At 44.5% G+C, this 72,089-nt stretch overlaps 3 protein-coding genes across 3 annotated transcripts; 1 reads left to right on the forward strand and 2 right to left on the reverse strand.

Moving 5' to 3' along the window:
- The first annotated feature begins 24,939 nt into the window (after positions 1-24,939).
- On the forward strand, positions 24,940-27,121 carry LOC125515457 (uncharacterized). The gene is made up of 2 exons (XM_048680925.2): positions 24,940-25,679; positions 25,985-27,121. Exons 1-2 carry the CDS (start codon positions 25,058-25,060, stop codon positions 26,677-26,679), a joined length of 1,317 nt encoding a protein of 438 aa, XP_048536882.1. The 5' UTR covers positions 24,940-25,057; the 3' UTR covers positions 26,680-27,121.
- A 154-nt stretch (positions 27,122-27,275) lies between these two features.
- LOC125515458 (actin-related protein 2/3 complex subunit 1B) lies at positions 27,276-33,351 on the reverse strand. The gene is made up of 15 exons (XM_048680926.2): positions 33,136-33,351; positions 32,038-32,123; positions 31,819-31,895; positions 31,620-31,714; positions 31,098-31,167; positions 30,849-30,918; positions 30,401-30,474; positions 30,255-30,297; positions 29,755-29,836; positions 29,266-29,354; positions 29,091-29,176; positions 28,717-28,777; positions 27,915-28,021; positions 27,763-27,821; positions 27,276-27,655 (listed from the first exon to the last, which is right to left on the reverse strand). The coding sequence occupies exons 1-15, from the start codon at positions 33,203-33,205 to the stop codon at positions 27,597-27,599; spliced, it is 1,128 nt and encodes a 375-aa protein (XP_048536883.1). The 5' UTR covers positions 33,206-33,351; the 3' UTR covers positions 27,276-27,596.
- A 17,984-nt stretch (positions 33,352-51,335) lies between these two features.
- Positions 51,336-52,995, reverse strand: LOC147966693 (uncharacterized). Its single transcript, XM_087530923.1, has 5 exons — positions 52,933-52,995; positions 52,118-52,296; positions 51,947-52,012; positions 51,633-51,815; positions 51,336-51,540 (listed from the first exon to the last, which is right to left on the reverse strand). The coding sequence occupies exons 1-5, from the start codon at positions 52,993-52,995 to the stop codon at positions 51,336-51,338; spliced, it is 696 nt and encodes a 231-aa protein (XP_087387049.1).
- Positions 52,996-72,089: the final 19,094 nt, after the last annotated feature.

Below are 72,089 nucleotides of genomic sequence, written 5' to 3' on the forward strand. Positions count from 1 at the left end.
GTTAACAAAGTTTTTGCTTCTCAATCGTGTTTCTCATTCTCAACTGTGGTTTTTCAACTGTGTTTCTCCTTCTCAATCGCATCATCCTTTGGAACTACATATTCTCAATTGTGTCCTCTTAACAATGGTTTTCCTTCTGAACAGTATCCTTTCAGTGTTTCACCTTCTCAATTTCATCCTCCTAAACCGTGGTTCTCCTTTTGAGATGTGTCATTTCAAGTGCATTTCTCCTTCTCCACTACATCCCCTCAAACAATGTCATCCTTCTCGATTGTGTTTCTTCTTTACAGTGTCCTTTCAACTGTGTTGTTGATACGTCTCCAACGTATCTATAATTTTTTATTGTTCCATGCTATTATATTATCTGTTTTGAATGTTTTATATGCACTAATATGCTATTTTATATTATTTTTGGAACTAACCTATTAACCTAGAGCCCAGTGCCAGTTTCCTGTTTTTTCCTTGTTTTAGAGTTTTGTAGAAAAGGAATACCAAATGGAGTCCAAACGGAATGAGATTTTTGTGATGATTTTTCTTGGACCAGAAGACATCCAGAGGGCTTGGAGTGCACGTCAGGAAAGCCACGAGGCGGCCACAAGGTCAGGAGGCGTGCCCAGGGGGTGGGGCACGCCCCTCACCCTTGTGGGCCCCTTGTGACTCCACCGACCTATTTCTTCCGCCTATATATTCTCAAATATCTCGAAACCTTCTAGGGGAGACACTAAACCACTTTTCCACCGCCACAACCTTCTGTACCCGTGACATCCCATCTAGGGCCTTTTCCGGCATCCCGCCGTAGGGGGATTCGATCACGGAGGGCTGCTACATCAACACCATTGCCTCTCTGATGAAGCATGAGTAGTCTACCACAGACCTACGGGTCCATAGCTAGTAGCTAGATGGCTTATTCTCTCTCTTTGATTTTCAATACCATGTTCTTCTCGATGTTTTTGGAGATCTATTCGATGTAATACATTTTTGCGGTGTGTTTGTCGAGATCCGATGAATTGTGGATTTATGATCAACTTATCTATGAATATTATTTGAATCTCCTCTGAATTCTTATATGCATGATTTGATATCTTTGCAAGTCTCTTCGAACTATCGATTTGGTTTGGCCAACTAGATTGGTTGTTTCTTGCCATGGGAGAAGTGCTTAGCTTTGGGTTCAATCTTGTGGTGCTCAATCCTAGTGACAGAAGGGGAACCGACACGTATTGTATTGTTGTCATCGAGAATAACAAGATGGGGTTTTCATCATATTGCTTGAGTTTATCCCGCTATATCATGTCATCTTACTTAATGTGTTACTCTGTTCTTATGAACTTAATACTCTAGATGCATGCAGGAGTCGGTCGATGTGTGGAGTAATAGCAGTAGATGCAGGCAGGAGTCGGTCTACTTGATACGGACGTGATGCCTATATTCATGATCTTTGCCTTAGATATCGTCATAATTATGCACTTTTCTATCAATTGCTCAGCAGTAATTTGTTCACCCATTGTAATATTTTCTTTCTTGAGAGAAGCCTTTAGTGAAACCTATGGCCCCCGGGTCTACTTTTCATCATATAAGTTTTCGATCTACAATTTTAGTTTCCTATTTACTTTTTCGCAATCTTTTACTTTCCGTTCCATAAACCAAAAATACCAAAAATATTACTTTGTTGTTTATCCATCTATATCAGATCTCACTTTGCAAATAACCGTGAAGGGATTGACAACCCCTTTATCGCGTTGGGTGCGAGTTGGTGTTTCTTTGTGCAGGTATTCGATGGCTTGTGCGTTGTCTCCTACTGGATTTATACCTTGGTTCTCAAAACTGAGGGAAATACTTACTCTACTTTGCTGCATCACCCTTTCCTCTTCAAGGGAAAAAACAACACAAGCTCAAGAGGTAGCAGTTGTCTCCTTCTCAACAGTACCATCTCAATTGTGTGCTCCTTCTCGACTATGTTTATCCTTCTCAATTGTATTAGCCTTCACAGTGGTGTTTCTCCTTTTCAATTGTGTCATTCTATATTTCTCCTTCTCAAATGCATCATCTCAACTATGGTGTGTTTCTCAACTGTTTTTCTTATTCTTAACCACATCCTTTCTGGTGTGCTTTCTCCTCCTCGATTGCATTGTCTCAACTTAATCCACCTTCTCAATTGTGTTTCTCCTTCTCGACTGCAACTTGCCCACCCAAGTCTAATTGTTGGATTGAGCATTGGTTTTTTGAACTTTCACATACATGCATATTTTCATGGTAAATCATGTTTCCCATGCTATGTGAGGCGTAGGACGAATCTTAGATTTATTTGAGTCATTTTGATCCAACATCTAGCATGTGTTTTAGTTAGGGCGTGCATGTATGTATACGTGGATGTGGTGGTGTAAGTGTGTGTTGCTGTAATCTACAAAAATATGTTCAGTTATCCTTACATACACATGTTACTAATATAGTTGTCATGTGAAGTAATTTGAAAAGGTAAGTATCACGCACTTACAAAATAATTGTTCCAATATGAACAGTAGTGGCATAGTTTTGGTACGTATATAGGGTTCGTGATCCTCACCAAGGAATCCCCATCCAAAGGCTCAAAACAGTAGATGTGGTGTGGCTAGACCAGAGAATGCAAAATTAACATTGGTTGAAGCTAGTCGAGATCACTCGCTCATTTAGTTATATACTATATAATTGCAAACCAAGTACTAATTGGTTTTTTGTTGCTAATATGTGATCACACCAATTCAAAACATTGGTACGAGCGTGCCTAGTTCACCATCACCCTATCTCAAGACACATGTGTTTATGCAAAATTATTTTCACCATGTTGCCAGCAAAAGGATTTTCAAACAAACTAGGGATGGATTGATAAATCAAAAGCAATAGTTGGCTCCAATTCCAGGGTAGATATACAAGGGTTTATCAACAATACAAAACTAAAACTAATTCAACATTGGCGGACGTGACATCAGTTAAAATGGTGGGCCAGAGCGAGAATATGAAAATGGCACACATGGCCGCAGGCTACCCATAGGTTTGAACTAGCAAACATGCCCGTGCGTTGCAACGGGAGAAGACCCCCATCATTTATTTCAATACCCTCGCCACCTTCGTCGAGTGGTGTGCACATGATCGCAACATGTACAAGTGTGGCATTGATCTCAGCTACTGCATATACATATGTGTGAATGCAAGAGAATGCTTAAACTAATCTCATCGAGCTGGACGTGAGGGCCATCCTCTGTGTGCCCCTAGTCACTAACATTTATAGAAGGATGAACCCACTGCCATATACATGACCCCATCAAACATTTTTTCTAGCTTCGTCTCTGATTTCTAGTGTTCGTTGTACTATCATAATTAAAGATGAATAATCAGAATTTTTTCCGCAAAAACAAAAAGGACAATATCACAGCAGCTTGTAAAAAGTTGAGCAAAAAAAGAGACTGGATTTCTACTCCCGGGTGCACACCTACACTCACATGAACAGTAAATTCAGAAAAATAAAAAATAAAATCTGAAATTTTTGGACATCAAAGTAGATCAAAAGTTTTAGCTTTTAGCAAAATTTCGTGACCAAATAACATTCGAGGGGTCCTCCGCAAAAATAGCTTATGAAAGCAGGGCGTGTACTTCTACTAGTAATCAAGAAGAAGATAATGATTTATTAGTTTCAAAGCAGTATAGTGCGTGCAGGTTTATGCATGTGGATACGAGGTAGAATGCTAGCTAGGGGAAAATATATAGCTTAGCTAAAGTTCTCTACTAGCCAGTAACTTTGTCCATGTCAATTTTTTTGGAACACACGTTACTGTATTTCTACAAGTACGTACGTGAGCATCGATATACGCAAGACCCTGAGGCCATGCTGATCGATCGGCATCGGCGACGTGGCATTGTTAATGCACAGGGCGTGTGCCATGAGGATGAGGTCACGCCGCTGCAAATTGCACCTTGTTGCCAATGTACGCGCGCTCTCGTATCGGGAAACATGGGTTCGATGGGAGCTCGATCTGCCTTTCGAGGAGTGAGCGAGCGAGCGGAGCATCCCAAGAACTAGGAGGAGCCATGCATGAGTGCTGCATGCAATGCAGGCAATGATTTACTTCCCCCCAGCCCCGGCCCTGTCGCGTACGATGTAACAATGTGGCAGGATGTACCGAACCCTTGTAAGTTTCAAACTCCTTTTTATCGATAAAAAATACACAAACTTTGCGTATTCGTGAGAAAGGACACATATGAGTGGTACCCTTCAAAGCATCAGACACAGGCATATGTTAAACCTTTTCCGTCAAAGGAACCACCGACTAATGTGTACATCTCCATGACTCCAAATGGTGTCATAAATCATGATAATCACAAAGCGATCGTTTTGGGGCATGTCCGAGCAAGACCCGCAAAGGCCAAGCTAATCGGTCGATGCGACATACATTGTTAATACACAGGGTGTGTACCCTTGCAAAACAAAATGCACAAGGCGTGTGCCATGAGCTCACGTGTACCAGGGTTCGTCTGTTATCACTTGCAGATTTTAACAAAGTGCATGCCTAGTTGGTACTACTACTCGATATCAAGTCGCATCAGCTAGCAGTTGCTGTAAATCGCCGCCTAGTCCATGTAGAGCAAGTACAATATAGTAACGTAGGCGGACTACAAGAGATACTACATTAGATTTGTGTCTAATTGAAAGAGAAAGAAGAGGAGAGGACTATAAACTTACAGCTGACTGTAGCACAAACTTCCAACACTCTTTGTGAGAGAAAGATCTGGGCCATATATTAATAATATAGCATACTAGTATGTTTAAGTTTTGTATGAGTGAGCTATTAGATTGACTACAAATGATGTGGCAATTTTATATAGTTAGCTGTTAGCTATACTATTAACCATGTTCGTATACGCCTTTCTGTATTGGGGAGCGGATCGATGAGCTCTGCCTTTGAAGATGACCGAGTATTATCAAAGAAATAGATGCAGCCACTACGATATGACTCTATTGCAACTCGGGGTGTACTAGTTATATATAGTTATATAGAACGGTCTACTTCATATATACACGTAACATCATCTTTTGGGGAAAGGGATACCTATGCCTCTACATCATCATCGTAATGCACATAACCATCTTTATCTGTATTCCAAACATTCATAAGCTCAATAAATTAGTAATAAAATATGTTTGGTAATGCACATCTATATGAGATTTAATTTTTGCACACCCAACCTCTCCACCGCATGATTTGGGCGCCAATGTTCGTGCCTTTTAGGCTCATTTTCGTATTGTTTCTGTGTGTGCCTGGCCCGTTGTCTCTTTTTTCAGCACGTGCATGTGTGTGTTCGGGGTTGTGATACCTCCCGTAGGCCCGACCATGTGTGGGCTACGGTTTTCAATTTCCTTTTATGTGTGGGTTGTGTTTTTCTTTTTCTTTTTCCTTTTTCCTGGTGAATGCGAGTGTGTTAGACACAAATGAAAGCGAGAGAGACGCATTACTTCCGTGAAGTTTTTCATTATACCCTGTTTCGTTTTGTCGTATTTTTTCTTTTAGTTTCATCAGTTTTTTCTGACACCGCACAAACAAACGTTGCAAAACACATTGGAATTGTGCAAATTGAAAGTGTTGCAATCTGACTAAAACTGTCTGGGCCCCAACATGGCTGCAACTGGGGCTGGAGGGAGGATTCTAGGTTAGTTGCATGTTCATCACTAGACTTGCAACTGCAAATGTTGCAACCAGACTGCAACTACATGGGCCCAACGTGGTTGCAGCTGGGGCAAGAGGGGTGTTCCATCAGTTGCATGTCCACCACTGCAAGTGGTGCAACCCGACTACGACTGCATGGGCCCCAACGCATTTGCAACTAAAGTAGGAGAGGGTTTATCAGTCAGTTGCATCTCCATCACTAGATTTGCAGCTGCATGCCCCTCAATCCGACTATAATTAGGTTGATAAGGGGGTTGTTTCCCAGTTGCATGCCCATCACTAGACATGCAACTACAATGATTGCGACATGGCTGCAACTTCATGACCCTCAAAATGACTGCAACTGAGCCATTAGAGGGTACTCAGCCAATTTGCGTGCCCACCACTAGACTTGCAACAGTAAGCATTGTACGTGACTTCAACTGTGTGGCACGTGCTGCGTTTGCAACTGGGGTGAGAAGTGGGATTGTCATCCAGTTGTAACCAAGGGCTTAAGCGATGCGGGTAACAGCCATGGATGGAGCTACAAGGGGGACATGGGTGTACATATGTACACCCATTAATTACGGTATGAAGGCATAGAATAAAAGGATAAAACATGTATACATTGGTAAATAGCTAGGAAACTCATAAAATCTTGAACTTTGTACACCCATTCGGTAAACTTGGCTCCATCACTGGGACAGCCCACTTTTTGAATTGCGAGGCAATTGTGCGACTCACAAAGTGTGTGCCGCTGCGTGCTACAAATCCTCTCTCGCCACTTGTTGCATGGCTAGTTTCTGGAACATACCATTGACACGTTACATAAAAAATTCTACAAGTACGTGAGCATACGTGTATATGCAGCAGTTTTGTACCTTTCTTCCCCGACCAAACACCGTGCCATCAGCTCAAGATTATTGCCATTTTTAAATTATGTACATCTCCAAGGCTCCAATTGGAGTCATGGTAATCACAAGAAATCATTCTGGGGGGCGTGTTCAAGCAAGACCTTCAGAGGCCAATCTAATAGTGACATTGTTAATGTCATATCTGCAGTTGCTGCAAACTGCACCCATCCGATGTATGAGCCCTTCCCATATCGGGAAACGGATCGATACATGGGAGCTTCATAGATCCATCTGCCTTTCGAGGAGTGAGTGAGTGGAGATTCCGAAGAAATAGATAGATATATGGAGATGGTACCAGACGAATCCCGTGGAATCCGAGTGCAGTTGTGTATGAAACGTGCACCAAAGTTCAAAATACCAGACATCGGGTTCGTGTCACTTTTTCTTCAGCGGTCAAACATCTCTGAATTTTTTTAAAATTTTCTTGTTCAAAAATGCCTTTTTAGTACGAAAATCTTATGACGTCCTAGACATGGCATTAGTGCTCATATTTTTCTATATTTATTTCAGACATTTCGGCCATGTTCATTCAGTGGAAGGAGACGTTCCCATCGACTATAAAGATGCATGTGGTGACTTTGTGAATCTCAAGATATTACGCCGACTCAGTACCTGAAGGTGCTCATAGAGATAACATGTGCATGTGTATGTTCATAATGGTGGGTGTATGTACGTTTATATGAGCATCTGCATTGTACTGCATTTGAAAAAAAGTGTATTGATCTACATCGGTGGACGTATCGAGTCAAACACTTCTCATATTAGTTGATATCATCACTGACGAAGCTAGTAGTGTTTAGCACAAAATTAGTGAAGGATATCCAGAAACCATCGGTGTCAGCTGGCACCGTAGCCATAAAGGCAGCTCCGTACCTGGCCGATATATCGGTCTATATCGGCTTATGTGTATGAAAAATTATATTTTGAAATGATCTGTAATATCCGTACTGATAGACCCCCAATGCTGATATGTCAGTCGATCTATCGGTTATATGTGGGCCTAGATTTAGAGCCTTGTTGTGTACTCCCTCCGTCTGAAAAAAATGTCGAGCGCACAGTACACTAAACATTTTGCCAAAAAAAACCTTCTATATTCAAAGATCTGACAAAACAGCCCCGTCTCCTTCCTTCCGCCTCCGCCCGTCGCCCACGCGTTGTGAGTGGTCGGCGCTATCGGATTCCGCCACCGTACTGGCTATTCCAGCGCTTGCAGCCCACCCGCAACCACCTACCGTCGCGACCACAGAGGTGAGTTGGTCCCTGGTTCGCCCATGCGTCGCAAGGACCAGCTGTTGCCCAACTATGATTCCGGCGCCAACCTGCGTGATTCTGCGGCCGTCCACCTGCGTGATTTTGCCGCCAAGGATCTTCCGATTCCACCGCCCACCTGAGTGGCGGAATCACTCCACCCCGACGGTCGTCGAGCTGGTTGCGGGCGCTGGTGGAGTCGCTCCTTCCCCGTCGATGGTGGAATCGCCACCCGAGCTGGTTGCGGAACTGCTGCGACTCCAGTCACTAGCCCCGCCTTTGTTAGTGGTAGGTACTCCTAGAATCAGGAAATTTCACGATTGATCAATTTCATGATGATCTGTCAATTAGTCGCCCCAGTTTCTCAATACTTTATCGGGAGGTGTCGATTTCGATCGGCACTGCCTGCCTCCGAGAGGAAGATCGGGTGGGATCTTACTTGGAGTGAGATGCGATTCGCTGGAAGTCCGGAGTGTAGTGATGGGAGATTTCGCAGTTAAGTTTCGGGTTAGGTCGAAAGCTGATGGGTTTAATATGAGCAGTGATGATATCGACTAATTTTGGAGCGGTTTATGGTGCCGCGCAGCCCGAGCTCAAACCAGAGTTCTTGGCGGATTTTGTTCGAATTTGCAGCTCCGAGCAGCTCCCAATTCTGGTTGGGGTGATGTCAATATCATTAGGAGGAGAGAGGAAAAGAACAATGATAACTTCAACGGTAGATGGTCGTTTATATTTAATACCATTATTGAAAGCTTGGATCTGAGAGAGATAGAGCTTTCGGATAGAAAATTTACCTGGGCTAATGCTTTGCCAAGTCCGACGTTTGAGAAGCTGGATCGAGTCCTAGCGAGCGTCGAATGGGAACCGAAATTTTCTTTGGTAACGGTCTAGGCACTTTCGCGTGGAATTTCTAATCACACGCCTTTATTTGTGAACTCGGGTGAGCCAACCCACATGGGGAACAAAAATTCCCTTTCATTCGAGCTGGCATGGTTTGAACGAGAAGGCTTCTTGGATCTGATAGCCAGGGAATGTGCTAAGGATGCAGGAGGTAGGACTTCGGTTGAGCGCTGGCAGAATAAGATAAGGCATTTGAGAAGTTTCTTGTGTGGGTGGGCTAAGCATCTTAGTGGGATTTATAAGGTCAAAAAGGAAAGGCTCTTTACACTTATTCAGTCCCTAGATTTAAAAGCCGAGTCCACAATTTTGCAAGCCACGGAGCTTCATGCTAAACTGGAGGCGGAGATGAGGTTGAAAGAGCTTCTCCGTGAAGAGGAATTAAAGTAGGCGTTGCGGGCTAAGGTTCGCAAAGTTGTCCAGGGGGGACGCGAACACTCAATTCTTTCACATGATCGCTGATGGCAAGCACAGAAAGAAGAGAATCTTTCAGCTTGAACAAGACGAAGGAACGATTTTAGGACAGAAAAACCTAAAATTATACATAATCGAATACTACAAGTAGTTGTTTGGGCCTCCGGGGGATAATTGTGTATCCCTGGATGAGTCTAGGATTGAGGATGTGCCTCAACTTACTGCTGATGAGAATGATATTTTGATTGCCCCATTTTCGGAGAAAGGGGTGTTTGAAGCCATTACACAGATGAAAAACAATAAGGCTCCAGGGCCGGATGAATTTCCGGCGGAATTCTATAAAAGGTGTTGGCATATTATTAAGTAGGATTTGCTACCAATGTTCCATGATTTATTCTCTGGACAGCTTCGGTTATTTCACTTGAATTTTGGAACAATAACATTGCTTCCTAAGAAAACAGAGGCCGTGAGAATTGAGCAGTTCAGGCCGATCTGTCTTCTCAATGTTAGTTTCAAAAAATTTACCAAGGTTGGGACTAATAGGCTCATGCAGATTGTGCATTCTATGGTGCAGTATTCCCAAACTGCTTTCATGACGGACAGAAACATCCTAGAATGGGTTATGCTCCTTCATGAAACGCTCCACGAAATTCACACGAAAAAACTAGATGGAGTTGTTTTTAAGGTGGATTTCGAGAAAGTGTATGATAAAATCAAATGGTCTTTCCTTCAACAGGCCTTGCGTATGAAAAGTTTTGATGAAGCCCGACGACGCCAGGTAGAATCGTTCACGCAAAAAGGGAGTGTTGGAATTAAAGTGAATGACGACGTAGGTCATTATTTCCAGACACATAAGGGCCTGAGACAAGGGGATCCGATGTCTCCTATTTTGTTCAACATTGTAATTGATATGTTGGCAATTCTAATAGAAAGGGCTAAGGAGGCTGGTCAGGTGGGTGGCTTGGTGCCTCATCTAGTTGATGGAGGTGTGTCTATCCTACAGTACGCCGATGATACGATCATTTTTATGGAGCATGACTTGGCAAAAGCGAGAAATATGAAGCTGGTGTTATGCTTATTTGAATAATTGACCGGGTTAAAGATTAACTTTCACAAAAGCAAATTGTTCTGTTTTGGAAGAGCCAATGAGGAACAAGAGACTTATAGGCAATTGTTTGTGTGCGAATTGGGGACCTTACCTTTTACGTATTTAGGTATACCAATTCACCATCGTAAGCTGACAAACAGAGAATGGAAGTGTATCGAGGACCGCTTTGAAAAGAAACTGAGTTGCTGGAAGGGCAAGCTCATGTCATACTGAGGCCGATTAATTCTGATTAATTCGGTTCTCATGAGTATGCCTATGTTTCTCTTGTCTTTCTTCGAAGTCACAGTTGGAGTTAGGAAAAGGCTGGACTTTTATCAATCCCGATTCTTCTGGCAGAGCGATGAACTAAAAAGAAAATACAGACTCGCCAAATGGGATATTATCTGTCGACTGAAATACCAAGGGGGTCTTGGCATTGAGAATCTTAAGGTCAAGAACAGATGTCTTCTCAGCAAGTGGTTGTCGAAGTTATCTGTCGAGACTGATGCCACTTGGGCGCAGATCCTCTGTAGTAAGTATCTTCACTCCAAAACTTTGTCCCCGGTGACAGCGAGGCCGACTGACTCACCTTTTTGGGAAGGGCTTATGAGAGTCAAATTAGTCTTTTTAATAGGACAAAGTTTATTATCGGCAATGGTGCTAGCACACGATTCTAGGAGGATACTTGGCTCGAAGAGACCCCCTTGCACTTCAATACCCGTCTCTGTATCGTATTGTTCAACGACGTGATGCTTTCGTTGCAACGGTACTTCAATCCATTCCCCTTAATATTCAGTTCAGAAGGACGCTAGCCAGTAATCGTTGGCAAGAGTGGCTCCATCTAGTGAGTAGACTGATGGAGGTTCAGCTATCTCAACAGCTCGATCAATTACGCTGGAAGCTTACTAGGTCTGGAGAGTTCACAGTTAAATCAATGTATCTCGATGTTATCAATTCAAGCTCTATTCCTAGTTCCAAATATGTTTGTACAGTCAAAGTTCCTTTGAAAATTAAAGTGTTTATGTGGTTTGTACATAAACAAGTCATCTTAATCAAGGACAATTTGGCAAAGCGTAACCTGACAGGACCTACTAGGTGTAGTTTCTGTGATCGGGATGAAACTATCAAACACATTTTTCTTGATTGCCCATTGGCCAAAGTTCTATGACGGGCGGTCCACATCGCCTTTAATATTACTCCTCCGAGTTCTGTCAGCACATTATTTGGACCGTGGCTTAACGGGATAGAGTCCGAAACAGCGAGACACATTCGCGTAGGAGTATGTGCGTTATTGTGGGAAGTCTGGAACTGCAGAAATGATTTAGTTTTTAACAGAACAACAAATATTCATTTTTTGCAGGTTATCTTCCGAGCCACTGCGTTGATCCGTATGTGGTCGCTACTCACTCCGACAGAGGCCAGGGAGCGTTTGGTTACTGGATCTATCCGGTGGGAGATGGTAGCACGGATATCTTCAACCGGTTTGGATGACGGTCATGTAATAGGATAGGCAATTAGTTTACCTATCTTTCTTATGGCAGCCGGTTGTGGCTTTTTTGGCTAGCTTGTTATTGGCCCTTTGGCTCTTTGTGAGCTTTCATTTGCTTTCGTTTGAGACTTTAAGACCTTGTTGAACCTATTTGCTTATTTATAAAGTTGGCCGTATGCATCGTTCTGATGCAGAGGCCGGGGAGCACCCTCCCCCCCCCCCCCCCTTCGAAAAAAAAAATCTGTCAATTAGTCGATCAGGAAATTGATCATGATGATCTACTAGCTTTTGGAATAATCAATCAGGAAATTAACAGTCAATTTTTGGGAACAAACAATCAATACGGTTCAACCAGATGACAAGATTTCGAGAACAATCAATATTTTTGTAAACAATCAGGAAATTAAGTAGTTTCAGATATCCTGCAAAAAGAAACAAAGTACTCCTAGTTTCAGATTGACTGTTATTGTCTTAGTGTTTTCTATTTTTCTTATTGTCTTAGTTAAGAGTACACAAGCTTTTCTGGATTAGTACATGTTCAGGGTTATTGTTAGTGTTTAAGTCAATATACAGTTTGATTCAGTCACTGTTAGAGATGTTGTCAAATGTGATGTACTCCGTAACTGATTCTTGTTGTCAATTGATCTTTTGATCTTTTGGTCTTTTGTGCAGTAAACTGAAGTGTTTTCAATAATGTGTTCATTTGACAGTTTGAAACTTGCGTGTGCGTGTGCGTGCGTGTGCGTGCGTGCGTGCGTGCGTGCGTGCGTGCGTGCGTGTGTGTGTGTGTGTGTGTGTGTGTGTGTGTGTGTGTGTGTGTGTGTGTGTGTGTGTGTTTCAAAACTGAGTTGTATTTCTGAAATTACAGTTCTAAGTTTATCTGAATATCTCCCTAATGTCTCCTTGTATTGTTTTGAGCTTTTCTCTGGAATGTCATTGTGTTGTGCGCCTTCATTAAATCATATGCTATCTACTATCTATCCTGATCTGAGCCCCCTCGCTGATTCTCTAGCCATCTCTCTCTACTCAATTTAGTAGTATACTAGATCATCGATGGCGCGCGTTGCTGCGCCCGTCAATTTATGCACTTTAATGTTAGGGATTGATACAGATATATGTCGAGATTTACTGTTTTTCAAAGTTGGCATGAACTATTATGTATATATTCATGATTTTTAAAGTTTATTTGGTCAATTGTACATGTGGTGGGCGTTCATTTATTGTGTTTGCACTCCATTATTTTATATTCCATTTTTTTGGTGGAATGGCTAAGTTACATAGTCCAACAAAAGAGGAGATAGACGTTTGGTGACCGAGCTCATTGGAGCTCGAAATTTTTGAAAATTTCAAATTCAAACTTTTTGTTTAAAAAATATAAAATATATATACAAGTAAACAAGGATGTTATGTGTATGTGTGTAAATTTATATGATGAAATACCTTGAAATGTTATCTGTACAAAAAAGGAGGATGAAACATATTTTGCTCTGAAAATTTACACGCGTGTGTGTTATGCTTCAAGTATATCTGTATTTTTTTCAGAATTTTTTGAAACGTAAAAATTTGACTTTTCATGAAATTTGACTTTTGAATTTGGAGGCCTCCATGGAGGCCGAGCTCCAAAAGCAATTTTCAAGCAAAAAGCCCTGCTACAAATTAATGTCAAACTGTCATAAAGACACATGGCAGTGCCAGTTCCTAAATGCCATTATTTGGTTCATATTGTAGTTGTGATAATGAAAATATGACATTTCGTTTACAATGCAGAGTTGATAAAAAAGAGAGGCATTGCTCATCACCCACTTAGCCCACAATGAGCATAGTTAGTAAAAAATGTCAACGTTCTCATATATTCAATCTCCCTAAGGCCGTGATTCATCACCAAGGATGGCATAAGCACCATACTACTATAACATTTTTCATTTGAGGGATGAGCTAGCCAAATTGGCAGCGACTAAATGATAAATAAAGTTTGTGATGTCATAGACCAACAGGCTTACATGTTCCTGGGCAAGTTGGCAGCCGCACCAATCAGCCACACCATTACAAAGTTATAGGGCAATAACCAAATTGAATATTATCAAAGTAAAAAGACAACAGGAAGGAGAGATTTCTAAACATGGTGACAGTAACACAAATATCACCTACAACGGAAGCAAGCAAGCGTTGCCGTGCCCCTCCATCTGGAGGATAGAATGGTAGAAATTTCCACATGATTATGAACTGAAAAAAGGTTATATTCGCATGAAGTGAAATAAAAGGTGTATTACTGTGTCCGTGCCATCTATTTTCAGAAATGAAAAATAACTTTAAGAAAAGTTAAACACATAAAAATCCAATCGTTTACATATACACTGGCTCAATATAGTGGTGAGGTATATTTATTTATATTTCCCATAGTCTTTATATCACATTCGTAACATATAAATAACAATATTCAAGTATTTTACTCAACTTCATTAACAAACCCAAATACATGTACGTACTTTAATATTTCAACAACGGTTCAGTGTGTAACTTTTCTCCACAAGTATGAGAACATGTTAATGGCAGAATAGTGCTAGTTTCTCCCTTCTATTCAGCTAAATCGGCATAACCCTGCAGCAAAGAGTACATCATCATGGTTCTCTCTAAGAATCTGCTTTACTTCAAAAGCATACTCCCTATTCTCCTATATGTCAGCAATCACTTCTTATTCTACCTGGTTAAAACCAGCACATCATAAGCGTGTAGGTTTTGAAGTACCTGAACCAGACACGTGAAGGAAAAATATTTCCTGTGAGCATTATAACCATACCACAAAGATGGTTGTAGGAGCGAAGCCCTTGTGTCTGTCTAGCCAAACTAACTATACTGAACTTCTTGACTCAAACATGGTTGCACTATTTCAAATCTCATCCAAGGTTCGCTGTCATTCTAGAGACCTTGTGTTGGCTACGAGGTACCCATAATATATCATTGGATCCAACACTGGAGGGCATTTGCCAACCTGATAAAAAACATAAGTAAAAAGTTTCATATCCATGTCAGGTTATATCATGTATTCTATCCCAACTATGGACTTGTAGCAAGTGGATATATCAAATACACATACAAATACTTCATTACTTTAGTATCCAAAGGAGGGACTCCTATTTAATTAATACTTGATAGGGTGCAGAATACATAGTACTAAGAAGTAAATTTCAAAGAAATATGGGAACAGAGTTAGATGGTTGTCGCTACCTTGCAACATCATGTCAATATTCCCTTCGTGACAGCAATAATGCAGCATATAATTTATGCTGAGATCACTCACATGAAACTGTATCTCTGCTTTAGTCTTTTGATTCATCATATGTTATTTAGCTGCGCAAAAAAAATGCAAGTTCCTAGTTAATGCATAAAATGCAGATAAGGTAAACGTGCAGAGACAAGACAAAGTAGGGAAATATCAAACATCAAGGCTAAGACAACATACCGGACCAACCCCTTCAAGACTAAGTGTCCTTGCTCTTAAAAGTATCGAGTTATTTGAGCATTTATCTCTTAAGATCATCCTCTCTTCCAATGACAAGCTCTGTACAATAATCTGAATGTAGCATAAGAAATGAGAAGATTTATTATAAAATGTTGACCCAAATGCTAAGCAAAATTAAAAATAGAGAGCCACAAGTTGAGGCAGGACTGCCTTTAAATTAGATACAGGATAATCATTCCCTTTGTTGGTTTCAACATAAATGCAATGATTTGAATGTAGCATATGAAACTCTACAGCCTCTTTGCTGCCCGAATCTGGTGGTCGAAGAGGCAAAAGCCAACCAACAGGCAGAGCACTTGGATGAGGAATGCAAGGAGCAGTCATGAGGCGTAGGCGACGCACCTAGCGGTTCACTGCCCACGCTGCCAAGAACGTACCCTACCGCAGACTCTGCGTCGTCATAACCATCGCCGGCCGCCAGGGAGATGGAGAAGGAGAGCAGTGGAGCGCCCAGCCGGAGGCGGCGATGTGTGATTGAACACGCTACCAAGATGAAAAGGCGCACGGGCTGCCGCGATGCTGATCCATGGTTAGGATCGGAGAGAGAGAGAGAGAGAGAGAGACCATGTGGCGCTACAGATCTTGGGGCGGCTAGGTCTGGGGTGGGGAGGCGCTGCAAGAGAGATGGAGGGACAGAACCGAAGGGAAGGAGGGGGGGTCGAGTGAAGGGAGACGGGTGGCTCGCTCGTTTGGTTGTTTCCTCACAAGGTCTGAATGGGCTTCACGTGAGAGCAAGGGCCCAATTAACCACAGGCCTCCAATTTTGCTGCGAGAGCAGCTGCCCAGTTTAGTCGCGTTAAGCGTTGCCCCCAAAGTTTAATCAGATGGCCATAAACTTTCACAAATGCAGATTCGACGGTCAAAAGTACTGATGGCCTGACAGGGCTGGGAGAGTGCTCGGTTATAATATATCTAAATATGCACTATCACCCTGTAGGCAGACTGCAGCGAGAAGATGCCTCGGTTGTCCTTACTCCAAGCCCAAAAATTATCAACCTTACTTGTACAGAGCGGGATCTTCAGGATTTCTTCTGCATCAATCGCACCCAGCTAGATGAGCAGAACGGAGATGGCTTAAGGCACCTCAGGGCTCGCGAAAATAAATGTAAATGTATGTATGATGGGCTTCTCTGGCTGCGGGTAGACCCGTTTCGTTATTCAAATAGACAATATAGAGTTTTAAATAAAGTGGTGAACCACTCTAAAACAAAACGCGCCAAAATAATTTGGTGACTAAGGGGGTGTTTGTTTTTAGGGACTTTTTGATGTAGGGACTAGAAAAAGACCCTCTTAAAGACTTTTGAACCAAACAGGAGGGACTACTAGGGATTAAAAATTACTTTTTGGGACTAGACGAAGAACACTCTCAAGGAGAGTCTTTTTTGGGACTTTTTGGGACTTTTCCAACAATGTCCCTCCCTGCACCCATTGCCCCGCTGCCCTATGGTATTGTTTGGTTGTTATTTTTCTGTATACTAGGGGTAACATGGTATTTTACATGTCATTTAATAACCTCTAGGGAGGGACTAGGAACTTTTTAATCCCTGAAAACAAACAGGGAGGACTTTTAGGGACTAGGGACTTTTTAGTTGGGACCAGAAAAAGTCCTAGGACTTATGAACGAAACAGGGCCTAAGGTATGGTTAGCCATAAATCAAGCCAAGAAATATAAAGGAAATGTTATCAATGACAATTAGCTACACTGAGCATGCATTTTAATTACAAAAGAAACATACTGTAAAAGAATTAACAATGACGATAGTTATCCTTAGACAATATCTCTGCAGTCTGTGAAAAAAATTGAACACTATAATTTGACAAAAAAAAAATGCTGAAGAGACTAGAGAAATATACTGTGCCCCACTCCCCAAAAGCCCCGCCACTCGCAACAAATACTAGCTTAGTAGTAGTAGTAATTAAGAACAAGACAATATGATTTATTGGTTTCAAAGTACACTACAGTGCGTGAATGTTTATGCATGTGGGTACGAGGTAGAATGCTAGCTTAACTAAAGTACCCTACTTGCCAGTAGCTTTGCCATGTCAAAATTTTGGAACACACGTTACTACATCAGAATTTCTACAAGCACGTACATGAGCATCCATCGCCGACCCAACATCCATATATGCAAGACCCTGAGGCCATGCTGATCGATCGGCATCGGCCGATGTGGCATTGTTAATGCACAGGGCGTGTGCCATGAGGATGAGGTCACGCCGCTGCAAATTGCACCTTGTTGCCGATGTACGCGCGCTCTCGTATAGGGAAACACGGGTTCGATAGATGGGAGCTCGATCTGCCTTTCGAGGAGTGAGTGAGCGAGCGGAGCTTCCCAAGAAATGGGAGGAGCCATGCATGAGTGCTGCATGCAATGCAGGCGATGATTAACTTCCCCCAGGCCCCGGCGGACATGTAATCTCCTTAAGTAGAGGCTGAGCAACCTCTTTCTTTCTGGTCAGGTCATCTTGCATACGCCCTGTCGCGTACAACGTGGCACAACCCTTGTAATTTTCATACTTTTTTCTTATCAATAAAAACTACACAAGCTTTGCGTATTCGTGAAAAAGAAGAGTCAAAGTGTATACTTTACTACGTATGTGTAGTACCCTTCTTCAAAGCATCAGACACATGCATATGTGAAACCGTTTCCGGTTTCCCTCAAAGAAACCACCGACAAATGTGTACATCTCCAAGACTCCAAATGGAGTCATGAATCATGGTAATCACAGGAGAGATCGTTTTAGGGCATGTCCCATGAAGGCCCGCAAAGGCCAAACTAATCGGTCGACGTGACGTACATTGTTAATGCACGGGGCGTGTGCTATGAGGCCATGTGTACGAGGCTTCGTCTGTTATCACTTGCGGATTTGAACAAAGTGCATGCCTAGTTGGTACTACTGCTGGATATCATGTCGCGTCAGCTAGCTAGCAATTGCTGTAAATCGCTGCCTACCCCATGTAGAGCAAGAACAATAGAGTGATATAGGCGGGCTACAAGATATGTCACATCTGATTTGTGTCTCGTTAGAGGAGAGAGAAAAAGAGCAGGCTACAAACTTACGGCTAGCACAAACTCCAACACCCTTCATGAGAGAAAGATGTGATCTCGATATTGATGATGTAGCATACTAGTATGTTTAACTATTATACGAGTGAGCTATTAGGTTGGCTACAGATGATGTGACAATTTCATATAGTCAGCTGTTAGCTATATTATTAACCATGCTCGGATGCACCTTCCTATATCGGGGAGCAGATCGACGAGCTCTGCCTTTTGAGGACGAACGAGTAATATCAAATAAATAGATGCAGCAAGTACATGCGAATCGGAGTCATATATAGTTATATAGAACCGTGTACTTGCTATATACATGTAGCATCATCTTTTTGGGAAACGGATAGCCATGCCTCTATATCATCATCCTGATGCACATTAACCATCTTTATCTGAATTGTAAACATTCATAAGCTCAATAAGTTTGTAACAAAATAGATTTGCTAATGCACATCTAGATGAGATTTAATTTTTGCACACCTAACCTCTGCACCTCATGATTTGGGTGCCAAAATTCATGATTTTTAGGCTCGTTTTCATGTTGTTTCTGTGTGTGCCTGCGCCATTGTCTCTTTTTCGGCCTGTGTATGTGCTGTGGGGTTGGGTTGTGTTACCTCTGGTAGGCCGCGACAATGTGTGGGCTACCGTTTTCATTTTCCTTTTATGTGTGGGTTGTGGTTTTCACTTTTCCTTTTTCCCTAGTGAAGGCGAGCGTGTTGGGCACAAATGAAAGCGAGAGAGACACATTACTTCCCTGAAGTTTTTCATCGTACCCCGTTTCGTTCCGCCGTTTTCCTTTAGTTCGATCGGTTTTTCTGACACCACACAAAACGTTGCACAACGCATTGGAACTGTGCAAATTGCAAGTGTTGCAATCTACCTACAACTGTATGGCACCCAACATGGTTGCGACTAGGGCTAGAGGGGGGTTCTAGTTTAGTTGCATGTCCACCACTAGACTTGCAACTGCAACTACATGGGCCAAATGCGGCTGCAACCCAACAAAATAAAAGAAGAATAAAAATCCAGCCTAAAAGTTCCGAACAAAGCAATGACCCGCAAAACAATTGAATCCACTGAAGGCTCGGTCCAGCAGATACATGATGTCGCCTTAGATGTGGCATGATTATTTCACTTCTAGATGTGTTGTAGACAAACCTGTCGCAAAAATACAAATAGAAAGAGGAAGGACCATGGCAGGTCATAAAACATGACTTCATGACTCATTCACATAATCTATTAAAGACACGCCAACCAAATTAGTTGAACGGCTCTCGTGTGACTGTCCGAGTTCAGGGTTTAGGATTTAGTGTTGTAAGATTAAGTTCGTAAATATTTTTGCGTTTAGGATTAAGTTTTGGTATTTGAAACTTGGTGAAACTTGGCAAAAACTTAATATTATGAGTATCAGGTCTTAGTATTTGAAATTTGTAAATTTTTAGAACTTCTCAAAATGTATTCAAGAGAGGTTTGCTCAAAAGTCCATGTTGCAAGGAATACATATATGCAAACGAAATATAAATTATACTCTCAATTCTAAAGATATAGCATATTTAAAACTAGAAGTCAGTAGAAAAAGCACGGCGCAGCGGAAGCATTGTGCGGTTGGTGGAGCATGCAATTTTTGACGAAGCATCCATGCAGTGGGGTAGTGGAGGAGCTTGCACAAAAAGGTTGGGCGGGCCAGGCTGTAAGGATTGCTAGTAGCTGGTATTTTGTGACCCATGGGCTGACTATAATAGGAGTTGAAGCTCCAGAGCTGGGCGGGCCATGACCCATTCGGCCTTGCCTAAGCTCCGCCAGTGCAGTGGGGCTTCACAAAGTAATCAAGGGCTTAAGCGATACATGGGACCAGCCGTGATGGAGCTACAAGGGGACATGGGTGTACATATGTACACCCATTAATTATGGTATGAAGCCATAGAATAAAAAGACAAAACATGTATACATTGGTAAATAGCTAGGAAATTCATAAAGTCTTGACCTTTGTACGCCCATTGTGTAAACTTGGCTCCACCACTGGGGGACCGGCCCACTTTCTAAATAACGAGGCAATTATGCTGCTCACAAAGTGTGTGCCGTTGCGTGCTACAAATCCTCTCTCGTCTCTTGATGCATGGCTAGTTTTCAGAACATACCGTTGACATGTTACATCAAAAAAATTACAAGTATCGTGAGCATATGTGTAGATGCAGCAGTTATGCACCTTTCTTCCCCGACCAAACCCCGTGCCATCAGCTCAAGACTATTACCATCTGTCAAGAAAAAAGCTCAAGACTATTACCATTTTTAAATTAAGTACATGTCCAAGACTCCAATAGGAGTCATGGTAATCACAAGAGATCATTCTGGGGGCGTGTCCAAGCGAGACCTTCAAAGGCCAACCCAATCGTGACATTGTTAATGCACGCTGCGTGTACTATGAGGTCATGTGCAGGACGTCCCATTGGGCATGCAGTCTCGAAGCGCCTACGTACTGCCGGTGTGCATGTGTCTGCGTGTGTCTTCACTTCTCGATTCGAACAAGTGCATGCGGAGCTCTATCCAGTTGATGGTACTTTTGAACATGCGATGTCACATCAGCAGCTGCTGCAAATTTCACCTAGCCGACATACATGGGAGAGAGAGTGAGTGGAGATTCCGAAGAAATAGAAAGATATATGGAGGCGGTACGAGACGAATCCCGTGGAATCCGAGTGCAGTTATGCATGAAACGTGCACCAAAGTTCAAAATACCAGATATCGGGTTCGTGTTGGTTTTGCACCGGCGGTCAAACATATCAGGATTTTTCTCATTTTAGTTGTTGAAAACATGCCTTTTAGTTAGAAAAAAAATACGATGTCGATGACTGAGCATAACAAATACAGTGCATGATTCTAAGTGTATCAACTAGTTAAGTAAGAAAGGAATTAATAGGCTCACAAAATCCTTACTCTAAGCTAACAAAAGGTACATAACATATGTGTATTTACAAAATGTTATCGATGACTTTCATAATCTGTTGAAATTGTAAGTACATCATTTTATTTTTCAACTTTTCATTTAGATACAATCATTGTGTTGTCATCTACATATCGGTCTATATGGGCTTGGTGGACATATGAGTAAATACTTCCCATATTAGTTGATATCAGGGACGAAGCTAGGGAAACAATCATATGGGCTTACCTCTATAAGGAATGGGATCATGTTTTAAAATAAAAGGTGCTGACACCATTGACATAAAGTCATCTCCGTGCCTGGTCGGCATATTGGCTTATCTGTATGAAAATTATATTTTTGAAATGATCTATTATATTTGTACCGATAGACCCCAAGGTTGATATGTCGTTCATATCGGCCTAGATTTAGAGGCTTGTTTTGTACTTATGTAGTACCTTCTTGAAATAGGTGTATGTGTATTTATATCCATTGAACAAACCACAAAATAGTCTATCGAGGATCAATAGAAATGGAGAGGTCTAGGTAAATGGAGTGAACCGTGATTTGACGATAAACACGTATAGTCGAGCATGGTTGAAAATATTAGAGGGGGGGGGGGGGATCTAATGCAAAAATTACAATTTGATACATATGCATTTATTGATTGATATAACAAACCAAAATAGTTGGGCGTGACATGTCCTAGGTTGCCCCTAAGGGCAGTCCCAATGCTCCAAGCTGCACTATATCTAAGTATGCCACCTAGATATAAAAAATTGATGTGGCGCCATATTTGATGAGGAAATAGGGCACTACTATATCTTAATCCAGATATAGTTCTTAGAAACGGAACCAAGAAAATTAATGTTTTTCTCACACAAAAAGTATTAAATAAGAGTAATTTTAGATACAACTATAAGATATAATCCATTCAAGAAGTTGTGATAAGGACAACACTACCACAATTACACCCACAGCCCCTGCTGCTACACATATTGGACCAACTACTAGAGCTCACGCACGTCAATTAAAATACCAGGTACTTTCATTTCTTGGTAATGATTCTAATATTCGTGATAATTTGATTCTGTCTAAGTTGGATACATTTGCTTTGCTTACAAATGAAGGGCCTAGCATGGACAAGAAGGACGAACATTGGAGTATGATCAAGCGTGGAGATGAAGGCGCGCATGAAGGGAACAAGAACGGAGTTTCTAGTGGAGTTTTCAGCCCTTTGAAGCCACCATGATGACATATAAAGACATGGACGGAATATACAAGATAGCATTTCATAAATTTTGTCCATAGTTTATTTTAGGTGTTGCACCATCCTATTTTTTGGGCCAGGCCCATGTATTTTTAAAATACACTTAATAGGTTGTTTTTAGAGTCCATATTAATAGGGAAAACGACTTGGATAGAATTAGGCCCGCCTTGACAAGGGTGGACGAAATTCCCTTCTGTCTCACTATAAATACAGCCCTTAGGGCATCGTATTAGACTTGGATTTTGCTTAAATAGAGTTTCGACATAGCTGCAACTCGCATCCAGTGTTTGTGTTCAACGACCAGGCTAAGATGTCACAGAACCCCACTTTGATCAATAAAGTTTTCCTCTTAAATTCGCAATATTCATATTGCAATCTTAGTTTCTTACTTGTTCTTCGTTTGTCTACAGGAAATAGACTCTCGTGGTCAGGTTGATCGTGCTCCGGCATGGTCAATAACCTTTCGGAGTTGGTTTAGCGATTGTTAAAGCGCGACGCCTTCATATGTTCGTAATCGGATCGTCAAAGTCTAGTCCACCGAAAATGATAGGTACCATCTCATCGAAAAACGGGGCACCTTCGCCTCTATCAAGTTGTATCTAAACGCACATTTATGTATATAATATAGCTTAGGATATAGTGCATTGGGAGTGCCCTAAGGAAGTTCTGCCCCTACTTGTTGTGGTGCAATGCACAGTCTAATCCTTGGACTGAGTGCCAGTATGTTGCATTTCACTTGCGTGCGTGTTTTCATAGTATCGAGAGTCTCGTGATCCTTGGGAGATAGGATGAATCTTGGGTTTTCTTTTGAGTGACCTCCGCCTAGATGTAGTGTGTTTCAGTTAGGCGTGTACACGCATGTGTGCGGCATTGTCATATATGAAGTAATCTACAAAGATATATAAGTATCACACATTCACACTCTTTATTCTGAAAAACAAAACACGTTCACACTCCTAGATAATATAATTTTCCCAATAAGCGCAGTGGTGGTATAATTTTTGTAGACATATAGGGTACATGATCCCCGCCATTCAATCTGCATCCAAAGGCTCAAAGTGATAGAGGTGGTGTGGCTTGCATCGGAGGAGGGGAAATTAACATTGGTTGAGGTTAGCGTGGATAACTCACTCATTTGGTTATATATGCAATTCCAAAGTACTAATTAGTTTTATTTGCTAAAGTACCAATTGATTTTACTTGCTAATTCTACGCTCACACCAAGTCAAAACATTGGTACAAGCGTACCTAGCTCGCCATCACTACCCCATCTCAAGACACAGGTGAACATGCAAATAGTTGATGGATCAAATCATCTTGCAGTCTTCCCTAGAACTGGACCCCTATTATCCCCATAGAAAACATCAAATCAAACACACGAACCAGCAAATTGCGTGGTGAGAAATGGCTAAGTCCAAGGTTGGAGTTGGATGACCCTTGAAGCTAGGGGAGGAGCCATGCATGGAGATGGCAAGTGCTGTACTTGCTGGTCCCTAGCCAAGTAAAAGAATTAGACCCTCCCGTTGGCCCTGGTGACAACTGTCAATTGTCATGTAAGATTAATTACTGCCTTAGTTAATTAGTTACAAGATAATTATCACCACCACCAATGGGTTAGGACCACAGAGATTAAGTAGAGTTAATTCTGCATAGTTCGTGTGCTAATCTCCCTCACTTTCTGCATGGCACATGCACTTTGTTCCCTACACATAGATGGACATGCCTCTGCCATTGCGCCACCCCAGACTAGTTGGCACTGTACTTTTTTGGCAAAGTTGGCAGTGTGTACTTGTGGTATGATTTGTTGAAGGCTTTGCCTACCCTTTTTCTTGAAGGCTTTTGTGCCTTTCCTGTATCTATTATACTTAAATTCAGAAAGAAGTTTACAAATTCAACCTTTTGAGCGTTTCACGTGAATGGGGTGATTATAGTATATGTATCTGAACTTTATGTACGATTTTTGTCTACAACATACTGATTGTCACAAGCTGTCCATATTGGTACGGTCTTCACTTTTTTTTCAGAAGTTTTGGTATAGATCGATATACAATGACATAAACCACATCTTCATGGGGTGGTGGTACAAGTCCTGATCCTCACATTTACACACACATGCGATGCGCCACTAGGATTTACGAACCCCTCATCATCCCTGTAATTGTAAAGAAGAGAAGTCTCACCCCCTCATGTTTAGGTAAAACACAAGTACAAGTAGGAGGCAAAAAATGACCCTAGACGGCTAGACCCTAGTCGGGCCATTGGCCGGTGGCCACCCTTTCCACATTAGGGCTGGGCCGGCTCCCCATGTCCTGCATGCCTCCTCCACAGTCCACACACCAACTCAGCCCTCCACATGCACGTACGGTGATGGTGAGACATACCATGCTACCCAAATCATCACCACTTACGTCTGTACCCTCCTTGTGTGTGTATATATTCTTCTCCTCTTTACACCTGTTGCACAGACACTACTACACTACCCGGCCAGCTCTCAGTACTCAGTTACATGCACTGCACTTCCTCTCACTCGGATCTCTTCTTCGGTTCTTCTCCTTCCTCCGGCCGCCGACATGGTAGGCAGCAAGACGCACCACCATGCCTCCTCTTCCCTCCTGCCGGAGGAGCTCAACCTCCTGCAGAAGGCCAGGTGCTCCCCTGACGACGGCAACGGCGTCGTCCATAATAATAATGGTGGAGGAGGAGGACGGGGCGCGCTGGGGCAGTGGAAGTGCCGGCTGCTGGACTCCCTCCGGCCCCGGCGCCCGCGCTGCGTCGTGTGCCTCCAGGTGCAGCACGTGACGGGCATGCCCCCGGCCGCGGAGGGGCGCGGCGTGGTGGTCGGGTGGAGGAGCAAGGGCGGCGAGGGCGAGCACACGGCGCCTGCGCGGGTGTCACGCGGCGGCGCGGCCGCGTTCGACGAGGTGTTCCTGCACTACTTCACCGCCGGCGGCTCCACGCTGCGGAGCTTCACCGTGTGGGCGGTGCTCGTGGATGAGGACTCGGCTCCTGGGGGCGGGGACATCGGCGCGTTCCCGGTGGACCTCGCCGAGGCCGCCGCGGCCGAGAGCTCACACCCGCAGTTCGGCGGCAAGGCGCTCAGCTTCCCGCTGGGCGGGGCTGCCGCCGGCGCCGTGCTCACGGTGAGCGTCTACTGCAGAGTGATGGAGCAGGAGGAGATCCATGGCGCCAACGGTACGTTAACGGATGCATGCATGTGCGAAATAAACTCTAAACGTTTGCATCGAGATCCAGTCATCCAACGGTACGTTCACGGCTGGACATCTAGATGTGAGATCACTAAAAATCAGTACTAGCAATCTTGTACTATTGACCTACTAGCTAGCTAGCTTGTAGCCTCCATCGGAGAAGTAAAGAAACCCTAGGTAGCGTCCTCACTCATCGCTGCTTGATGTGACCTGTTAATTTAGCCGAGCACTTGCATTTAAATTGTACCAAGTGTATGCCGTGCACGTTTAACATGGATCGGTACGTGGCAGGCAATGCGCGGGAGAGGAAGAACAAGGGAAAGAGCGCGTCGTACGCGTCGTGCCTGCCGGACCTGAGCTGCCTCCGGACCCGGCCGTCGGCGGCGGGGGCGGCGACGGGGGCGCCGCGGCGGGCGACGTCGCTGCGGTCGGAGCGGGGCGGGTTCATCACGATCGAGAACTCGGTGGCGGAGATGGAGGAGGAGGAGGGGTTCATCACGATGGAGAAGGGCACGGTGTCGTCGCGGTCGCGGCGGGCGGCGCTGGCGCTGGAGGCGCTGGCCGCGGAGGAGGAGGCGGAGGACGAGAAGCCGTGCCTGTTCATGGAGCTGTCGTCGTCGTCCGGGGAGGCGTCAGCGCTGGAGGTGGAGGGGGTGGAGGAGGAGTTCCTGGCGATGCTGGAGGACAAGTACTGGGCGGAGATGGCGCGGAGCAAGGAGATCGAGAAGGGGCTGAGCGTGAGCCTGGACGCCGGGCTGGACCTGGGGCTGGACCTGGACACGCTGATCCGGGACGCGGAGACGGAGCTGGCCCGGGCGGAGCAGGCGTGGAGGAGCAAGGTCGGCGCCGCCATCGTCGAGGAGGAGGAGTACAAGGAGCTGCTCCGTCGGTGGGGCAGCGGCGCCGCCAGGGACCGGGACCGGGAGCACCTCGCCACCTCCAACTCCGGCTGCTCCTGGGGCTTCGGCTTCGGCAGCCCCATCTAGTGCAGCCAACTGAACATCATATATACTTACTATATATCGTCACATCACCCATGTAATCCATGCATGCATGCATTGGGTCATTGAGCCTAAGTAAAAGTAGTGTTAAATATTAGTAGTACGATTTGCTTTTGTAATATTGCAAAGAGGAAAGGAACACGAACCAATCAGAAGGCTGCTCCTGTCTTGGTTCATGCGACTGAGCACGGCGCAAACCTGGCAATACCGAGACGCCTTGTGGTTTTTGCATGTAGTGTGCTGCATCCTTGGGAGCAAAGCAAAGCAAAGCGAGAGCAACTAGCCCTTGGCCGCATGTACGGCCGCATACGAGGCGACCGGCCCGGCGCAAAGGAATGTCTCGAATGAATGATGGCAAACAGTCGGGTGAAGCGGAGTGAGAGCATGGGGATCGGCGACCAGGGAGGGCGGCCGGTCCCCACAGCCACCTTGCAGCACGGCTTCATTTCATGCCTCCTCATGTACTAAATTACACAGAAATGCCCACAGTTTCCATCATCGGCCTGGTACTGATGGTCTGCAGGCCCCAACTAAATAATCGTGGCCGAGTGTGAGGCGAAGCAGAATAGCATTCATTCGGGTGAATTCCAAACCAGCCAGGGGTTTTTTATATGGTGTGAAAAGTCGAACACAGAGAGGAAGGGAGGGGGTATGGAATTATGACATTGCATCCTACCTAACTAGGATTATACAGGTGTTACAGATGATGAAATTCAGAGAGAAGGACGGAACTGGTTCCAAAAATATGAAAGCCAACTTATAGTAGTGATGGCCCCCTACGCTAAAGAGCTGGCTAAAGGAATGGTTTTTGTGTACAGGTACAACAAAAAATAAGCAATCTACCTTGCCCTGGCCCTGGATCTTCCAAAACCTGCAGGGCCCGCCCGCCATCCGCCGAGGGTCTATTTTGGAATGGTGATGTGATTTTCCAGATCCCATACCACAATCTTGCCGTCCAGCCCTACATCCACGAGGCACAGACAGTATTAAAGGGGTGTCAACACAACACATCCTTCAGACAAAAAAAACTGGAATGGGCTAGGAGAGGTCAGTTAGTCTTGTTTCAACCTGATGTGCTGAACCGTTTGACAATACTCTCGCTCCCTTTTCTCAACGGCACGATGCAACTGAGGATACAGAAGACCAGAATTATATATCAGAGACAAAAGAGCGGCACTAGAACGGCAAAATGGTGGAAACAGATGGAAGCAGGGAAGTACGTTATGCAGTTCTCATGAGCGCCGCCTCGAGGCTTCGATGGTTCGACAGTGTCGCTGCTCGACCCTTGCCTCGATTGGCCGTACAACTTTCCAAGGGCCTCTGAGAGCTGAAACATAATATATTCATTTAGTATTAGCCCCATGCCTCCTTTTAACAAAGATGTTAGCATAGCTCTAACGTTAGCTACAAGAAATGTTTCTTCCTTCCACACAGTCTTTACAACTTCAGCGTCTGTAGCCATAAAATTGCAGCAGATCATACGCATGAAATAGTTTATCCTATATTATAGCAGGCACCAACTCACGGTATATAGTTCTACAAAAGCATCGGAAAACTGACAATTTACTTCCATCATTAAAAATCAGCAGCATACAAAGGTCAGACGAGACCATAGCAAGTCATTTGTTCGTACTTGTGTTAGAACAGTGCCAAAATCAGAGTCAGACCAGCAACCGTGTGCAGCACTGCAGTGTGCCCATTTCACTCAAGTTACTGTTCCTTAACAAAATCTAGAGGGGCTTGAAATGTTTGACATCCAAGTAGAAGGACCATGGATCAGATTGTTCATGCAAAGGAAACCCAACTTTATATAACTAACCAGACACCATCTCAGAAGATCTCACACTCATGCACACATAAAATCGCATATAGCCTACAGCAAATTTAACCTGTACTCAACCATTCAGGAAGCAGTTCACCCTACTTCTACAGATGCAAACAGAACAATCTCATGAACAAGGGATAAATAGCAAACACATATAACAACATACAGCAGAGAGGCCTGATAAGCATAAGAGGCACCTGCGAGGCTTTTGAAGTTGATGGAGTAACTTTCCTTTCATCCAAATATCTGACAAAACTCCTATAGGATACAAATATGTAAATACATATTGTCAAAAAGAACATGTCCATGAGAGAAAAACTTTAAGACCTGGGTATCAAGAGCTACTAGCAAACCCTGAACTTTAATTAGTGTCATTTGTCAAAGATTGAAATGGAATATTTTTTCCTAGGTACAATGAGACCGTAAGAATTAGCAAGCTGAAGGTGCCTCAAAATGAAGTTAACAGTTGACATGGTTTTTACAGGAAGCAATGGCCACTTCAAAGCACTGCTAGAATGAAGAGAAAGTGCAGCTAATTTAACAAAACAGTTGCTATGCACAATTTTCTTACCAAAGTCCAGTCTCATCTGCAGCAAAGATCAAAGGATTGCAGTCAAATCCAACACCAATCGCCATCTTTTCAGAAACAAAAAGAATCTGAAATTTGGAAGAGTTCACTCAATTAATGAAATGTGGAGATCACCACATGCAACTAAACAATAGCAAAAGGGAAAATGCTGACCCACATCACGGAGAGGCAGATCACGCAGTGCCAAATTTTGCGCAGCAGGAGACCCTTCAACGTCATCAACGAAATAAATCATGGAACTGTGCCCTGGAAATAACACAACAAGAATCAATTCAGTGTCTGCAAAAGTTTGCATGGAATCTGCAGCTACTTAGATACTTTGCATGGATAGACCAAAGGGCCAATAGTCTCACAAAGGAACCCAAATTCAGTTAGGAGAAAGTTAAAAATAGAACATCAAGAAACCAATAATAATCTCATTAGCCTAAAATGATTAGGACAAACCTTAATTATGAAGAGACCTATTAATAAAATTTTGGAAGTTCAAATACCACAATGGAAGAGGTTCACTAATTACAAGAATAAGATTGTGAAAACCCTTGGCAGGTAATTATGTTGAGTTCGTAAACAATTTGTGCCTAGATGGCTGCTGAGAAGTAATGCAAATCAGTGGCACCCATATAAACAAGAAGCTAGGTGGGAAAACCTGCATAGGCCAATGTTTTTCCACTTGGCGACCACCTTACACCAAATGCCCATGTAGGTGATAGATCAAGTTGAGCAATTTGCTGCATCCGAATAGGAGAAAATGTTACAAGCACGACTAGCAACTTAACAAGAAAGAACACAGATTAATAAGACACTGCAAGCATAGTCCTGTGGAACATTCTGAATCATATTGATCTGGATTCTTAGGCTCCCAAGAATAGAAGAGTTGGGGAAGTATTTAATATAAAAAATGCCACCACATGGTTGAAAACAAACTTTGTGAATCAGCAGATTATTTCTTATTTTTAGCCGTAGATGGGGTGCAAAGTGCTAACAAAGTTGATAGGAGGTTACTATTGGCAAAAGCCATGCACGTTCAATTGCATGCCATTAGTCTAAAGGCGAATAAAGAAATTGGCAAGCAGATTTGGTACGTGAGATGTATACTTGCCAAGGAACAGCATATTATGAACTAACGGATCAATGAATAGCAAATACCTCTCCGAATTTCCAATCCACTGAGGCACCTGCGTGTGGTCCCCTAATCAGAAAGAGAGAAAGCATGAGACAGCTAAAGCATTTGGAATGTGTACTGACTGTATTAATGGCAAGGTTTTCAGTTCAAAAATAATGGCAAGGTCCACCTTGTATCTACACCCTTGATGATAGTGGAGAACACTCTGCATTTACCATCAGTAGAAGTTGTTGCAAGATGTATCTGAAATTAGATGAAAGCAGAGAAACCAACATTACGTCCAATAAACGGGTCGTGCATATACATGGCGTCTACACCAAACAAAATCACATCAAATAAGTTCATCCAATCATCTGATGCGAATAGGAGGTATGCTACTAGCCAGTGGCAGACAACAGCACAAATTAACTGGGGTACAGTCAGATAAGGGCACCTTTACTCTTTTATGTTGCATTTCTCATTATAGAGGGGCAAACCGCATATGATCTTTTTCACTACTCCCAATAGATAAAGAACAAAAATATAATGAATGCACCCCCTAGATAATTGTCCCTTATGTTTCCCTACTGATGATTATGCTCAAATTACTTCAAGGAGAGGCATGATATTATGCTCACATTGTTTGGATGCCACGCGATACTAGTAACAGAAGATTCATGCTTCTTCCTAATAACCTTGCTAATCCACCTGTACCATAAGAGAAAATCAAAGTAGTTCAAAGAACGCACATCAAGAGTGACACATCAACTTCAATAATTGCATGAACAGAAGAAAACACTCATCAATTAGTGCACTGGGCATAACTAATTGAAAAACAAGTTAATCAAAACAGGTACACGACTAGTGGAAGTGGCAGCGACCAATACCAGTTATTCTCTTGTTCATAGTAGCAAATGGATACAGACTTAGCACCACTTCCCACAGCAAACTTATTTTCTGCAAACAACAGAAACTTTTAGAAAGGAGTTTAAAGTGTGAGGCATTGTTTGTAAGGCGGCCTAAGGTGAGCACCAACCGGCAACTGCCCTGACGCCTAAGCACCTAATGTGGACGCCTAAGCGCTTAAAGCCGGCATAATTGCAAGGTGCTGGCAGGGCACCTTACCGCCTAAGCATCCAAGGCGGGACGCCTTATAAACAATGGTGTGAGGAATATCCAGCTACATATGTTTCACTTATGGTTCATTGCTAAATAGTTCATGTGCAGCTATGTTCTACCATGGGAGACAAGTTTTCATAACCAACTAAGGAACATAAGTACAAAAAATAGATTGCATGAAACAAACAATGGGAAACAATATCTACTTGGAGAATTTGATCATTCAGCAACGAAATAGATACTCCTAATGCATTCGGGATAGAAGTATGAAGGCAGGCTATTGGCAGAACCTTTTGGACTCCACTGGACACATAGAGCTGCACGGTTTAGCTTGAGAATAACAAGCGTAGGTACCCAATCTTGTCCTTCTTGTGTCCAAACATATCTGCAGGTAAATAAAGGAATATAAGGAAACAGATATAATTATCTTCTTTGGACTAAAAAACAGACTATTTACTTGCACATTAGAAATTATGACCAAACACTTACGAATTTCTATCATGTGAAACAGTCACAATTTTGTTGGAAGATCTACTCCAGTCTATTCCAGACACTATCTGATCATGCTACAAGATATAACAATAAAAATAAAGATGTTAATGTAATACACTTATAAACTAGCAAATGGAAATGTTCAATGGAGAAGAAAGAGACAGCTCAAGTGCAGATACTACTGCACATGCAAGAAAGAAAATAAGGAAAGTCTACCTTTGCAAGAACATGAAGTTTCTCCCACTTGTCTGTGAAAAACTTATAAATGTGTACTTCTGTGGTATTTGGACAGAAGGCAATCACTGAAAGAGAGAAATGGTTCCGAGTCAAGTTAACTGATAAGAGGGCAAGGGGCCTGCATTTATAAATGAAAATGACAACAGTAGTGCAATAGAAGGCAGCGATTGAGATTTTGTCATTACAGGCAGGCAGATTGTATGATCTACTGCTGTATTTTTTTTCCCATAAACAATTCAAGGGACAACATGTAAACACAGCAGCTAGCTAGTGGCAGAAAGGCATATCTGAAGACTATTTTCAGGAGCACATGAGGTCATGATAGGCAACAGAATTACGGCGAGGCAATACGCGCGTCGGTTTAATTCACAGAAAACACCCATTTCATTTGGTCAGCTCTCAGATTTCGTTCTAAATACCCAAATTCAGTCATGGATGCACACACCTGTGAGAAGGTGGCCAACATGAATATCCAAACCACCTGGGACTGATCCATCATCCATGTCACCTATGCTACCTCAATACAGTAACAAGCCATTTTTACTACATAGCACCAACCAACAGCCCATAAATAAATCACGAAACGCTCACCATTCACCAGCGAGAAATGATATGCATGGTGCCTCACAGATGTGAGAGGGGTTTCAAACATGAAAAAACTAAAATCACCTGTGACTGATTGATTGAATGTACCATCCGAATATGGTATCGCGGAGAGCACCGCAAGAGGGCATTTACCTGGCACCAACCGACAGCCCATAAATCACGAAACGCTCACCATGCCAGGGTCGCACGAAAGCGGAAACCAGCGGACCACCTACTGGCTATTCCACGACATAAATAATCATTCGACATGGGATGATTGGGAAACGGCGATCCGCGAGCCCGCCCGAAACCCTAGGAATCCGCCCTGAACCCGACGCATACGGGCTACGGCTACCGATCGGGCGCGGCCGCGGGTTATCCTACAGGGCTAGGACGGGCGCGGCGAACGGGGGGGGCGAATCGAACGGGCGTGAGATCTAGAGCGTAGGGGCGGGGGGAGGGTGCGGGAGGAGGGGGAGGAGAGGGCGTTACTGGAGTGGTCGGGGCTCCAGGCGTGGCAGGTGATGCACTCGGCGAACTGGTGGATCGCCTGCGCGGCCATCGGGGGAGGGCGCGCCGGAGGGGAGCCCCGCGGCGCGGCGCGGCGGGGGCGGGGGCGGAAATTGTCAATGGAGGTAGGGGGCCTGGCCTTGCGGGCGAAGGGAGCGGGGAGGGGAAGGCAGGGCAGGTACCACTACACTGCCACCACTGCGCTACAGCGCCATCACTTTCACTAGGCCGTCGAAGCGGGTGGTGGTGCGAGTAGGATGGGCCAGCCGGTCCAGCGGTCGATGAGATGGATGCCCGCACGCGCGCCCACGGTCGGACGGCCCGCCCGCCAGGCCCACGCCACCGACCACGGGTCCCACTTGTCAGCCACGGGCCTTGGGTCCCATTGTCACTTGTCGCTCCTTGTTCAAAAACATAAATAAATGTCTATGGTGTAACAAAAAATTCACTTCGAATCCCACGGCGGTTTGAGAGGAAGAAAAACATATTGTATGAATATCTTGAGTTTCTAAGCTCTCAGAAAATAATGGCATGTGGTGCATTGCGATGCTTTAGGACGCACTCTTGGGCCCATTTGTAAGCAGTTGGTTCATTGCATCTGTTCAGACGATTGTTTACCAGGTTTGGGTCGGCCCACATTGGACAAAGTGCACGGAATCGTGTTGCTTGCTCAAGCCACGTTGTGTCTCAAGGGATCACGCGTCCTTCCAACCGCTTGGGGGTCCGTGAAGAGAAAGGAAATAGCTTCGCATGGAAGGTGGAAATTAGAGCCGCTGATGTTGTCTTCCTCTTCTGTCGCACCAGCGATTCCAACCGGAGGCCGTGCAGAGTGACGGTTTGAGGGGTGTTCGGGGGATAGGATCGCGCGGTGTGAGCTATGGGTGCAGCTGCACGGTCGACGCCTGGGAGCATGTAGTGTGAGGGTGTATCAACATCCTTGTGTGGTAGCTAGGAGCACGCAGCCCGAGGGACGCTCTTCGTCTGCTTGTTCAGCAGTTGCGATCTCACCAGCCGGGAGCAACGTTTCTTTTGGTGGAAGAAGTGGTGACCTTACACTTTCACATTGAATCATCTATCCATCTGAGACCAATGAAGTGCATAATTTGGTGTAAGAGTTGGTGTACCTCGGGCTTGGACTTGTGCACGTTAATATATAGTAAGGAGAGTTTGTGTGGGATATGATTCAGATGTGATCAATCGTGACACGCAAGCTAACTATGCATGTATAGTATGACGATTTCACAATAACTGAATCGTAGATGGATATGTGCATTATTTGATTCAGAGCCCGGGGTAACCCCCTTTTCGGGACAAAACAAAAACTGAATCATAGATTACAACAACCCCTATACGCACACACAAGGAATACAAAAGGTATTTTCAACAAGGTGGCTTGCATCCACCTGATTGGATGCTTTTGTGGATTTATATGTGCTTGTGATTGGTTTGAAACAGTAGTAGTAATTAAGAAGCAGTTAGCATGTATCTATGTGCCTGAAATGTGAGTGTGATACTCTTACTGACAAGCATCTCTCTCTCTATCTCTCTCTCCCTGCGTGTGGACGAGTGCATGCGTGTGTTTGTTATATATGCATTTGACATAAGCAACTAGTCCTTCCGTTAATAAATGTAAGATGTTCTAACTTTTTCCTAAATCTGATGCATTTAGACACGCTTTAGTGTGTTTGTCCACTCATTTCAGTTTGTATGTAATACATATTGAAATATTCAAAATATATTATATTTGTGAATGGAGGGAGTACTTTTGAACTTGGTTGTCTCATTTGTTATGTTCTTGCAAGCATAATTTGGTTGGTGTTTGATATTTTGGAGTGTTGAAACATAGTTGTATGGGGAATTTAGCAAGTGCATTATTTTCCTGTCAATTAACACCTAAGGCCCTCTTTGGCCTGAAGGAATTTTGTAGGATTCCAATCCTTTGGAAATTTTTGAAAGGAACATCCACTCCAACCTGTCTTTTAGACTCAATCGTGTAGGATCGAGGCACTTTCATGTGTTTGATCCAAACAACTATTCCTACAATTTCAAACAACTATTCCTACATTTTTCTTGTGCTTTGTTCTCCTATATTTTTGCACTGTCATATTTGTGTGTTTTTCGTATTCCTATGTTTCACAATCTTGTGATGCAAAGAGGCCCTAAAATTACCGTATCGACTTATCTTGATCTTTCCCTCAATCTTGGTAGCAGAACATTTGTTGTGCGATGTGTGTGTGTGTGTGTTAATTTAAGCGGTTGTAACCATGTTTTTTATTTGATAGAAGAGAAACGGAGAAAGTAAAGGTCTCGGGTTGTGTGAGGTAGCACGAGGCAGACTCTTGTCTCATGTGTTAATGTGAGCTATGTGAAGTAGCCGAGAGAAAGAGGTTACTGGAGTTGAGTGATTCTGCTAGAGGTCTTGGTTTGAGCATGCAAGTTATTGTTGAAGTGAACAAGACAGAGGAGGAAGAAAATGAAATTTCTAACTCATCGCTGGCAATAAAAAAATCTGGATGATGAGGGAGATAATAATGATATTATTCTGCAGCCAAACGAAGTGGTTGTTAGTACTTCCGTCAAAAATGTGAGCAATCACAAATATGGTGTTGTCGATGAGAACAAAAGGAGGACTGGTAGGTGTTTCCGACCAACATGTCATGGAGAAAGCTATGGGTCGGTGATACATCTCGAACGTATCTATAATTTTTTATTGTTTCATATCATGTTTATATCATTTTGGCATAATTTTGGACCAAATTTATTATTATTATTTTTGGACTAACCTATTAATTCAGTGCCAAGTTCCAGTTGTTTTCTTTTGCGTGTTTTTGGACTTTTGAAAGAAAAAAACTATGGAGCTCCAAAAATTCTAGAAGTATTTTTTCATCTGGAAGCTTCCAGAGGCCACAAGAAGTAGCCAGGGGCCACGGACCCCACGTGCCCCCACCACATGGGGGCATGTGGTGGGGTTGTGTAGGGCCCCTCGATCTCCTATACACCGCCTTGCAACATCCCTCTATATATACCTAAAAATACCTCCAGATTTAACCCTAATTTTTTTGTTGCCGCACCTTTCTATTCCATGATGATCCAATCTAGACGCCTTTTTCATTACTCTATTGGAGGGGGGAATCTCCACGGTGACCATCTCCATCAACTTGAAGTCCATCATGATCGCCCTTGAGTAGTTTCCTTTGGACTATCGGCCCATAGCAGTAGTGCCTTGATTTGCTCTTAGATTTTGGTGTTTACGGCGGTTGGCCTACGCTAGGCTGCCGCTGCCCGCGCTTACTACGTCGGATGCGGCCATCCCGGCCTCGACTTGCACGAGGGTGGACCGACTCATGGGTGGAGATGCACAGATGACCCATCGGGCGACACCTAGAGGTCCAATAGCGGTTGCCACTGGCTAACGACAAGCATAGAAGGATGCAGTAGGAGGAGGTCACAGATCGGTGATATGGGAAGGAGACCCGCGCATTCGTGCTTCGAAAGAATCCTACCGCGCACGAATTATCCCAGCGGGAGCATAAGCGTGAGCGCGGGGGAAATTAATGGCGATGGGAATGCGTGTTGCTGGCAATGGAGAGGAGACTGGAGAGAAGCTGTTGGGGGGCTTCTTAGTGCGGTGGGGGTGGCATGGCTCCCGGGGTTCGCGCCCGGGCCGAGGAGTTTTGTGTGCTCCTCAGTGCCAAGCCGAGAAGACAAGATGGCGGACAGGCTGAGGATGGTGCCTCCGCAGTTTTTTGAGTGTCATTTTGGGAATCAGCGAGAAAAAATTCTCGCAGTCACCATGGAAGTCTCACCTCAGTGTTTTTGTTATACATAGTTTTGCCATATTGTCGGCCAAAACTCATTTTGTCTGAGATTGTTACTTTGCTTTGTTTCATGGCATAAGTTAGAGTGAATTCCAACATGGCATTTAGTCAAATGATATGGCAAAAATCAGAAATTCTAGTGTATTCTCAAACATGGCACTCCTACCTTGGATCATTTGGAACGAGAGAAATTCTCGCATCTTCCGGCACAAGAGCGCTCCACCACCAATTCTCTTGCGCGCAATATGTGATGAGGCAAACCTTTGGGTTACCGCGGGTGCTAAGCATCTAGGGAGTATTATTAGGCGTGAGTAATTGCCATGTCATGTCTGTGGGGTACTTTGTAAATCTCTCAAACTCTATTATCTCCTTAATTAATAGATAAGGTAAATCTTATGCCTTTGTTGTGGAAAAAAACATGGCATATTTTATATAAAATTGTATTCCTCTGTCACATGGAAATTATTCGTGAAGTCACATGGCATTTTTTTGACAAATGACATACGAAAATTGGGAAAAGTTTTTGTTACTCACCAATTTGCCGTGTGTCTTATAACTCAAATATCCAAAACAATGTAAACAACCATTTTCTAAGTTTGCCTTGCACTATAGATCATCTTTCCAAAAAAATCTATGCATGTGATTTTTGCAGAACACAGTGACAATTGCTCATATGGCATACCATGTCAAAAAAATGTGTGGATTGATCATATGGCATTTTTTTCGAAATAGTGTGTCATACATCATATCAAAAATTGATTTTTTTAGAATAGTAATATGGAAAAATGTATGAAAATGTGTTGTACATAAACATTTTTGCATTTTGTGTGCGTACAAATTGCTCATCTAATCACATTGCAATTTAAAGGGATTTTTGTGTTCTCTATACCATGGCAAACTTCTTATTTCTACATTATCATTTTCACTGCCATGGCAAATTTACCTTTTAAGACCATGGGAAATTTATTCATAGCCCATGGCAAATTTTACTTTATAGCTCATGCAATTTTACTTTATAGCCATGCAATTTCAACTTTATTGCCATGAAAAATTTACTTTTATTGCCATGCAAATTTACTTTATATCCACAACAAATTTACTTTTATTGCTCATGGCAGTTTTAGTTTGAATGACCATGGTAATTTTACTTTGATGGAAATGGCAATTTTCCACTAAACAATACATGGTACACTTTTTTGTGTTCTATATGATGGCAAATTTACTTTTTCTTCTTCTTCTTCAATGTATATAGTAAAAATACCTTACAAATATTAATCCACCTTTTACAACCATGTGCAAATGGAGTTTTCCATGTCTTTTTCATTTTGGCCATTGCAAAAAAAAATCACTATGGCAGAATTTGCCTTTTTTTAAGAACAAAAAAAGTAAATGTGTTGCCCATGGCAATTTTTTGTACATTGTATAAACATTTATTTAGATGGCATGGAAAGTTTTTAAACCACGTGGCTTTTACAAACATTTTTCTTACACATGATTAAAAAATGTGAAGAAAAATCGAAAAATATTGGTGACATGAGCCGGCGGTAGGCCACCCTGCGTTAGGGATCCCTCTGGGCGGCACATAGCCGCGCCCCCCAGGGAATGTTTCGTTTTTTTTTTATCTTGCTACCATCGAACGATCCCTGATATCTGGATTCCTACCTTTTGGCGAAGAGAAAAATCCACATTACAACCCTCAATTAACCATAGAGTTTAAAATACCCCCCTCAACTCCAAAACCTGTTATTCCACACCCTTAACTTGTCATCTGGTTCAAAAATCAACCCGTGCTCACTTTTGACTGGTTTTGATTGTGTTGACCGGTTTTGACTGCATTGAGAGTTGACTGGGCAACACCACATCACCTCTTGACTGGTTTTGACGTCCCCAGCAGCTGATCGCTGACTGGTTTTGACGCTGCATGCGAACTGGTTCGCCGGGGACATGCGGAGCTGATCGCTGGCGTAGAGATCGGGTCGCTGCTGCTGGAGACGAGCAGAAGGATCCTCAGGCGGGTGGCAGTGTTCGGCGTGTTCAAGCGCCACGCCGACGGCCGTGGCCTACTCCGACTACAGCTTCGTCTACGGCGAGATGCACCAGACACGAACCAAGCTAATTCCTGACGCTGGATAGCACACGCATGTATACAAGTATTACTAGCAAGTAGGCAGGTGTATGCTTTGTGAGGCTAGCTTCAAGTACGCACGAGGCACGACACGACGAAACAAACACGTGAGAACACGACGAGGAGCGACACGCTCCCGTTAATCTTTTTATTGCTTTTTTGGTATACATCCGTGTTGGCGCTCCCCTTCGAGTATGGAGCACACGTCCTGGAAGCCAAAAAAATCACCAAAGTGACGTGGCAATGCAAACAACACGGTCTGCTAGTCAAAACAGGTCCCGTGTGAAAAAAACAGCTTCTAGCGGGTCGGGGGGGGGGGGGGGGGGGTCTTTTGAATGGTATAAAAAGTTGAGGGTGTTGAATGACTGGTTTTGGAGTCGAGAGGGGAGTCTTAGACTGTGTGGCTAGTTGAAGGTTGTAAAGTGGACTTTTCTCTTTGGCGAATAGTGGAGATGGGGATTTTTCTAAAAAAAGAGTAGAGATAGGGATTTTTCTTCTTTTATTACGGGAAAGAGACAGAGACAGACATATATATATATATATATAAATAAATAAATATATATATATATAGGACTGTGATATTTGGCACACGTGTGTCATATAAGCAAAACTGCCACACCTCTATTTTTTTCATTTTAAAGTACCATACGATCCTCGTCCTTTGACCTCGCCTCCTCCCAAATGACCCCGCAGGCTCACCCGAGAAACCTGCTTCTCCCGCACATCTCGGGCGCTCACCCCCGAGAAAACTGCCACTTCTTCACGTCTACCACATGATTTCTCCTCAGGACAAAGTTACCATGATATTCGTATGCAGGTTATCAGGCTTGTGTTGCATAACTTACCGTGCTATTTACATAGAACGTATCAGGTACTATGCTTCAACAACTACACCCCTTCAAAGTTATCACTGTGTTTTGTACACAGGTTATAAGGTCTTCGATGTATAAAATATCGTGGTACTTACACATAAGTTATCATGGGGGATTGTACATGAGTTACCGGGTCTACGGTTCGTATATTATCATGGTATTTGCACCTAAAAAGCTGGGTGTGTTTCGGTAGCTTTTTCCATAGGTCAAAAATTACCATGATGTTTTTGCGTAACTTATCATGCCTATAGCATGTGTGTCTCTCATGACACTAAACATTATGTGACTTTTCCGTGTCACACCATGTGTTGTGTTCATCCAAGAGGCCCACACACGAGGCGAGTGTATGTTTTTAACAACTTATTTTCCTTTGGTAAAAAAGTTACCATCATGTTTATATTGCAAGTTATCGGTTATGCGGTGCTTATATTATCATATTATTTATACAAAAAATATTGAGGATGTTTTGAACAACTTTTTCTCAGGGCAAAAAGTTATCATGGTGATTCTAGATAACCTATCAAGCCCGCAGTGCTTAAAATATCATATTATTTACACAAAATTTATCAAGGATATATTTCAGCAACAAATCCCCCCCCCCACGGGTCAAAAACTTATCATGGTGTTTAGTTATCGCAGTGCTTATGTTTTCATACTATTTACACATAAAAATGTCAGGGGAGGGAGGTATACTATCGTGCTATTTACACAGAAGATACCGGAGTATCTTTTCAAAAAAAAAATCCCTATGGTCAAAGTTACCATGGTGCTTCTACCTCAGTTATCAGATGTGCGCTGCGTATATTACCATCTATTTACACATAAATTATTCGGGTATCTTTTCACATTTGTCTTCCCAATGGTTAAAGTTACCACGACGTTTGTATCTAAATTATCAGGTCTATGGCGTGAATGTTATCGTGCTATTTACAGAAATTACTGGGGGGGGGGGGGGGGGGGGCGGGTTCAACAAATTTATTCCCAATGATCAAAGTTACCACGATGCTTGAAACAAAAAGTTTTTCAGTGCTAACATATTAAAGGCAAAAACATGTCAAAAACAGTATTTCCCTTAGAATGTTCAACAATGAGTGTCATAGGTGAGGTGGTTAACTCTATTTGTTAATTACTTACAAACCAGAGATCAAATCCTAGTCCAAGCATTATTTTTGCTGAAAATCAAGAAGGCATGTGGGGCACAAGTCACCGAAGCTTTGGAATTTGGATTCTGGCTCGGAGTCCCTGTTTGAGTTGGACTCTGGAAACAGGCTTTATTTAAAGTCCATATAGTCAAGTCAAGCAAGGGCGCAACGGAGATAGGTGGAGATCACGCACATGAGAGCACATAGCAGCGGCATGTCGATGCCGGTGTTCGGGCGTCTGCTGCACCGCCCCTTTTCCACCGCCGAGGTCCGTGTCCCAATCCGACGTTCCCTTCTGTTTTTCATGTCTTCGATCGCATCCGACCACGCCTCGTAGTGTCTTGTCTAATTAATCTGTCGACCCATCGCAGAGTCATGGTCGGCAGGTCGAGAGACTGCTTGGAAACTGCAAGCTGGTCTCGGGCTTAAACTTGGGATTCATCGTCGGCCTGAATGTCGAGCGGCCAAAGCCCACTACCAAAGACTATTAGGGATTCTTTGATTCAAAGGAATTTTATAGAATTTTTGAAGGATTGAAATTTTTAGAATTTTTTTTCTATATTGGTCCTTTGATTCATAGGATTGGATCCCATAGGAATTTTTCCTATGAAATCTTTTGTACTACATTTCATAAAAAATTTAACATCCACTCCAATCTCTTTTTACAATTCCTTTATTTTTTCCGTGGCATCAAACAATCACTGCTAATTTTATAGGATTCAAATAGGCATGCCACTCCAACCCTACACTTTTCCTATTCCTACGTTTTCAAAATCCTACAAATCAAAGAAGCCCTTAGTGGTTTATTTTTTAGCGCGGAGGCGATTAGTGATATTAAGACAGAGGATCGATAAGAAGATGATGTATCGTCTTTTGGTCGTGCTACCCGTATGTGTTAATACACAGGCCTTTTTTTACACAACAGGTTTTTTGGTTTAGAAAGAAGAGTAAAATGAATCCTCGGTCATCGAATTTGTGTTGAAAGCTTTCTTTGGTCATTGTACCTAAGAATATGATCAATATGGTTATTACATACAAATTGAGGTGATTATATGGTCACTGTCTCACTATATAGCTTCGTATTTTGCCCTGTTGACTGGTCAAACATCACAGGATCCTCTCTCTATCTATGTGGGGCCCACCAGTCAGTTTTTTTCTTAAGAAAAACATTTCTTCGCATGAGAATCAAATCAGGGATCTCAGCTGAAGCCAACGTACTCTAACCACTGTGCCCACACAAGTTTGTGTTAAATCTATGGGCGCTATGAATATTTAATTAACATGCACAAAACACACTTACACAGTTACACACATGCACGCAACACTCTTGCAGGGCCGTCGAAAACCGTATGCTGGCTGCGGTGAGATGAGCAAGTCGTTGGACTAGTTTTCGCAGTTCTTGACCAACTGTTCTCAGAAAAGGAGCGAGCGACCATAGTCACAGTAATGTGGGTGATCTGGCACTCTCGAAATCGCCTCACTCATGATCAGGAGAAAATCGACCCATCTGCTTCTGTGAGGCGCATCAAAGAAGATCTCGCGATCTTGGATATACCTCGGCAAGACCTAAAAATCCTGCCAGGTTATGGGTGGCGGCCCTGATGGAACGATCACCAAAATAAACACCGATGCAGCAATTCATTTTGATGGTGGCAATGGTGGAGCGGGCGGGGTGGCTCGCTCAGTAGGTCGTCTCTTGGGTTGTCTCTTGGGAGCTTGGAGCAAACCCCTAGTGGGTGTCACGGATCCTCTTATAGTTGAAGCCATGTCTGTCCGAGAAGGCGTGCGCTTTGCGAAGCTCAGAGGCTTTCAGGAGGTGATCATTGAAACGGACTACCTGTAGGTTGTGGAACTCTGGAAAAATCGTCACAATTCCTTTTCGGTTGTAGCACCTTTGTTTTCTGAAATAGGAGAACTAGCTGCTGTTTTTTCTTCTTTTGATATTTATCATGTATAATCCGATCAGCAAACTATCCAGCTCATCTCTGTGCCAAGCGTGCTTGCACACTAAGTATGACTGAAAGTTGGCTGTAAGAGATCCCTAGCTTCTTGGTGAGCAGCCTATTGGCTGATGATCCAGCGAATGCTTTTGTTTGAATAAAAGCTCTCATTATTGCCTGCAAAAAAATAGTTTTCGCAGTTCTTCGTCGGTGTTGCCATCCGTTGTGCACGTCGTCATGGTACCGTTTCCGCGTCGCCGGTGGCAAGGCGGACGATGCGGGGCAAGGCCTAGATCTGTGAACCCTTGCCGTGCTCATCATGGTGTCCACGTTGTGGAGCTAAGGTGGTGTTTGGTTCTCTAGTCCTAGGACTTTTTCTAGTCCCAACTAAAAAGTCCCTAATCCCTAAAAAGTCCCTCCCTGTTTGTTTTCAGAAACTAAAAAGTCCCTAGTCCCTTCCTAGAGGTTATTAAATGACCATGTTGCCCATAGTATATAGAAAAATAACAATCAAACAACACCATGGGGTGGCGGGCCAATGGATGCATGGAGGGGCATTGTTGGAAAAGTCCCAAAAAGACTTTCCTTGAGAGTCTTTTTCATTTAGTCCCAAATGCCTAGTTTAGTCCCTAAAAAGTCCGTCTTGTTTAGTAAAAAAGTCTCTAAAAAAGACTTTTTCTAGTCTCTACATAAAAATTTCCCTGGAAACAAACACCCGGCCTGTGCGGCTATATGTGCATGCCGGTGAATGGGAACATGGCAGTGTTCAAGCGAGGACACCGGGCTGAGCTGCTTGTGCCCCGGACGTTGGAGAGTCCATGTCCGGCTTGGACTGGAACAATCATCCGAGCTTGTTAGAGCTCCTTCATACAGTATGATCGTGTACCCCTGTAATATTTTGAATCAGATCAACAGAAAGAAAACAGAGATAACTGAGATACAGTCCTGTGGCCATCAACTCGGCGTGACTCGCGTGTCCTCGTATTGTCTCGGGTGCGTGTGCTTCGAGCGATCAGATCGATCAGCCGGCGGCGTGTTGTTACATATACGTGCCTGCGCTAGCTAGCCTAGGAAAATCGATCGAGCAGCTAGCTGGGCTTCTTCCTTTGTACGTGTATCTCTCGCCGTCTACGTCTGAACTGAACCGATTTAGCTAGAAATTACTCGAGCTAGCCTCATACGCGTGTATCGACGAAAAGCACTAGTTGTTATGGGTACGTACATATAGTGGACGAGTATAACATATCATGCAAGTTGTGACATTTTCACAGTTTCCCAGATTAATCAACTGTATGCAAAAAAGAGCACCTAGAACTCAGCTAGTTCAGACATAACTATGTCTCATTCACATGATATCAGTAATGTTATTTCCAGCCCATTTGTTATTTCACGTGGGCCATTGGACTATTGCTCTTTGTCTTTGTCTAGTTATTAGGCGCTTGCAATTGTGCACGGGTTCTTCGTGGGTAATATGTGCATCTAGAATGTAAAAAACCAGCTCGACACCAGTTGCATACGTGTTGTGACGATTACAATTGTGCACGGGTGCATCATGTGCAACTCGTCACTTCCGGACCTTCAACCAAGCCCTGCTGTCCAAGCAGGCCTGGCGACTGCTCGCGAACCCTGACTAGTTATGCGCCTGAGTTATGTAAGGGAAGTATTATAGCAATGTGGATTTCATGAAAGCTCCAAGGAAGAGGGGGAGCTCGCATGTGTGGTGAACCATACTGCATGGCAAGGAAGCGCTTAACGTTAGGCTGATCAAGAAAGTAGGGATGGAAAGCAACGCAGAGATACTAGAAGTGATAGCTATAAAAGTCGCTCTTCTAAGGGGCCAAGTTATGTGGCATGATATAGCAAGCAACGCAGAGATACTAGAAGCGATAGCTATAAAAGAGGCAGTTCAACTGGCTCTCGATAGAGCAGTGTGGAATGTGTAAATTAATTCAGACGCGCAACAAGCGGTGAAGCTTCGGGACAGTGAAGACTATGGCACACAGAGATCAAAGGAATTTTACATGAAAAAGGAGATGAGTGGGAACATTACTGTTTCGAGTTGAGCTTTATTAGGAGGGGTGCTAAAAAAGTAGCACATCTTTGCTCGAAGCGGGCTAGTGTTACTAGGTATAGATGCTTATGGCTTAACTACAGCTGAAACCATTCAGCATGAATGTAATCATATTCAGTGACTAATAAAGCACAATGATTCCAAAAAAGGACAAGTGAAAAAAAAATCAGGTCGACGCTAGTTGCATACTTGTTGCAAATGGTTGTAACTGTGCATGGGTCAATCGCGTGCAACTCGTGCATGTGTCATGTGTGAGTAGTAGGAAAAATATGTGGTCGATTTCAGTTTCAGTCGTTCCAATCGGATTACAAAACTTGCACTTGCATGCAATTGGTCCCGATAACTCCTGTTTCGATCCTAGTTGTAGTCGATTTTGCGCTCGTGCAGTTTTAGACGGGTTACAATGCTTGAAGTTGCAGATCTAGCGATAGACATGCAACTGGCCCGATAACCCCTTCTGGATCCTAGTTATTGTTGCTTTGTGCCCTTGTAGTTACAGTCAGGTTACAACGCTTACAATTACATGTCTAGTGGTGGACATGCAAACAGCCCCGAACAACTCCCCTCCCGACCCCAATTGCAAGCACTTTGTGCTTGCACTCAGGTTACAACTCTTGCAATTGCATGTCTAGTTGTGAACTCCCTCCCATCCCAAGTTACAGTCGCACTGTGGCCCGTGCAAGTTGCATTCATGTTACAACACTTACAGTAACATATTTAATGACATAAGTATTTTTTTAACACAGTACAACAGACATGCCCCTACACACGCACATACACTCATCCCTATAAACGCATGCATATACTCTATCTCTATGAGCATTTCTGAGATACCGAGCCGGCACGACATCTTAAGATTGACGAAGTCACCACAGGCGTCTTCGTAATTGACAGAAACTTCTCCTCCCACTGAACGAACATCGCTGGGAAAACTAAAATAAATTCAGGAAAATGATCCCACCAATATCAAGTATAGGATGTGAATGTTGGTCGGTTGGTTACACCACAAAGACCTAATCATCTGAGTTATGCTTAATTCGCAATGATGTAAGTATTTAGTTACATATGTACGCCAATGGTCAATGGCTATGGGCGCGAATGAGACATAAATAAATCTTAGCTAGCTGAGTTGCAGCAAATCTGATGCAAAAAATATTTTGCATGTAATGTTTTATTTTTCTCTGTGTTCAATGTAACTCCTTTTGTAAACTAATACAAGATGTTTTAGATTTCCAATACGTGATCTACAACATCTTATATTACTAGTTTACAGAGAAATACTATATACGTTAGCAAAACCAGTGGCAACTGAGCACACCACAAATTCGGACTCAACTACCCACGTGTTTGGCTTAATAAAAGAAGACCCATTTTTCTACTTCCTCCATTTCAGTTTACAAATCCTGCGCGTATACCCAGGTTGTCAATTTTATCACCATAATATAAATTATATAACATAAAAATTATACCATTTGAAAATAGAACATCTGAAGTTTATATTGGTATATTTTTTGTAATATATGATTTGTAATAGGTTGGTCAAATTGACGATCTAGAGGTAAGCGCACGCCCTCTAAATTGAGAGAGAGGGAGTACCAAAAAAGAACTGATGCTAGGCACTAGCCAACTAATTCTAGGATCAGCCGTCTTGGCACTAATTTCCTGTTAATTAGCACCTAAAATTACTTGTCCTGATCTTGCCCTTTATCATCTTATTTGTAGTGCAACACTATTTTTTTTTGTGAAAAGCGCAACACTATTAATTGGCTTGAAGTTGACGGTTTGTTTCTTGCTGGGAGTAAAATTCTACTCTCTCCTTTTTCTGTCTCAATAGAGTGCAGCATCTCTTACGTACAAAATGCATTGTAAATAGCACACGTTTTACAACTCAAGCAAGTCTCTTTTCTCACTGATTGCTTGCCACTAGCAAATGCTGCTACAAGTAGAACACTCGATTCTGACGATGTACATTGGACAATTAGGCACCCGCTAGTAGAAATTTTCTACATCTCAAATGAGTTGCAGCCTTCTATCTATCAGATATCCAGGAAGCTTTTCGCAAAAAAAAAAATATCCAGGAAGCTTTTTGCAAAAAAAAAAGATATCCAGGAAGCTAAATGGTACAGCTGATAATTTGGCTCATGAGGTTCTCAACCGCTCACTGGAACCTATTTTTGGATGTAATCTTCAGCTCATAGGCACTCTCCCTGTCCTTTTATTTCTAGACTCTCTCAAGTTCCTCGGACTTTGTAATGCATGTGGTACTCTGCATTTGAGCTGAATGAATGTGGCGCACCTTTACAAGATCACTTTGTACCTGGGGTTCAAGGTGCTTCAGAAGAGACACAGGAACACAAACATCACATTCAGGATCCAAGCCTTCGCTAGTTTTGATGCTTTTACAGGATTTTCGTGAAGGCTTTCTCTGTGGAGTTCATAGTGTTGCCTATTTGGGACCTTGTAGGCGACTACTACATATTCTTCATTCAAGGCTTGTCTCGTCTGATGCTCTCTCAAGGCTTCTTTCTAGGGTTGTTGGTTTTCTATGCTCTCTAGCTGAAGATTTCTGTAGTTCTCTCTCCAGCAGCCTCTTGTTGCTCTGTTGTTCTTCAGGAACTTCAATTTTTAGGCTCATGTTTCTTCCAGCTTTGCTCATCTCCAGATGTGTAGGTCCAGACTATGCTCCCAGCTCATTCTTCTTTTAACAGGGCCTTCTCTATGCCTCTTTGTAATACTCTTGAAGATGAATACAATAGGTGCCTTTTCCGTTCAAAAAGAAAAGAAAAAGAAATGAAGGAGTACGAGTGACCTGTTACCGCAACCGCCATGAAATCTAAAAACATTTGTCGTATGGTAATGAAAAATTTCAAGCTAACAAACATTTTGCCACTGTTTCACAAACAAAAAAAATCAGATTTTTTTTATTTTACTGTTCACCCGAGCTGGGGATTATAACAGCCTTTTTAGTGGTGTGATTATAACAGCTGGTTCCAGAAAGTAAGTAGTGTTATGATCGTGGTGGACCGTCGATTGCGCGGGTCTACTGAGTTTTTGGGCTTTGGGCTAAGGCGACGATTGGAACTAATCCACCTCCAGGGCTTTGTCTCAAAAAAAAAAAAACTCCAGGGCTATTTCTTGGGAGCAGGCCAACCCAATACTGTACTCCCTCTGGCTCATATTTTTTCCTCTGCGTTTCTATTGGTTTATCTGTTTTCTTCGTTTCTTCACTGTTTTTTATGTTTTTCTCTTTTTCAGTGTTTCATCATTGATTTTTTTCTTTTTCTAACACCTGTATTATTTTTCAAATACACATTGTACATTTTAGTATACACACAGAACATTATTTTGATACACGTTGAACATTTTTCAAATAATGCACATTTAAAAAATATTTGTTTTGAATACATGTTAACCATTTCTTCAATGCACATTGAATATATTTTTTAATGCCATGAAACATTATTTAAGCTACATGAAATTTTTATACATTGTATCAACAATATTATAAAATGTCACAAACATTTTTTTAAATGAGTGAATATATCGATATAATGTCACATACATTTTGCTGAATGGTAGTTAACATTTTTTTATATTACGTGAATATTTTATTAAATTGTATAAACATTTTTATAAAATGCGAACATCCATTTTTTGGAACATGTGAGCATTTTTTTTCAAATGTCCCGTGCATGTTTTGGAATGATATGAAACTTTCTTTTATGAATTATGAGACTACTTTTAACATTTTACTAAAAAATTGAATGCCGAGAACATTTAGAATGATATGAAAAAAATTGTCAACAAATTTTAAAGTTGCGCGAATATTTTTTTACACCGCATGAATATTTTCAAAACATGGTATTAATATTTTTTAAGATTTAAATAAAATATGCATTCATTTCTGAAATATAAAAAAAAGTGCGCTAGGAGCTAACCCTTCCTTCCTCGTTGAGCCGACCCTCTTAGGGGGGCGTCTGAGCCGAGGGCTTCTTTTGTTTCGCTATAAGCGAGACAACCCCCCCCCCCCCCCCTCCACCCCGTGTGCGTCCCCCCTCTAATGCGCGACACTACAAATTAGTTGGCCAGTGATGTTTCTTTTCTTTTGAAGAAGGCTTATATTGAAATTGCCCAACCCTTACATGATCATCTTTACAAAAGGATAACATTTGGGATTGAGCTACTGATCTCCCGCGAGATCAGTCTATCTCCTCGTGCAATGCATGCCCACGTGGGGTTAGGCGGAGGCAACTCTGGGTCGATCTGTGTTCAAAATATTGATTGTTACATCGCTTCATCGTCGAGGTCAAAAACTATTGTCATGCCCTTTGTTGGTCCGACTCAATAGCAGTGAACTTGTGTCGCCACCGTGTTCAATGAATTCTCTATTTATTGTTGTGCCGGTCTTAATTGGCTGGTCTCGGCAATCATGATGAAATTTTTGTCAAGGCCGTTTTCGGTCGGACTTGCAGTGTGAAGACAACAAGCAAACAATCATGCACTCTTTAATCAGAGTGAGGAGGCAAGTCACTAGGGTGGACGTCGTGAACCCAGTACATATGAACCCGCTTTTAAAAAATGTATTTTAAAAGTGTTTTAAAATTTCAAAAAATTTAAAAATTTCAAAACAAAATTTCCACGCGTACATCTTCGTAAAATGTGTGTGTGTGGCACAAAGTTTTCCCCAAAAAATAGATTTTTAGTTTGCCTCCGTGAAAAAGAAAATTGTAGTGCTCCGAAATATCGTTCCATGACACATTTTTTGTCTCTTTTGCACAAGTCAAAGAAAAAACCTTTTTGTGCGCACATAGAATGTGAAGATGTACGTGTGTAACTTTTTTCGGAATTTTTTAGCATTTAAAATGTGTTTTCCAAAATAGATTCATATGTATCTGGGTTCATCCATGTATTTTCCCAAGCCACTAGGCCAAATTCCCAAGGCGTGCTTCCAGCTTCTGATGGCAAACCGTGATTGTTGCATATCTCCAGTTCGCTCTAATTTGGTCTTCACAAGCAGTGTAGCAGAAGCAGCTCAGACATTTTCAGAATTTTCAGTTGAAATTTCTGTCTGTCAATGTGCTCTTCTCCTATCGACTTATCAAGGTACACACATATATACAACAAACTTGTCTAGCTTCCTCTCTCGTACCCTTTAATGTTCTGCCGAAAACTGCGTACAAAGTAAGTAGCACTAATTCCTTGAGCCTCAGCCCTCAAGCACAAAAGTAGTTAAAGTCTAATCATTTTTGTTGTGAAAAGGAAATCCTCAGTGATGGGTTAGATTATTAAATTTGCGCCTGCGTTTCTCTCTAGTCTTCGGCAGAGGAATTCATCATGAGTGTTACTAAATGGGTAATATTCTTGGCCATGGTTTTCGTTAAGCTTTCCCGCAAAAAAAAAGTTTCCCGTAAGCTACGAGTTATCACATTGAGCATTTCATGGCCGTGTGTGCTAATATTTCTACATAAACACTGAATCATGTGTGATATATAATTACTCTCCCGATCCAAAATATGTGCCGTGGTTTTTGTTCACATTTTAACTAAAAGCACGGCACTTATTTTGGAGCATATATTATTTGATCTCATTGGGACATTGATGGAAGAGACACTAGGTTGTGAAATGCTGGGGGTAAAGAAACATGCTGGCCTCTAGATGGTGTTGCAGTCACTCCACTCTGAAATGAATCAGCACATCCAATAATATGCATCACTAGTAATAGTAAATGTACTAAAATCTTTCGTTGCTAGCAGAGTCCTATATACCAGAGCGCTACTGGACCAGTTTATATATTTATTTATCAACATGAGCTGAAATGCACTAAGTGTGTACTAGAAGGAATCATATTTTGAAACCGAATGCCAAAAAAAACCTATATTTATTATGATAACCGACAGGCAGATTATTAAACTAAATAGTTCTCACAGTAATTACTACCATCATTATGTTATCTTTCTGATTGTAACTACCCGATCTACCATCTACACTACTAAGTAGAATTCATGCGAAGACAAGAAAATGGAAAAAAATATAAGAAGGCACAAGAAAAAACCCAGATCATATAAATATCTCACAAAACAATATTATTACAGGCCCAACTATAGTCTTAGAAAGGTAGTCCAGACGGTGCTACTCCATTAGCTTGGGACTGCTGTTTCACGAGCTTGGGGTAGGGGAGGGGAGGGGAGGGGGTCCGACACTTGCCGCCATGGCCCTAGGCCTTCTTCTCGCCCTGGTTGGCGGCACTTTGCTCCGCCTCAAGTATGCGCGCTGCAGCTCGGCGATCCACCTCGGCGATGGTCTCCGACTGCCAAGCATGTTGCACGTAGGGCGACAAGACAAGGGCCAACAACAACAGTGCTCCAGTTCCCGTGACCATGACCCCGATGAGCGTTCTCACTAACCAGATCCTGTAATCCCTGAAAGATGCAAACTCTAGCCCGAGTCACCAACACAATAGTTATCCATTTGAAGAAGCAATGGGAAGCAGCAGGGTTCAAAAGATACGTACGCCGCTTCCCTCTTCATCGTCGCCACCTCGTTGGAGAGCCTGTAGTGCATTTGGGTAACATGTGCCGTTCGCCTGTGGAACGACTCCTCCATTTCGATACAAATGGCCTTGATCTTGGCGCACTCAGCGGCGCACTCGACGCAGCCGGGGGCAGTGGCCTTCGTGGAGGTGGAGAGACCGGCCCTGTGCGCGCGAAACGAAGACGAGCGAGGCCAAATTAGCGCGCGCTCCGGTTAAGGGCAAGTCCACGTTCAGTACAAGCGCCATGCCGGGGCAGAGCACCGATGGGAAAGAAGATCAACAAGAAACCGAACCTGATTCCGAACATGGCAGTTGCGGCGCCGCTGCGTCCATGCCCGCCGGCGGCCGGAGCTCCGACGCTGAAAACAAAGTGAACGAAAGAGATAAAAAGTTAGATTCACGGACGCGGTCGCGCTCCCGCCGGCCCGCGTAGGATGTGGCCGAGATAGACGACTGGCGCGTACCTCATGCCGCCGGTGAGGCCAGCCGCGCCGGAAGCGCCGACGCCGAGCCCTGCGGCAGCCGCTCGCTGGGCGCCCGTAATCTTCGCGCCGTACAAAGACACGGCCGGCGCGCCGATCCTGTGGCCATCGAAAGAAACAGAGAGAAAGGTGAGTCTTGGTGTCGCGAGGATCGGAAGAAGCTAGCGAGGGGAGGCGGTGCGCTTGGAGGCAGGAGGCAGGAGGCGGAAGGAGGAAGAGGGTGGGCTCTCTTTTTATAGGGGCGCGTCCGGTGCATGCTCCGCTGGGTTTTCATAATCGAATTGAAATGATTTCAGATCCGGCCCAACTGCCCTCTCTCTCTCCCAGTCGTTGCGTCGCAGCAGAGGCTGAGCAGGTGGTTTGACGGCTTTACTCGACGCGACGACCAAGGTCCAACCACCTACCCGCCCTTCCTTTTTCCCTTTTCTTCTTTTCCATTTCGAAACTAAACTGACCGACGGTGGCAGGATACTGATCCCAAATTTCTAGCACACCCTCTGTAAAAATAATAATATAAAAAAGTGTTTAGATCACTACTTTTTACATAAAATAAATATAAGAGTGCTTAGATCACTGGTTTTTACAAAGGAAATACAGATTAGAATCAAGCTTATCAACACTTGCGTCCAATACATCGCAAAGAGCGCAGATTTGTCTTTTCAAACAAGCAACAAAGGGTGCAAAATTGCAATCCCGCCTTTGACATTGATTATGTGCCTGATTTATTGTAGGCGTAGATCACCTCTACGCGTCGCAGTTCGGAGGACGAGACGGTGACGCGGCGGCCGTCGGCAAACCCGAGCCAGAACTATTGTGGAGACAGGGACACTTTGCTCGTCGGCAAACCTGACCCAGGCCATTGGGCAAACGGGGAGGACACGGTTGGCCGTGCCGTCATCGACATAGGTGGTGGTGGCAGGTTTTTCGATGTGAGTTAGCCAATTAAGAGGCTTTACATAGAATTTGTCTATTTGAAATACTCCCAACAAATATATGTGTTTGTTTAACAAAATATGGGTCCGGACAAACCAAATGCGTAGTACTACATGAATTCCAGCACCATCACCACCAAAGAAACCACCATCATCATAAAAGGCCACCACCATCACCAAACGGGGCGAATGAGGACAGAAAGGGGATCTCCGATGGCGGGAAGATCAAGCAGCCTCGGAGGGGAGAAATTTTCTTGAGAAGTGAGACCAACCACTTAAAAATTAGGGAGAAGAGCTACTTTTCGGCTTAAAATCATGGCATCTCCAACGCTGCCCCCTAAATTGGACCCGGTATCCTTCCGCGAACTGATAAGGACTAGTCTAAGGACAATGATGCCGGAGCTGGCCTTCCGACCGCGTCCCCTAAAACTTCTGCCTCTTTTTGAAGTCCGCGGACTCAAAATACCATCATATAAAATCGTAGATGGTTGAAAATATTCAAATGTGATAGTAGTTCTAATTTAAGTATTACAGTCAACTCCAGTTTTCAAATTAAAGTAGTTTAAACTCGAAATCAACTAACACATATGTTCTAGTTGTTCCCTTTAATCGTCCACATATGCTCAATCAAATCTTCCATGAGTTGCTCGATGCCGAAATTATTGATGAATTTGAACAAATTCATCAAATGTGGCCGGATTCTGATGTGAAATTTTGACAAGATCACTCATGTTCTCAAATTCTAGACCTACGACAACATCCTCACCGTCATCCACGACGATCATGTTGTACATGATCACACAATATGTCATCACCTTCCATAAGGTCTCTAGGTCGCATTGTTTTGCAGGTCCATGAACAACTGCAAAACGGGTCTGGAGCACTCCAAATGATCTCTCCACGTCCTTTCTAACTCCTTGGCTCTGAGAAAAGTGAGACCTTTTCTAACCAGCTAGCTTAGAGATGGTATTGACAAAGGTAGCTCACGAAGAATAGATACCAACAAATAGATAGTAGCACATGTTGTAGTGATGCCCATTGATTGTATAGTTGAAAAGAGGAGCTTGCCATTTAGTCATCCTAACAAATAATGGAGACCACTATAGCACATATATGTCAATGTGAGACCCGGGCATGCCACAGAAAGCGTGTGAATTCCAGAGGTCATGTAATGCAACTGCTTCAAGAATTATGGTCGGCTTCTTAACATGGCCTAGATATTGCGCTTATAGAGCTTTCGGACAGTTGTTCCATCTCCAGTGCATACAATCAAGACATCTGAGCAAACCTGACTGCCCTCTTGCTTCGAACATTGCCAAGAGGCACTCAGTGTCTGCGACAGTTGGATATCTCAAGTTCCGAGGTCCAACTTTTAAAGCATTTCAACCTCGAACTTTTTTAATGATGTTTTTATTATTTTTATGTATCAATTCAATTTCAAAAAAATTCCATGATTAACACAAATGATTGGAAGCCCCATGGTCAATTTTGAGAGCTTTTTGAGTTTGTCAGCTATTTTCGAGGCTTTGACTAATTTTTCGGCCACTTAAAAGGACAAAACGCTCTTTGGTAGGAAACAACATGCAAATGAGCTCCAAAAGGGGGGAAACTTGTCATGGTGTCTTCATTGGGCCCTTGTAGGGTGTGCTGAAAATTTGAGAACGTTACATCAAAAACTTGATGCACCTCGCGTACAAATCGGACACTCTTCCACGAAGTGTAAGGGTTTCGAACAGGAAACCACCGTCTTCAACACACCACTCCATTTTTAAAATCATTTAAACTTACAAGGGTAGAATGCTCAATTTTTTTATGATTAATACACAAAATCCAAAATCGCATGCTCAAAATTGGCCACCTTTCAAGTTCATTTGCTATTTTCGAGGCATTAAGTGATTTTTCAGTCACTTAAAAGGGTAGAACGCTCTTCGATAGGAAATAGCGTGCAAACAAGCTCAGAAAGCGATGCAACTTGATATGGTGCTCCATATAGCCCTCCACGTCGGACGACTCAACATAGTGCTCGTATATGTACTCCATGACCAAATTCATTGCTTCGGTAAAGGGACAAATAAATTAGCACATGCAATTCACCAAACACATGTCAGGTGTGGTGACCCCCCCCCCCCCCCCCCCCGCGCCTAGGGGCGGATGGTACCTGCACGGCGGACGTACGAGGTGTGGGTCGATAGTGGAGGATAAACGGCATGGCGGCCGGGTGTAGAGGTGTAGGCTGCGGAGGTCTGAGAAGGGGTTGGCAGACGGCCAGGATGGTAAAACGGTAGCGTCGGCAAGGGAGAAAGCACATGCAAAGAAAGAGGGAATGATGAAGATGCGGGTCCAAACGGGTTTTTGGGTGAGTCTGTGGTGTCGGAATCCTACATGGCTGGTGACTAGACTCCAGCAAAGCCCGCCGTCTTACTTCCGGTTTGCGGGCAAACGGACGCATGAACTGATTCATGGATAGATGCGGAATTGGGTTGGATGCAAACTACGTCTGAACAGCTCACTTTGAACGCTTACCGAAGGCTTAAGGGTGGGCTTTGAAGATGCCAAAGGCAGCGCGCATGATCTTTCGTTGGCTGTTCCAGTTCGTTCGTTTTGCTACGGGGGTGTGTGGATTAACACAGACGTACGTAGCTAGGTACACATGATTCAGATCCAATACGTGGTCGGATCATCCCGCCGGTCGATCGATCTATTGATGGATTTGTTGGCCGGTGCGTCATACCAAGTCGTAATCTCTCTCTTTGCTCTCCGTGGCTGTGGGATGCGGCTAGCATGGCGACGGTGCGTGCACGCCGCTTCTCCGTGGAAGGAACGGAAGATTTACGCACGAATCAACGGTCTCCGAATGTCACGCCGCTCCGTCCGGCAGCTTTTGCAAAAGAAGAATCACAAAAGTGACAATGCTTTCGTGCCTCCTGACCCTGTCTCTGAACTCAACTCAGCTTCTGAGGCCAGCTTGTGGTTGGTGGGGATATGGCTATAATCAAAAGACAAAAGGACACGAGGAAAAGGGCCGCTGTAGCCTAAACCGCCTGAACAAAAGCAGTGCATTGGCTGCTTCCGTGCGCCTGCCTCTCATCTCCTCGCATGCCGTGTCCCACTCGCCCATGCTCTACAAGTTTATGTACCACTGGCTGACCAATCGACCAGGCCGAGACGGAGCTCCCCCTCCTCCTGCCATGCCACCGTGCTTGGAAGGTGGTGTCTGGCTTTGCTGCGTAGCAGAAACAGCAGTGGGGTTTGGCTTTAGCGTGACCGTCAACGACCAAACCCAACCTAGCTATATCTCTATCGTTTCGTTTTCACCAACTAGGACCGGTACACGAGCGTACCACGGGCGAACGGACTTCCCGACGCTCTCGCACGGCAACGAGAGCCGCCATGCATGCCAACGAGGGCCGGTACACTCCATGCGCGAGACGAGATCGGCGAGAACCGTGGCACAGCGTGCAAATTTATCTTTTCATCATCAAACAAAAAGGCGTGCAAATATGTAATGGTGCCTTTAACATCAGGCGCCCTGGATTTTTTTATAGGTGTCGATCACCTCTAGGCAAAGTTCCGAGGGCGAGACGGGGACACCGCGACCACCGGCAAACCCGACCAGGAACAATTGGGCGGGCGGGGATAACACGGCTGGCCGTGACGTCGCCGACATAGATGTGGTAGCAGGTTTTCCAATGCATGTGGGCGGACTTTTAGTTGTGACCGACACTCGAGTTCGACGGAGCCCGAACTCGAGATGGGGACGCTGGAGCCGGCGAGGACTTGGGATGACCTAGCTGAAGGTGGGTAGAACACGACTTGCCACGACGTCGCATCTGGAGGGGAGGAAACACATTCGCTACTGGTTCGGGGGTTGGAGAAAGAAGATCATCAAGAGCACAAAAAAATGGTTTGTGCGGTCAGATGAAGATTGAACAGTTAAGAACAAAGTGTCGGAACACAAATCTTTCGGTCGCTCGGGATGTACTTGCCCCCATTTTCTTCTTGTATCTAGCTTTTGTTCATGTTTTTCGTGGTTATGAAATGCGCTTTTATTTACATAGTTTGTCTATTTGAGGTTATTCCTTTTTTCTGTGCTTCTAAAATGCTCTTGTCACTTGATGATTTAACTAATTTCGCTTTGTACGTAAATGTTGGTACTCCTAACAGATGTTTGTGTGTTTAACCCAAGATGGATCCACACAAAGCCCAAAGCAAATTCATGAATATTGCAAAACAGTACAACTCTTCAAAGGACCAGCGTTAAAAAAAAAAAGACAAAATTGTAACTCGTTTCACAAACTTTACAAAAAGAGAGTTTAGACCATGGTTGTAGATTGCAATGTGATCCATCTTGTCGATTACTTCAGCCACAACCCAATATCGCCATCACATGAGACTATATCACAAGGGATGAAGACGCGGTCGTTGCTCCGCCGCCAACGGATGCCAGAGAAGGAAGAAACATATGATGTGCCCAAGCAAGCACGTGCCCCTTTTTGGCTTTATCACTCGGAAGAATAACTTGAGGCAGCGATTGATCCCTCCACCAAGCCGCCCTTCGGCCAACAAGGTCCATGGCAGAAGGAATAAGACCGGCGACCAACGACCGATGCCCAAGAGCACGAGCGAGCACCGCAGCGTCACTCCTAGGCGTCACAGAGAGTACGCCCAAGACGGAGCAAACGTTATTGCTCTAGATTCCACGCCGAAGATCCATCTTCGATGCATGGTTAAATTATGGATGCACCCACATGCTCCACCGATTCACTACAGGTAGCCTCCATCTGCTATGGATGGCAAGCTTGGGAGGTTGATGCCGCCCACCAGATGCTCGTCTTGTGCGCCGTGAGATACTATTAGTCGGCATAACGTCAACCTCTCCTAAAGAAACTCTGATCCTATGGTGGTAGGCCTTTGTCATGAGGACACGTCGTTTGGGTGTTGACTAACGACTACAACCATTGACCGTGACAGCAGTCCATTTATCATACTGTCATTGTGTATGGTGGTAGCAAAATGATTCGTGCTACACTTTTAGAAAGAGATTAAATCATGCTAAACTTTGATCAAAGGATTAAAACAGTGATTCTGCTCGTGGTGGACAGTGCACACTTGTTCCCCTGACTCCATTTTGCGGTTTATTTCCCAATGGCTCGAACCTTCCCAAAACCTTTTTTCCTTCCCTTTTTTTGCATTTCATTTCTTCTTTTATTTTTTCTTTTTGGTTTTTTCTATTTTCTCCTTTTAAATTTGTGAACATTTTTTGAAATAGTAAAAATCTTTTTTTACAAATTCGTGAACATTTATTGAAATTCATGAACAATATTTTGAAATAGTGATCATTTTTTAATTCAGTTATATTCTCTTCAATCGTGAGTACAAATCATACACATGTTGTAGCATATTGCTGGACCAAACTTGCAAATCCCAATTGCCATGCTCTAGAAGTTTCCATGGATACATTTACATAATATACACTAGAAACTACTATTATGATATTTTCTTTAGTGTGTATTACTTAGAAATCTCTACAAAAATATTGAATAAGATTAAGTCGTTCTGGAGGTAGCACCGCCTGTTGGTTGCGCCATGTCCCAGTCAGTATTTCTAACCTTTTATTAGCCGACTGTAACACTATTATCGAGGAATAAAATCCTTTCTTTGCCTGCAAAAAAAGAAAATATATAAACACACACATAAAGACACAAATATAGGTGTATACACACCACTTATGCAGTATTAAAAACATATTCAAAATATTTATGTAACAAGAAAGAATTATGGCATGCAATTGAAATTTCACATAATAAAAATTCTCAATTATATATATGGCAAATGTATAACAAAAATACTCTAATTATCATTTAGAATCATTGTTATGGGGTTAACTATGATGACTAAGTAATATAAATTTACACTAATTAAAATTTGGAATATGGTACAGTTAGTTTAAAACGAGTATAAAAGTTTATTATAAAAAATATTTGTTTCTACATCATCCCAGGTAGAAAAATGGATTGGGGTGGGTGGTTTGAGGGTCGGCATTGGAGATGCCTTAATAATACTTGTCAGTACGTTCACGCTGGACAGCGCCACTTAGGCTACGGGGCGGACGAGAGGAGGAAATGGATGGTTAGCTGAAGCCGCCAAGGGTACTCGCGTCGGTGCCGGTGTCGTTGGTGCTAAGCCCCGCGTTGGCCGCGCCCTTGATGCCGAGATAGGCCGTGGCGGCCCCTGCGCCAGCCGCGTCGGGAACATTATTGTTGATGCCGGCCGCGGCGAGCCCAGCGACAGGCGTGGTGGTGCCGGTCGGGGCGGTAGCAGAGGGGCCGTTTCCTGTGGGAGGAGTCAGGGTACACGAGACATCGAAGGGGATATGTAGCGGAGGCCGGCCGTAGCGGAGGAGACGGTGACTTACTGGGCGGCGGTGACGGGGCGGATGCTGAGGCCTGCGGCCTTCGCCGCCGCCTCCAGGGCTGCCCGGGAGACCTTGAGGGCCACCGCGGCCATCTAGGTGCTGGGAGGAGGAAGCGAGGGCAGGCACCGACGCGACGATGAGGCGGGAGGGCAGGGCTCCGCGTGACGGCGGCGAGGCAGGGGAAAAGAGGGGAGGGAGGGCACGAGAAGACGCGGGCGCGAAATGGGGAAGATGGGAGGTGGTTTTATAGTAGGACTCTCTTTGCGTCCGGCCGCGCATGGGTTTGAAAATATTTAAAGTCCGTCCATTTGCTTCTCTCGCATCTGTTCACCTCGTCTGTCTCTGGAAGGCGCTGGAATCTTCTGGTGCCTGACCCACCGGCCAGGCTCCCCTCCCTCCTGTTTCTTCTTGTATCTAGCTTTCGGTCGCTCGAGATGTACTTGCCCCCATTTTCTTCTTGTATCTAACTTTTGTTCATGTTTTTCGTGGTTATGAAATGCGCTTTTATTTACATAATTTGTCTATTTGAGGTTACTCCTTTTTTCTGTGCTTCTCAAATGCTCTTTATCACTTGATGATTTAACTAATTTCGCTTTGTATGTAAATGTCGGTACTCCTAATAGATGTTTGTGTGTTTAACCCAAGATGGATCCAGACAAAGCCCAAAGCAAATTCATGAATATTGCAAAACAGTACAACTCTTCAAAGGACCAGCATTAAAAAAGGCAAAATTGTAACTCATTTCACAAACTTTACAAAAAGAGACTTTAATTTAGACCATGGTTGTAGATTGCAATGTGATCCATCTTGTCGATTACTTCAGCCACAACCCAATATCGCCATCACGTGAGACTATATCACAAGGGATTAAGACCTGGACGTTGCTCTGCCGCCAACGGATGCCGGAGAAGGAAGAAACATATGATGTGCCCAAGCAAGCACGTGCCCCTTTTTGGCTTTATCACTAGAAAGAATAACTTGAGGCAGCAATTGATCCCTCCACCAAGCTTCCCTTCGGGCAACAAGGTCCACGACAAACGGAATAAGACCGGCGACCAACGACCGATGCCCAAGAGCACGAGCGAGCACCATAGTGTCACTCCTAGGCGTCACAGAGAGTACGCCCAAGACGGAGAAAACGTTATTGCTCCAGATTCCACGACGAATATCCATCTTGGATGCATGGCCAAATTGTGGATGCACCCACATGCTCCACCGATTCTCTACAGGTAGCCTCCTTCTGTTATGGATGGCAAGCTTAGGAGGTTGATGCCGCCCACCGGATGCTCGTCTTTTGTGCCGTGAGATGCTATGAGTCGGCATAACGTCAACCTCTCGTAAAGAAACTCTGATCCTATATCCACTATCTACAAAGGGTGCACCGGGCGACAAGAGTAGATTGGAAATTTACATAGGGAGTTCGTAGCGGATTCATAGGTTCAGTATTATTGACAATCAAATGGCAAAACTCTGGAGTAATGCTAGACTCACGGGTGGATTGTACGAGTTCTATGGATTGTAGTTAGTTGCATTTTCTGATTGGAGATTAAGACGATAGGAAGGGGCCACCCCGTGAAATTCAAGGGTATGGTTAATTAGTGTGAGCGGATCCTAGTCAGCACATAAACCGAATATCTTCTTCGTAGGTGTAGCATCTCACGAGCTGATGCCTTCCCCTCAACATACTAAGTGCATCTCCAGCCGTTGGCCCTCTTAGGAGGCATAAAAATCGTCGCCCGGGGGCGAGCCGGTGGTCGAATCGGCTCTGGCGCGGTTGGGCATTCAGCCGTCGCCCCCAAGCGCCGATATTGGTTCAGTTTTCGGCCCACTTTCGGTGAAAAATGGTCCGATATCAGCGAGAATCGGCTCATATTCAGCGTGGTTCGGCGTTGAATTCTAACACAAATAATTTTTTTATCACATAGTTCATCACAGAAAATGAAATGGTTCAACAAAATAGTGCAACAACAAATAGTTTAATACAAATTATATAGTTCAACAAATAAAAACTCATATTTCATCACACGTCGAGCTAGGCGTCGCCCTTGATCCTCCATAGGTGGTCCACCAGATCCTGCTGCAGTTGATGATGTACATGTGAGTCTCGGATCTCCTGACACATAGTTAGGTAGGCAGTCCAGGTTGCCGGTAGCTGGTGATTAACTTCGGCTAGAGGACTCTGCCTGTAGTATGGTCCAGTGTCAAACACTGGCTCTTCCTACTCGCTCGATGATCATGTTCTGCAAGATGACACAGTAAGTCATGATCTTCTATATTTGATCTTTCGACCCAGTCTGAGCAGGATACCGGACAACAGCAAATCAAGATTGGAGCACACAAAATGCCCGCTCGACATCCTTCCTACAAGCCTTCTGCACCTTGGCAAAGTGGGACTTCTTGCCTCCTGGCACAACGTTTGAGATAGTCTTCATAAATGTAGACCATCTCGGATAGATGCCATCAGCTAGGTAGTACCCCTTGTTGTAGTGCCGCCCATTGACCTCGAAGTTCACCGGTGGAGAATGACCTTCAACAAGCTTGGCAAAGACAGGGGAGCACTGCAGCACGTTGATATCATTGTGAGTTCCTGGCATACCAAAGAAGGAGTGCCAAATCCAGAGGTCTTGTGTGGCCACCGCCTCAAGTACCACACTTCAACCGCCTTTGGCGTCTTTTTTGTACATCCCCTACCAAACAAATCTGCAGTTCTTCCATTTTCAATGCATGTAGTCGATGCTTCCAAGCATCCCAGGAAATCCTCTTGCTGCATTCTGTGCTAGGATCCGAGCAGTGTCTTCCACATTGAGTGTTCGCAAGTATTGCGGTCCAAACACTGGCACCACTGTTCGACAGAACTTGTAGAAACACTCAATGGTGATGGACTCGGCCATGCGCCCATAGTCGTCGAGTGAATCACCGGGAGCTCTGTATGCAAGCATCCTCATCGCTGTCGTGCACTTCTGGATTGAGGTGAATCCAAGTTTGCCGGTGCAATCCTTCTTGCACTTGAAGTAGCTGTCGAACTTCCGGATGGAATTCACAATCCCGAGGAAAAGTTTTCGGCTCATTCGATAACGACGCCGAAATGTTTTGCCACCGTGAAGTGGAGCGTCGACGAAGTAGTTGGAGTAGAGCATGCAGTAGCCTTCGAGACGATGCCGGTTCTTTGCTTTCATCCGCCCTGGCGCCGAGCCACTTCGCCGCGGCTTTTCATTGCTCGCCAGGAGGGCGGCGAGGACCATGAGATGTTTCTCTTCCTGGACGTCGGCCACGGCTTCCTCCTCCAACAGCCCGGTGAGCGCTTTCTCATTGTCCGAGTCCTTTGCCGAGGCAGGCAAATCGCTGAACACCTTGCGGGCATGGTCGGCGCACACCCACCGCTACACTGCCCCTCAGCGTCCGGAACGCCGGAAAAATCGCCCAGCCGGTGGTGGAGAGGCTGCCTCGGCGAAACATCTGCTCTTTTTTTCGGCGGGGAATGAGCTATCTAGCGGTGGTGGGCGGTGGGCGACACCAGGATCAGCCGATCGACGGCCGAGCGTGCGGGGGATGGGAGGCGAATCTAGAAAATAGGCTTGACTTTGCGCGTGACGGTGTGGGCCAGACATGCTTTTCGCTTGCGTCGGAGCCCCCGAGCGCCCCCCAGTGTGTCGGGTTCGGCCTGCGATCGCCGTGCCCAAAAACAGACCGAGCCAGCGGATTTCGACGTCCTGAGGACACGACTGAGATGTTTTTTCGGCACCGGCGCAGAAAAAATCACCTAAAAAGGCCTATTAGAAGCGTGGCTGGAGATGCTCTAAGATAAAGCATCTCTAACCAATTCCCTTCCTTTAACTCCTTAAAAGCCTTCTCATGACTGTAGATGCTCTTATAGCCACGAACTAGTGTGCATGCATTAGCACATGCCGTGTGATTAGATAATGCATGTATTAGCTTGCACCAACAGTTGGCCACTGGCTCTGCGTACAGCAAAACTAGCTACCAAACCAAAAGATCAGACTGGTTATAACGGGGAATATCATATACTAATATTATGCATGTATAATACTATCTTTATAATGCATAGTATCATAAGTTAGTATCTTAATGTTGGTTTATTAATTGCCATGCATGACATAAATTATTACAATATTTAATATGATACGATATCATAATATGAGACTAGTCACGATGGGAGTAACTTAAGTACTCCCTTCGTCACGGTTTAGAAGGCGCGCTTGGAAATTCTATGGGACATAGGTGGTTATCTATTGGTTGTGAGATGGGCTAAAAAATAGCATTCACACTACACATGCATATAGAAATAGTATATCGGAGTACTAATTAGCTACTAGAAATAAATGCAATGTGTCCTAAACCTTGTCTATTATGGAAACGCACACAAATTTAACTGTGCCTTCTAAACTATGACGGAGGGAGTAGTAACATCACACATTTCAATACAAGATTGCTTATGTGGCAGCTAATTAATGAGGAGAGAGGGGTTTGTGGTAACTTAGCTAGTTACTATAACATCACATATTTCAAGGCATAATGAGTCTATAGCCTAATAAATAAACTCTTTCATGATATCACTCATATGTTATTACCCACTATGGAGATAGTAACATAGACTAGTAACATCGACAAGTTACTACTCTATGTTACTCTCCACTGTGAGCAGTCTGATACCACATCATCTCTTTCATCATTTAATTATGTGCCAAATTTAATTATGTGTCACATCATTTAAAAGGTCTAGTCGGTATGCATAATACCGCTTATGATACTCTCATTACGACTAGCCTGCTATGATGGTAAGCCTTTGTCATGAGGACACGTCGTTTGGGTGTTGACTAACAGGTACAACCATTGACTGTGACAGTAGTCCATTTATCATACTGTCATTGCGTATGATGGTGGTAGCAAAATGATTAGATCGTGCTAGACTTTTGAAAAGAGATTAAATCATGCTAAGCTTTGATCCAAGGCTTAAAACAGTGATTCTGCTCGTGGTGGGCAGTGCAGACCTGTTCCCTTGACTGAAAGCCCAAAGCAAATTCATGAATATTGCAAACCAGTACAACTCTCCAAAGGACCAGCATTAAAAAAAGCAAAATTGTAACTCATTTCACAAACTTTACAAAAGAGGAGAGCTTAGACCATGGTTGTAGATTGCAATGTGATCCATCTTGTCGATTGCTACAGCCACAACCCAATTCACAATCACTTGAGACTATATCACACAGGATGAAGACGTGGTCGTTGCTCCAACGCCGGCAGATACCGGAGAAGGAAGAAACATATGATGTGCCAAGCAAGCACACGTCCCTTTTTGGCTTTATCACTGGGAAGAATAACTTGAGGCAGCGATTGATCCCTCCACCAAGCTGCCCTTCGGCACAAGGTCCACGACAAAAGGAATAAGACCGGCGACCAACGATCGATGCCCAAGAGCACGAGCGAGCACCGTAGTGTCACTCCTAGGCGTCACAGAGAGTACGCCCAAAACGGAGCAAACATTATTGCTCCAGATTCCACGACGAATATCCATCTTGGATGCATGGTCAAATTGTGGATGCACCCACATGCTCCACCGATTCACTACAGGTAGCCTCCCTCTGCTATGGATGGCAAGCTTGGGAGGTTGATGCCGCCCACCGGATGCTCGTCTTTTGTGTCAAGAGATGCTATGCGGCATAACGACAACCTCTCCTAAAGAAACTCTGACCCTATAGCCACTATCTACAAAGGGTCCACCGAGCTGATTGAGAAGATCTGGGATTGGGTCGGGCCTGCGGGCCCAAAGCTGACTTTTGATGGGGAAGGCTATGAGAGGAGACGATCCCCCCAACATGTACATTGTAACTTCCAGCCAAGGCTAGCAATCAAAGGGTAATGCTAGACCTGCGTAATTTTTGTTACGTGTTTTACGTAAGCAGCAATGTGGATCAATATTATTAACAAATCTCGGTGTACTTGTTAGAATAAATTCAAGGCATACCGTTGATCATCCAAGGACCAAGTAATCACACAAGCACGACACCGTGATTGTGTTTAGATAGGATATGGAGTCGTGTCCTAGTAGGACACTTGTATCATAGGCCTCTCAAATATAGCGGGGCTAGACATACGATGTAACCTATGCCAACATAATAGCACCGGAACACAGGGGAAGCCGGCGGCATGTGCCGGTGTCCAGGACGACCGGGTGTGGTATTGTAGCGGTGTCATGGGGAGGAGCGCCCATAGTCAGGCCCCGGAGATGTAGCCATATCGGTGAATCTCGTTAACAAATCTCGGCTTGAGCTGGCTCACGCAGCAAGTGCCCGCGAGCTCGGCCGGGCGTGGCGTTTGTCCAGGCGCTAGGGCCTCAAGTCGAGCTGCAGCGAGCCGAAGCTGGTGGCTCAAGCAGGCTGTACGAGGCCTCAGGGGCAGGATGTGTACGTGTGCTTGGCCTGGTGATGCGCACGTTGGACGAGATTTGTTCTGGACAAAAAGGAGACCGAGTCTCCACTACTGACACGGAGATAAGCAGGCAAATCAACCGACGAGAGAAATTCATCAAGGATACAAATCCATTGGAAAGCAGAAGGTCGTGGCAAGGCAAAGCTAGCATTGGAAGTGCTTGGGGCATTGCATGGAAAGCTCAAATAATCATTCGCAGAGTCAGCCGTACAAAGAACCATGGCACCAACGGGTATCAGGTTTGAGGTGGAGAAGTTTGATGGAACTGAAAACCTTGGGTTGTGGCAGACAATAGTGAAATATTTATAGGCACAACAGGGATGCTTGAAAGCATTGTGGGAAGTCATGCCAGTTGAGATGGAGTTATCATGTGATGGATGGGAATTTGCAGAATGATTTGGGAGCCTGGGTCGGACTGGACAGTCTGACGGGATCGACTCGGATGTCGGTTGGAACAGAAGACGGTGGTGGGATCGGCGACGATGACATAGGAGCGTGATGCTGATGGTGGCCGACTTCTGGGCGTGGAAACACGTGGCGCAGGCCCGAGGGCTTGTGTGGCTTCGACAAGACTATGGCGCGGGGTTGATTCAAGACGATGCGCACATGAGAGCTTGAAGTCGATGGGGCGCGAGGGTGGACTGATCATCTACCATAGAGTCATGTTGAAGGTGGAGTTGGAGTCTGGAGGACTTCACTCGGTGCTGATTGAGGGGCTATGGCGTAAGTGCACAGAGAGTCGAAGCCTATTCGGCAGGGGGGAAAGCGAGGGACATGTAATTCGGACTGGAGCCCAGTGGTCTGATGGAAGCGTGAAACTCGTCATCGGTCGGTGATGATCGGTGGTACTCTGCAGTGGGGGTTGAGTGGTGTGGGTTCGCGACCCTTGAGACTCGACCGGGACAGCGGAGGCTCGATGCGTTAATAGCGGCGAGGCATGCAGTATGCATGGGGCATGGAGACGGGCCAGGGTTCTGGTGGTCATACATGTGACGAGACAACTGCGAATTTGACTCGGGATGACTTCAAGCAATGGTAAAATTCCTTCAAGTTTCAGACAGGCGGTCAAGAAAGGAGCGGTGATGTTGAGTTCATGTAACTCTTATGTGTGACACCCAATATGTGAGTTGTTCACTTCCACGCAAGTCAGTGATCAGTGTGTCATGGGGTTGGACGATACTCTGGAAGTTGGGAGCACAAACTAGAGTAACAAGGAACTTAATTTTGCTTGAGTGTTGACAGTGGTCAAGAAAAGGAGGAACTACAAGTTGCAGGTGGAGTCATATAGAGTCTTTGGAGTAGCAGCGGTGCTCATGGGATAAGCTCAAGTCCAATGTACATGGAAGTTTGAGGCATGGACAAATCCAGGGTGGTGGAGTATATTCGTCAAGGTGGAGTTTGTTGGAGTTGTGTCGAATATAGTGTACAAGTTAGGTTACAGTTGGACTTGTAGTTGTATTGTGTTTAGATAGGATATGGAGTCGTGTCCTAGTAGGACACTTGTATCGTAGGCCTCTCAAATATAGCGGGGCTAGACATACGATGTAACCTATGCCAACATAATAGCACCGGAACACAGGGGAAGCCGGCGGCATGTGCCGGTGTCCAGGACGACCGGGTGTGGTATTGTAGCGGTGTCATGGGGAGGAGCGCCCATAGTCAGGCCCCGGAGATGTAGCCATATCGGTGAATCTCGTTAACAAATCTCGGCGTCGTGCTCGTGTGATTGCTTGGTCCTCGGATGATCAACGGTATGCCTCGAATTTATTCTAACAAGTACACCGAGATTTGTTAACGAGGTTCACCGATATGGCTACATCCCCGGGGCCTGACTATGGGCGCTCCTCCCCATGACACCGCTACAATACCGCACCCGGTCGCCCTGGACACCGGCACATGCCGCCGGCTTCCCCTACCTTCCGGTGCTATTATGTTGGCATAGGTTACATCGTATGTCTAGCCCCGCTATATATGAGAGGCCTAGAATACAAGTGTCCTACTAGGACACGACTCCATATCCTATCTAAACACAATACAACTATAAGTCCAACTGTAACCTAACTTGTACACTATATTCGACACAACTCCAACATATCTAGTGGGCGGTGGGTGGCGCCGAGATCGGCAGGGTGGCGGCTGAGCGCGCGGGGGGTGGAAGGAGAATCTGAATGATTGGCTTGACTTTTCACCTGATAGTGTGGGCTAGACGTATTTTCCCCTTGTGCCGGAGCCCCCGAGCGCCCCCCAGGGCGCTGGGTTTGACCTGCGATCGCCGGGCCCAAAAACGGGCTGAGCCGGTGGATTTCGGAGTCTCGAGGACGCGATTGAGATGTTTTTTCGACACCGGCACGTAAAAAGTCATCTGGAAAGGCCTGTTGAGACGCGGCTGGAGATGCTCTTACCTGACTTTCTTGAGGACGCTAGAGGATCCAGCTCCAGTGGCTGGGTGCAGCTTGGTGCTGCTGTTGCTGCAGCTTAAGACCGCTATAGGGAAAATAGAAAAAGAAAGCAGAGGAGAGGAGACCACTACGTACGGTCCAGACACCAGGCTCTTACTATGATTGTTGCCCATCGACCGAGAACACACCTGGCCTCTGGCATGGCATTAGTCCTGGCCATCTCCGGCCCGGCCCTGTCGGCCCACCCAGGCCCGGCCCTAAAATCCAGGGCCTAGGCCCGATGGGCTTACCCATGGGTCGGGCTTGGGCCTGAGTTTTGAGCCCACCAGTAGGGCCTGGACGGGCTTGGGCTTGACATTTTGGCATTTTAAGGAAGAGGCCCGGCCCACGGCCCTAAGCCCTAAGGGCTTTTCAGGGCTTTTTTACCAAATGGGTCGGGCTTGGGCTTGAAAAGTAGGCCCGTTGATAGGGCCTGGGCCTCAGTTTTCTGCCATGGGCTTTTTAAAGCCCGGCCCAACCCCGGCCCGGCCCGGCCCATGGCCAGGACTACATGGCATCCAGCCACCATCTTCTCTTTTCACTGCTCACAGCCACACTGTAACCGCAATCCAGGGGTATCATATCACTAGCTTGATTAGAGCATTTACATGTGCGATGGAAAAATTCGGCCCCTTAAACACCCTCGAGCGCCGTCCGCAGGCACTAACCGACACCTCTTAAATAATGTAATTCACATCCAGACATCTCAATTATCATATCTCAAATCCATACAAACTCATACAACTACGTCGATGCACACATATTGTTCGGCTACTCCATCACTATTAACTAAATATGTCATGGGACTACCAAAATTTGGCATATTTGACTATGATGGAGATCATTCACGACTGCCCTTGCCCCGCCCATGCCATCCTTCTCGCGAAAGTACCGATCGAAGAAGCAGTAGGGATTGAGCTAGATTTGCTTGTCGCCAGAGCTGTGTTGGGTTTCGTAGTAATTTCAAAAAATTTCCTACGCACACGCAAGATCATGGTGATGCATAGCAAAGAGATGGGAGAGTGTTGTCTACGTACCCACGCAGACCGACTGCGGAAGCGTTGACGCAACGTAGAGGAAGTAGTCGTACGTCTTCCCGATCCGACCGATCCAAGCACCGTTACTCCGGCACCTCCGAGTTCTTAGCACACGTACAACTCGATGACGATCCCCGGGCTTCGATCCAGCAAAGCTTCGGGGAGGAGTTCCGTCAGCACGATGGCGTGGTGACGATCTTGATGTTCTACCGACGCAGGGCTTCGCCTAAGCACTACAACGATATGATCGAGGTGGAATATGGTGGCAGGGGGCACCGCACATGGCTAAGGAACGATCTCAATGATCAACTTGTGTGTCTAGAGGTGCCCCCTGCCCCCGTATATAAAGGAGCCAAGGGGGAGGGGTGCGCCGGCCAGGAGTAGGGCGCAGGAGGAGTCCTACTCCTACCGGGAGTAGGACTCCCCCCCAATCCTAGTTGGACTAGGACTCCCAAGGGGGAAAGAGAGAGAGAGAGGGGGGCCGGCCACCTCTCCTAGTCCTAATAGGACTAGGGGAGGGGGGAGGCGCGCGGCAACCTTGGGCTGCCCCTTTCTCTTTTCCACTAAAGCCCATTAAAGCCCATCTGGTTCCCGGGGGGTTCCGGTAACCTCCCGGTACTCCGGTAAAATCCCGATTTCACCCGGAACACTTCCGATATCCAAATATAGGCTTCCAATATATCAATCTTTATGTCTCGACCATTTTGAGACTCCTCGTCATGTCCGTGATCACATCCGGGACTCCGAACTAACTTCGGTACATCAAAAATGCATAAACTCATAATAACTGTCATCGTAACGTTAAGCGTGCGGACCCTACGCTTCGAGAACAATGTAGACATGACTGAGACAAATCTCCGGTCAATAACCAATAGCGGGACCTGGATTCCCATATTGGCTCCTACATATTCTACGAAGATCTTTATCGGTCAAACCGCATAACAACATACGTTGTTCCCTTTGTCATCGGTATGTTACTTGCCCGAGATTCGATCGTCGGTATCCAATACCTAGTTCAATCTCGTTACCGGCAAGTCTCTTTACTCGTTCCGTAATACATCATCTCGCAACTAACTCATTGGTTGCAATGCTTGCAAGGCTTATGTGATGTGCATTACCGAGAGGGCCCAGAGATACCTCTCCGACAATCGGAGTGACAAATCCTAATCTCAAAATACGCCAACCCAACATCTACCTTTGGAGACACCTGTAATGCTCCTTTATAATCACCCAGTTACGTTGTGACGTTTGGTAGCACCCAAAGTGTTCCTCCAGCAAACGGGAGTTGCATAATCTCATAGTCATAGGAACATGTATAAGTCATGAAGAAAGCAATAGCAACATACTAAACGATCGGGTGCTAAGCTAATGGAATGGGTCATGTCAATCAGATCATTCAACTAATGATGTGATCTCGTTAATCAAATAACAACTCTTTGTCCATGGTTAGGAAACATAACCATCTTTGATTAAAGAGCTAGTCAAGTAGAGGCATACTAGTGACACTCTGTTTGTCTATGTATTCACACATGTATTATGTTTCCGGTTAATACAATTCTAGCATGAATAATAAACATTTATCATGAAATAAGGAAATAAATAATAACTTTATTATTGCCTCTAGGGCATATTTCCTTCAAGCTGTCCTTGTTGTCGTTCTCCTCCAACTTCGGTGGCAGTCCAACCATGGCATGCACCGCTCGATTCTGCTCTCAGGCGAGGGCGCACGTGTTCTTCCGCTGCCGTTTATTCACAATGTTGGGGAACGTAGTAATTTCAAAAAACTTCCTACGCACACGCAAGATCATGGTGATGCATAGCAACGAGAGGGGAAAGTGTGATCTACGTACCCTTGTAGATCGACAACGGAAGCGTTTGGTTGATGTAGTCATACGTCTTCACGGCCCGACCGATCAAGCACCGAAACTACGGCACCTCCGAGTTCTAGCACACGTTCAGCTCGATGACGATCCCCGGACTCCGATCCAGCAAAGTGTCGGGGAAGAGTTCCGTCAGCACGACGGCGTGGTGACGATCTTGATGTACTACTGTCGCAGGGCTTCGCCTAAGCACCGCTACAATATTATCGAGGACTATGGTGGAAGGGGGCACCGCACATGGCTAAGAATCTGATCACGTGGATCAACTTGTGTCTCTAGGGGGTGCCCCTGCCTCCGTATATAAAGGTTCAAAGGGAGGGTGCGGCCGGCCTAGAGGTGGCGCGCCAGGAGGAGTCCTACTCCCTCCCCCCCTTTCCTAGTTGGAATAGGATTCGCGGAGGGGGAAAAGAGGAAGGGGGGCAGGCCCCCTCTCCTTGTCCTATTCGGACCAAGGGAGGGGAGGGGCGCGCGGCCCATCTCTGGTTGCCTCTTCTCTTTTCCACTAAGGCCCACTAAGGCCCATATATCTCCCGGGGGGTTCCGGTAACCTCCCGGTACTCCGGTAAAATCCCGACTTCACCCGGAACACTTCCGATATCCAAACATAGGCTTCCAATATATCAATATTTATGTCTCGACCATTTCGAGACTCCTCGTCATGTCCGTGATCACATCCGGGACTCCGAACAACCTTCGTTACATCAAAACGTATAAACTCATAATATAACTGTCATCGAAACCTTAAGCGTGCGGACCCTACGGGTTCAAGAACAATGTAGACATGACCGAGACACGTCTTCGGTCA

The sequence above is a fragment of the Triticum urartu genome, chromosome 6A, assembly GCF_056163025.1.
Source record: "Triticum urartu cultivar PI428250 chromosome 6A, HENAU_Tu73, whole genome shotgun sequence".
In the NCBI taxonomy this organism is placed as follows: domain Eukaryota; kingdom Viridiplantae; phylum Streptophyta; class Magnoliopsida; order Poales; family Poaceae; genus Triticum; species Triticum urartu.

Excerpts from the sequence above, each read along its gene's own strand:
- LOC125515457 (XM_048680925.2), top strand. The coding sequence starts at position 25,058 with ATGGTAGGCAGCAAGACGCACCACCATGCCTCCTCTTCCCTCCTGCCG. Across the intron at positions 25,680-25,984 it reads GGAGATCCATGGCGCCAACG|GCAATGCGCGGGAGAGGAAG; the intron begins GTACGTTAACGG and ends GGTACGTGGCAG.
- LOC147966693 (XM_087530923.1), bottom strand. The coding sequence starts at position 52,995 with ATGGCCTGGGTCAGGTTTGCCGACGAGCAAAGTGTCCCTGTCTCCACA. Across the intron at positions 52,297-52,932 it reads CCACAATAGTTCTGGCTCGG|CTTCTTCCGATCCTCGCGAC; the intron begins GTTTGCCGACGG and ends TCCCCTCGCTAG. Across the intron at positions 51,541-51,632 it reads ACGATGAAGAGGGAAGCGGC|GGATTACAGGATCTGGTTAG; the intron begins GTACGTATCTTT and ends TGCATCTTTCAG.
- LOC125515458 (XM_048680926.2), bottom strand. The coding sequence starts at position 33,205 with ATGGCCGCGCAGGCGATCCACCAGTTCGCCGAGTGCATCACCTGCCAC. Across the intron at positions 29,355-29,754 it reads AAAAACATTGGCCTATGCAG|GGCACAGTTCCATGATTTAT; the intron begins GTTTTCCCACCT and ends TGTTATTTCCAG. Across the intron at positions 27,656-27,762 it reads CAAACGGTTCAGCACATCAG|GGCTGGACGGCAAGATTGTG; the intron begins GTTGAAACAAGA and ends TCGTGGATGTAG.